General features: G+C 45.8%; 1 protein-coding gene across 2 annotated transcripts; it reads right to left on the reverse strand.

Moving 5' to 3' along the window:
• Nucleotides 1–12,828: 12,828 nt before the first annotated feature.
• Nucleotides 12,829–38,049, reverse strand: SLC49A3 (solute carrier family 49 member 3). 2 transcript variants are annotated; one of them, XM_051777495.1, is made up of 10 exons: nucleotides 37,882–38,049; nucleotides 29,180–29,338; nucleotides 28,082–28,301; nucleotides 22,192–22,268; nucleotides 21,935–22,072; nucleotides 21,275–21,391; nucleotides 19,571–19,723; nucleotides 17,584–17,741; nucleotides 16,398–16,510; nucleotides 12,830–15,054 (listed from the first exon to the last, which is right to left on the reverse strand). In XM_051777495.1, exons 1-10 carry the CDS (start codon nucleotides 38,008–38,010, stop codon nucleotides 14,900–14,902), a joined length of 1,419 nt encoding a protein of 472 aa, XP_051633455.1. In that variant the 5' UTR covers nucleotides 38,011–38,049; the 3' UTR covers nucleotides 12,830–14,899. The 2 variants fall into 2 exon arrangements, with proteins under 2 accessions (XP_051633456.1, XP_051633455.1); XM_051777496.1 differs by lacking the exon at nucleotides 19,571–19,723 and having other exon boundaries at nucleotides 12,829–15,054.
• Nucleotides 38,050–66,934: the final 28,885 nt, after the last annotated feature.

Raw genomic sequence — 66,934 nt, forward strand, 5'->3', positions numbered from 1 at the left:
TATCACACAAACCATAATGTTATGTTACCATAATTAGTGATATTTTGTTATGTTATGTAAGAAGAAAAAGAACTGAAAAAGAGAACAGAACTCTCTTCCAGTGGCAAGACAGCACATGCGCAGAAAAAGCTGACTACATCAAAAGGTTGAAGTGAACAGAGCCGAGCTTGTCTCCTAGCAACAAGATACGCATGCGTAAAGCTTCTTGGCAACAGGAACAGAGCCTGCGCAGATAAACCTGATGAACAAAGGAGGGGATTTTAAAGGAGATAAGCAGCTCAAAACCTATAAAAGGCAGACTGGAAATTATTGAAGTGTGCCTTAGATGAGCCAGGAAAGCTCACTAAGTCACCCAGCGCTGTAAATTTGCTTATTTGATTTTTATATAAATCTATAATAAAACTTTTTACTACGATATTTGAGCCTAGTGCCGATTTTACTTATAACAGTTAGGATTGGAAGGCACCTCTGGAGATCATCTAATCCAAACCCTCTGCTGAGGGGAGGGTCACCTAGAGCAGGAACATGTCCAGGTGGATTTTGAATGTCTCCAGAGAGTCAGACTATGAAACAGCTGGTGAATCCCAGGACAGAGCCCTGAAGCATGTGCTCCAGAGGGACATGAGGACTGGGGATCTCCATCTCTGTGCCTGTTCTCCATCTCTACATTTCTTTCTCCATCTCAGTGTCCATTTCCCTCTGTCCCTTTGTCTTTCCTGCTCTCCATCCCTTTGCTTCTGTTTCTGTCCCACTTCCCGGTTTTCTCACTCGGCCACTCCGTTCTGGTCACGTCCCGATTCCTCTCTCTCCCTCTGTCAGGCCCTCAGACTTTCTTTTCCATCCTTTTTTTTTTTTTTTTTGCCACCTTCTTAACGCCTTTCTTTTCCTGCCCCCACACGTTTTTCTCTACCCTCGCCTCCCTTGTGCTCTCCCCACCTCCTCCTCCCTTCCTTTTCCCTGTTTCGTTCCCTCTGCACCAAGTTTTGCCTCACCCTTTTCCTCTCCCGGTCCCTCCCTTCCCCTCCCGGCCGCAGCGTCCCCGCTGCCGCGTCCCCCCCGCCCCTCTCCCCGTCCCTCACAGCCGCCGGGGCTGTTTCTCCCGCCCTGCGCCGCCCCCCTGGAGCCCGCAGCACTGCGGGCACCGCCGGCCGCCTGTTCGCCCGCCGAGCCGCGGCCGCAGCCCTGCGCTCCGTGCCCGCCGCCCCGGCCCAGCGGGGCCGCCCTCGCCTCTGCCCGCCGCCTCCCCGCGCCTCGGCAGCACCGGCACTGCCCGGCCCGGCCGCCTCTGCGCGCCCCTCCCGAGGCCGGCGCCGCCCGGAGCCGCTCCGCGGCGCCCTCGCTCCACCGCTGCCCGTCCGCCGGCGCCCGGGGCCGGGCGGGGCCGAGCAGGGCCGGGCGGAGACGACGCCTCCCGCCGCGGGAGGTGCGCCCGCCTGAGGTGGCGCCGGGGGGGCCGCCCGTGCCGCGGCGGGAGCGGGAGCGGGCTGAGGGGCTGAGGGAAGGTGGCGGGATGCGCTCTGCCGGCGGGAGCTGGGGGAGCGGCACAGCCACCCCCGGGGCATGTCCCGGCAGCAGGGAGCCAGCCCAGCCCTGCGCCTGAGCGCTCGGTTTAAAAAAGGTTCCCCCCACACTAGCTCGGGGTGCTTGGTGATCCCCGGGCGCACCCAAACTGAGGTCCTGCTGCCTCCAGAGAAGTCCGAACCAGTCTCAGTGCCTGTTTGAGACCCCCGAAGACTCAGCTTCACGGAATCACAGAATGTTCTGAGTTGGAAAGGGACACACAAGGATCGTGGAGTCCCACTCTTAGCCCTGCACAGGACACCCCAAGAATCACACCATGTGCCTGAGAGCATTGTCCAAACATTTTTTGAGGCTTGGTGCTGTGACCACTGCCCTGGAGAGCCTGTTCCAGTGCCCAACCACCCTCCGGGGGAAGAACCTTTTCTCAGTATCTAACCTAAACCTCCTCTAACACAGCTTCGTGCTGTTCCCTCGGGTCCTCACTGGTTGCCAGAGAGAGCAGGGCCTCCCCATTTGTTACCAAACAAGTTATATTTCTTTAGAAAAGGAGCCTGTGCAGCAGTGGGGGAAAATATTGGGACCTAATCAACAAGAAGGGATATTTAATCCATTAAATAGATAGCAGATAACAAGCAATCTCTAAGTGATGTCCATGTGTTAGAAAAACAAATGAAAGTTTAGGGGTCTCAGTCCTGGGGGAGGAAGTTAGCTTGCCTTGGGAAGAAGCATAATGAACAGGAAAGAATGCAGCACTTACGGACAACCAGGACATCTGACAGGTCTATCAAGATAAGGAAGAAACTAATAAAACCAACTCAGTAATTGTGCTGAAATCAGCCCCAAGTGGGTGAAAGGTAATTCTGGTAGGGGGAGCTGTCACCACTGACCCACAGACCACCAACCCAAGAAACCCCCCAACCCAAAAGAAGAAAAGAACTGAACATACAGAATAATTAGCGTGAGAAGTGAAAGAATCCTTAACCCATAGAAGACAGAGTACTAATTAATGAGAACTAAAATAATTTGTAACCAACGAACACTAATTCCTTTGTTTCGCTGCTGTCGCAGGTGCAGATCTGGCAGGTTCTGTTTTCCACAAATGCTGTATATTGTGTCTACATCCTGTATGCAGCTCCCAGTATAAATGTCTTCTTCTCCTTGCCCACAGGTGAGTAGTACAGTTGCTGCTATCAACAGCAGTAACTGAGAATCCACGAAGCTGAACATGTCTAAATGTTAGATCGATGTACATTTTAGCAAACAAAGAACTACCAGAACTACCTTTTATCCACTTGGAGCTGATTTCAGTGCTATTTCTGAGTTGGTTTTATTAGTTTCTTCCTTATTTTGATAGACTTGTCAGATGTCCTGGTTGCTTGTAAATTCTGCATTCTTTCCTGTTCATTCTCAAAGGTACATCCTTCTTCCCAAGGCAAGCTAACTTCCTCCCCCAGGACTGAGACCCCTAAACTTTCATTTGTTTTTCTAACACATGGGCATCACTTAGAGATTGCTTGTTATCTGCTATCTACTTAACAGTTTAAACATCCTTTCTTGTTGACTAAAAGTCCTAACATTTTTTCCTACTGCTGCATAGACTCCTTTTCTAAAGAAGTATAACTCGTTCAGTAACATCGCCACCTCCCCTCATGTGGAGGTTGTAACTGCAATGAGGTCTTTCCTCAGTCTCCTCCAGGCTGAACATCCCTCCTGCTGCTCCTCACATGGCTTCCCCTCAAGGCCCTTCACCATCTTCGTAGGCCTCCCTTGAATGCAAAAGCTTCAGGGCCACAACTCCCTACCTGACTAAACCTAAAGCCCCCCAGGTTTCCCCATGGACCCAAAACACCCCCAACGCTGCTTTGGCCCCACCCCAAACCTTCCTCAACGGCTTCCCCTCACCTCCCCACTTAAGAAGGGCTTAAGTGCCCCCCAAACAGCCCCATTCCTGTGCCAGCAGCCAAAACCCTCCAAGTCCTGCTCCAGGGTGCACCCATTTATCTCCACATCCTGCCTATTATCCCCAGTATGCTCCAATCCTGCCACAGTACATTCCCAAAACCTGCTTCGAGGCCTCCAAATACCTCCAAATTGTCCTCTGAGAGTGTAACTAAGATGCCACAAATACCTACAAACCCTTCCCCCAAAAGCCCTCAACCTGTCCCACAGCCCACAAAAATTCCAACCTCTGTTTCTGAATCCCTGAAAGCTGTCATCCAAAGAGCCACAAACTCTAATTTTCCATGAACACCCCACAAACCTTTCTGTAGGCCACAAAACATCCACAAATCCCTTCTACAAGCCACCAAACAACCCCAAACTTGTCCATGGTCCCCAAAAGTTGCCAAACTCTGCCTCCAGGTCCCCAAAGGCTTCCACCAAACACCTTGCTCTTGGGCCAGGCATACATATCAAATCAAATCCAAGTGCTCCCAAAGACTCATATAAATGGCCCCAACAACCTAAACCCTGCTCCCAGGCTTTCTCAGACCTCTCCCAAGCCATGCCAAAGGGTCCAAATCCCAAGTAGGTCCAACCCCCAAGTCCCAAATATGCTAAACTTCATGCTGGCTCGAAGAGATTTCAAATCCTGCTCGATTTTATTCAAAGAACCCAAAATTTGTCCATGAGCTTCAAGCAAACCTTGACATACTTCAAGACAGTCAGAAACCTCCTCAAAATCCTAACCTAAGACCCCGAATCCTGCCACAAAATCTCCTAAAAATGATGGAAGTACCACACCATCCCCAGTGACACTAAAGATGCCAAACCTACTTCATGCTCCAAAACCCCTGTAGTGTGTCCCAGGAACCTGAAAATGCTTTCAGTTGACACTCCTCCTCCTGAAACCCATGAGCAGGTTTACTGAAGCCCCTCCAAACCTGCCCTATGGCTCCCAAATGCCTGAAAGCCTGTTTCAGGTCCTTCAGAGATGTTTTCCAACCCCCAAATCCTGTTCTAGGGTCCTGCAAAGCCTGCCAAAATGCCCGAAGGACCTAAAACCTGCCCGGTGCTGGGAAAAAAAATCCAATGTACAATAACGCCCCCCCCGAAAAACAGAAAAACCCCAGTTTCACAAGCTACTGAGATTTCCCCCAAACACCCCTGAACTCTGTCCCAGCATCCCCAGTCCCCCAAGACTTTGTGGAAGATCTCACAGACACCCCTGCACCCTGCTTAAGGTCACTGTAAGACTTCTCCAAAATCTGACCAAACTGTGCTTCAAGTACCCCATTTGCTCCACACAGTGCCCAAATATTCCCAGTGTCCCACAGTCCTGCCCAAGAACTCCAAATCACCACCAAAACCTGCTTCAGGATAATCAAATACCTGAAACCCTGTCTCAGAGCTGACACTGGACCACAGACACTGCCAACGGCATGCCCCCACAACTCTCAAAAACCTACTCCCAAGGCAACAACACAAGCCCTACTTCTAAGCTTGCCTACCCCCAAGACTCCCAGACTTTGCACCAGAGTTCCAAAGCCCCCACAATACTGCTCCAAGTGCCCCAAATAGTTCCAGACCCTGCTTTGGGTCCTTTAAAGCCCTCCTTCAAGCTGACACATAGTGCCCCAGTGTTCCCAAAGAGGCCCACACAAATTGCCCAAGTACCTACATCCCAATCTGGCATCAAGGTCCTGAAACACCTCAATAACTTGCTTCAGGACACTCCATGTTATCAGTCCCTAGACTCTGCCCAACTGTCATCAGTGGGGTCCAAACCCTTCTCCAGGCCCCGTAAACACTGGAAAACCTTTTCCAAGAAACACCAAATACTCCCAAATCTGTTCCTAAACCCCAGAACACCCAACCCTGCTTAATGCCCCCTGGAGACTTCCCTCAAACCCATCCAAATCATATCCCAGGCCCTGCAAAGATCCCAAACAGTGCCCAAATGTCTCCAGAGACGTCCAACCCTGCCACTGGTCACCAAAACCTGTCCCAGCACCTCTCCCCATATCACCCAAAACACTAGACTCCAGGGCAGTGGCCCCAAGGCTGATGGCAGGGCTATTGCAGGGCTGTGGAGACTGGGGACAGCAGGAATTCCTACTCTCAAGTGGAACACATCTGATAGTGTTGCAGGGCAATGGAGATGGGGGCAGCTGAGTGCTTACTAGATCACATATCAAATTTTCCATAAATATGATACATTTTCACATCTCCCTGCAGGGGAGACTACTTGGGCAGAGCCCACCAGGCCATAGCAGCAATGCATGTTCCTGCAGTCAGTTGTGCTGACTGGGGAGCAGCTGTATCAAAACATCTTCTCCTCCTTTTCTACTCCCGTCACGTCCCCACAGTAGAACTACACTGAGATTAGCTCAGTGAGTTAAAGCATATTGCTAATAACACCTGTGTTGTGGGTCTCATACCCATATGGGCCATTCATGTAGGAGTTGGACTTGATGATCCTTCTGGGTCCTTTCCAACTCAGATTGTTCTGTAATTCTGACTCAACATGGACGGTAGTTTTGGCCACTATTTTTGTTTTAGATTTGGGGTTTTTTTCAAAATTCCTTTAAAAATGAAGGCATTCACCAGTGAGTACAGCTTCAGAGAGATGAGTTCAGGTAGCTGTACTCACCTTCAGCCACTGGAGGTGGCTGTCCTACCACTGATGGCCAGGCTGCTGCAAGGCTGTGGAGACTGGGGGTAGCTGGGTGTCCTGGAGCTCCTGCTTTCAGGTGGAACGAACACATCCAGTGGTGCCCCACAGGATGGAATGACATGCTCCAAAAAGTTGTCATCCCCCTGCACTGAGTGCAGTATGGAGGGCACCCTCCTCTTCCAGAAGGGACACTCATGTTTGCTCTCAGTCCACTGCAGGGTGCACACTGAGCAGAAGCAGTGGAGGCCTGGCAGTGTGGAGCTGGCCTCCTCCCTGCTGTCCAGGGAGTGGGACAGCAGTTTTCCAGCTCTGTGGCCTTGCTCTCCACGTGCTGCAGTGGGCTGGGGGCAGCTGGGGATGTTGAGCTGCTCTGTCACTGGTGCTGCAGCAGTGAATGTCACGCTAGGAAAGGGAAAGGGAGAGAAGCCACAATTGTTGTCTGGCCCTGAGAGGGGTGGAAGAAATGCCCAGGTCCCTCATGAAGGAAACCATCCCAGCTTCCCAGGGTGAATTGTCCCTGTGCAGATCACCTCTCCTGCTGCAAGAGTGACTCCTGGGTGCCCTGGCTGGGGAAAACCTCCAGTGGCTCTGGGGCTGGGCATGGAGACCTGCACCAAGCGAGCTCTCTGAGCACGACACCAGAAACTAACAACAGCCTTGCACAACACTCCTTTCTGGCTGTGGCAGCAATGCTTTTTACTTAATAAAAGCCTTTGGGAAGCTCTGTCTGGCCCACAGGAAGTGCAACTACCAAAGGATCTGTGGAGTAATAAAATGATAGGCTTAGGCAAGGGATGCTTATGCTACAACTGTTTGATTGTCCAATGTGTAAGTTGCTCAGTTTTATTTAAGTCTTTTCTTTCTCCTCCAAGCAAGGTGATATAGCACTCATTGTGGGGGAGGCCAAGGGATAAGCTCCCTGAGCTGCATTAGCATGCCCCATCCCTGCCACATCTGGAGGATCAGTGGGATTGTGCCAGAGGTGCATAATCTCTGTTCTTGGTGCAAACAGTAGGCACCAAGTCAGAACATGCTGAAAATGCTACCTTCCTTCGCTGTGGGCAAGGAGGGGCCATGGTGATGAAGAGTGCTGGGCAAGGCAGGAAGGGGAGAGGCAAAGTAATGTGCATGCAAGGGCTACCCATCCAAATGGAAAGGCTGCTGCTTGGGCCACAGGAGCCTTGACCACTGTGGAGGAGTGGTCTGGGGAGCTCCAGAAGATCTGGGGACCATCAGCAGACGAACAGCTTTAGGTTGCCTCCTCAGCTCCCTTGCAGGCTTGCTGGTGGGACTGGTCAGGAAGCCAAAGTCCCTGGAAACACCTTCAAGACACCTGCAAGCTCCTGCAATACTGCAAAGCCACCATCTCAGGAATGAAGATCTCCTTGGGGAGCAGAGCCCCTTTGCCCTCTGCCCTGCTGTGGGGTGGGCAGCCCACCCATCCATGGATGGCACTGGGAGATCAAGGCCTGCCTCTCTCAAGGTCCAGCCAACTTAAGCAGCCCCAGCCTGAATGCTTTTGGCTTGTCAGTGCTGACACTAGGTAGTGCCCGACAGCAACCTTTCCTCAGCCCCTCCATGTCTCTCCTTGGTATAGCACATGCTTCCAGAAACAGCAGCCTCTTAGTGGGACCTCCCCTTTTCCCCTCACAACTTGTTTGACAAGGAAAAAGCAGGCTAAGATGAGCTTGCACAATGGGTACAGCAGTACCTCTCACGGTTTCTTTTTCTCTCAGTGCCAGACAAGGCTCAGTGAAGGCTGTCAGCTTTCTCAGAGTTTTCTGAGAGCATGACCTGCAGCAACCTCCACAGGGAAGTGGCACAGAGACCTGTGAAGGCAGGCTTGGAGTCAGCGGAGCAACCCAAAACAGGACTGATGTCTGAATACATGTTTATTTATCTATCAGTTGGGGAACTGAAGATTAACAACACAGTTCTTGCTAATGATTCATCCTTGCATGATACTCATCATATCTCCATTTCCCACCCTGGGGGTATGCAGCTCAATAAATTTCCAGTACCAGGAAACAGATGTCACTTATTTAGCTGGCTATGGTCCTTAGTGGCTTACAGTCATAGAGGTGATGGTGATGAGATCCAAAAGCTCTTTGAAAAGAGAAGTTAAAATAAGCTTGTCTTAAGTCTTCTGATTTTCCTCTATTGTGCCTGACTTTTTTTATGCTGCCTCTCTCCCCAGATTGGGTGGAGGGCTCCTCTGTTCCTCACACTGTTTATCTTGATTTTGCTTTTGCTACTGTGTCGTGTATTCAGGATGTCTCTTGCTTGCTCGTCTTGTGGCAAGATTTAGCTACTTGAAAGCCTTTATTCTGAACCTGCACCTAACTTTGCCCCTTTGTAGATTACACGGTTCACATACTTAACCACAAAGAGTGTCTGGCTGTGCCATCACAGTATTACAAAGTTACTGGATAGAGTATGCTTATACATGTGTTTAAGAAACGATGATATTAGTTACATCCTGCTCAGTGCATTTATAATTCATGGGTAACTCAAACTTTTGCTTTGGTTATACAATTCCCTAACTGTGTTACAATGTGAACCTCGAGATGCCATGGACGGTGTGACGCATGAGGACTCTTGCAGGATGCAACTATAGACCCAAAACTCAACTCCAACCAATCTAAAGATGTTCTAGAAAGTTTCATACCTCATGGTGGGGAAGGTGCAACCAGATAGCCTCCACAGACCACGTGGTATGTCAGCCACTGGAACCTCATGGCATCATTTGGAAGCTGTAAAGAGAGATCCTAGAAGTCTGAGTCCCACGGTGCTTGAGTTACGAGAGGGGATTTGAGGTACAGACTCACAGTGAGTTAACCACACGTTTATCTTCTTCAACTGAGTGTGGACTCACAGATGTGTTTCTGACAGGGCATTTTCAGTCCAGTCTCCTTCTCACAGCAGGGCCATCCCCAGCAGTAGGTCTGTCACCATGCCTTTGCCAATGCCATTGTTCCTTGACAGTGATTCATACTGCCTGGATTCAGTAAGAAATGGAAGAAGAAAGAAGAAAAGAAAAAGAAAGAGAAAATATCTTGAAAAGTGGGGAGCATTAGTGGTGGTACTAGGTGGTAGTAGTAGTAAAGTGGAACTTTGCTGATTGAAAGTGGGTCTACCTAGATTTCTCCGTACAAGGAAGCACACCAAAAGTTCCAAAGGGAATTTTTAGCTCAAAAGAGTAGCTTTCAAGCAGGGAGCAGGGAGAGGTGATTTTTGTGGGGAGCAGAAAGTAGAGAGAGTCACTTTTTAAACAAAGTGATAAGGCAGAATGGAGAGGAGGAAGCAGAGCCAAGACTCTGCAGTTTCTTCCTCCAGGCATGCTTTGTTATTGCCTCTCTTTCCAGGGTGATACACTTGATTAAATTACTCTCTTCTATTAAAAGAGCATAATGTAGCAAACTAAATAATGCCTAAATCCATCATATGTTAATAAAGCCTAAAGTTCCTGATGTAGCATCACAGAAGGTGTACATGAGGGAAACATATCTAGACAGAAAGTACTATAATAGATATTTCAGCTAGTTAATATTTCTCCTCTTATCCTTCTGGACTCCTTTTCCATGAAGCCTCACAAGAAAGCTAGTTTTGATCTGGTTCTGCATCACATGTGGTTCCAGGATGTATTTTCTTCCATCCCAATCCACCACCTGACTCAAGCCAAAATTATTGAGGGAACTACCTGCAAAGCAGGCACAAATGTAAAAATACTGCAGCTGTGAGAAGGACCACTTGTTTTAAACGTGTGATAAGAATTCCTTAGGGAGTTTTAAAGCACTAGTTGCTTCTACTTACTTAAAAAGAGAGCACCAATGTTACTTTTGTTGGTTTTGGGGTAGTTTACACTGTAGGCAGCCTCCATCCTAACTCCAGCCAGGGTGATCCAATCCTGTAGAAGCAGACCTTTCTGTGTTGGTATGTAAATAGCTGTGGAGGTAATGTGGAATTTGCTGGCATGTCCGCTGTCCCTCTATGAGAGGTGCAGCATGGGAAGAGTACTGGATATTGACAACTCATCCTATTGCAGAACAAAGGACCTCACCTGAGTCTCTTTGCAGGTCTCTAATGAGCTGGATGTACCCATAGGAGCATCCTTGGGGCTGCTTTTCTCCAGTACAACAGCAGGCCTTGTCCTGCCTCTTTTGCTGTCCTAGCACCAACAGCCAAGTCTACCCAGATAGGGTGCACAGGAACTGCTTGGTCTTCAGAAGGCAGCATACCTCACCCCCAGGCTCATGTGAACTTGAGCCAGCCCCATGCAGTCCCTGGGGGAGGCTACAGAAGGAGAGCAGAGAGAGCTGGCTGTTCTAAGGGGATGCAGGAAGCCAACACCCCTGTGTTATCAAGCAGAGTTGCTCTAGGGTCAAGTGGTGTAAGTGTCCTGCAGAAAGCTCTTGGATTGTGCTGCTCCAGGGGCCTCAAAACTAGCTGCTGTGCAAGAGGAACAACCTTTCTTCCAATGGAAGTATTGTCTGGGCATCCACTGCGTGCCGGATGGCAAGAATCATTGAATCGTTTGGTTTAGAAAAGACCTTAAAGATCATCTAATTCCAATGCTCCTGCCCATATCCCCTACCATGGTATGGGACACCTTCAAAGGGACCAGGTTACTCAGAGCCCCATCAAACTTGGCTTTGAATACTTCCAGGGCACCCACAGATTCTCTATGCAACCTATTCCAGTGCCTCACCACCCTCACAATAAGGAATTTCTACCCAATATCTATTCTAAACCTGCACTCTTACAGTTTAAAGTCATTCTCTCTCGTAAGAAGTCCTTCTCCAGCTCTCTTGTAGGCTCCATTCAGGTACTGGATGGTGGTCTAAGGTCTCCCTGGAATGTTCTCTTCTCCAGGCTGAACAGCCCCAACTCTCTCAGCCTTTCCTCATAGCAGAGGTGCTCCATCCTTCTGATGGCCTTCCTCTGGACTCCCTCCAACAGGTACACGTCATTCTTAAGCTGGGGAACCCAAAGCTGGAAGCAGTGCTTCAGGGGTAGTCTCACAAGAGCTGAGTAGAGGGGGAGAATTCCGTCCCTCGACCTGCTGGCCACTCTGCTTTCGGTGCAGCCCAGGATTCCATTGGCTTTCTGGACTGCCAGGGCACATTCCTGGCTCGTGTTGTGTTTTTCATCAACCATCACCCCAAGTTCTTCTCCGCAGGGCTGCTTCTCTACCCAACCTGTGGGTGTGCTGGGATTGCTGGGGACCAGGTGTAGGATGTTGCACTTGACCTTGTTGAACTTCATGAGGTTTGCATTGGCACACCTCTCAGGCCTATCAAGGTCCCTCTGGATGGAATCCCTTCCCCCCAGCATGTCCACTGCCCCACACAGCTTGGTGTGCCAGCAAACTTGCTGAGGGTGCCCTCAACGCCACTGTCTGTGTCACTGACAGAGATGTTGAACAGCACCAGTCCCAGCACCAACCCCTGAGGGTCACCACTGATCACTGGCTTCTAAGTGAACATCAAGCAATCGACTGCAGCTCTTTGAGTGTGATTGTCCAGCCAATTCTTTATACATCAAGTGGTCCGTCCATCAGATCCATGTCTCTCTGGTTTGGATACAAGGTTGGCATCTGGGACAGTGTCAAATGCTTTGCACAAACAGGTAGATGATGTCAGTCACTCTTCCCTCATCGAACAATACTGTAACCCCATTTTTGGATGTTTGACTTCAGCTGTGGGGCCACTGCAGGCTGCAGTTGCAACCAGCTATCTAACTCCTTCTCTGTCTCCCTGATGTTATGCAGTCTTCTCACCACCCCATGCAGCTCAGCCACCTGCTGCAGGAGGTGCATCATGCGGACACACATTTTTCAAGCAGGTTTGCTGCCTCTCCCTACAGCAGTTCTGTCTAGGTGGAGGCAGCAGGGAAGATGGTGCAGACCCTTCAGGCACAACAAGATTGTTCATCCCTACCTGTTTCAGAGGGCTCCTCTTTGATCCACTGCTGTGATGGGACTAGTTGACCTTTATGTCCCTCTCCTTCAACTTTACAGAAACAGAAGGGCTCTGGTGAGACCAGACCACAGCCAGGACAATTCACCTTTGCAGCAGGCTTTCTGCACTTTTCCAGTGACCCCTACAGGTTCTAGAGGCCTCTGCTGGGGTTACTGGGGTCACAGAAGGCTTAAGGCAGATAGACCACTTCTTTGGCAGGGAGAGGACACAGGTCCAACCCCCCAGCACATCTGGCCCATGCCTTAAAAATCAAAATCCCTCTGTTCTCCTAAGATTTTGGGTTCACATTTTCTGTAGGCTTTCTAGGGAAAGACACACCAAAAACTGAGGCGTGAGAGACAGATAAGTTGTGCAGCCTTGAAGAGAGGACTGTACAGAACAAAGTTGATTTCTGCTATGGTGGTAATTACAGACTAGCCCAGACATTTGAGCCTCTTTTGTTCTAAACATAAAATGTGAAGTTAGCTGGCCCAGCAGGAACAGCTGATGGTGCAAGGCAGGAATCTGCATGAGCTACCTGGTCTCACTGTTAGCAGTGCCATAATGCCTTTATGGGATGCTGTCAGGGTATGACAGACCATATAGCAAAGGAGCAAGCTGCTCCAGTGCACATTAGGAATTCTGAAATAGCCTCACACACCTGAATGTCTGATGTCTGATTAGTAGAGAGAAAAATCTCTCCTTTCAAATCTCTTTTATATGCTTCCATAAAGGTAAGTGTCTTAGCTGGTGCAAAGACTCTCTGCCCAGGGCAATAGATTTTGGAGACATTTGCTAGCAGTATTTCTTTACTCCCTTAACCTATCATTCAAAATGGAGCTAATTTCACACTGTCATTTTGAAGATCCTCACACATCCTCAGTTTGAGCGCAAGTTATTGCACATCAGGCAGATACAGAGGCTTTTAGCTTGTGCTGCATAGCAGATCTGATGCACCCTTGCATCTATAACATACTTTTTAGGGATTGATATAGTGAGAAAAGTTTAATCTTTTCTTAAACCACCCTTTATTAAAAAACATAAACATTTGTAAATATATAAAATTATAAAGTACCAAGTGCTTCTTGCTTCCCAGTACAGTAGAACTCAGAAGTGGCAGGTAAAATTGGTGTTGATGTGTTTGGCGTGTTAGTTGCAGGAGTGCAGCTAGTTTTGCAAAAGACAGCTAATCTCATTCCTCTGAGAGGTTTAAACAATTTTGTTTCACTTCGGTTTCAGAATTCCTTCCTTCTCCTTTTGGAAAACATCAGTGCTTACTGGTGAGATCAAGGCTGGAGCTGTAGGAATGAGCAGGCTCCCTAGGAGGATGCAGATTGCAGATGGGTGTTTCACAAAGGGAGAGCTTTCCAGTTTCTAATGGGGAAGAGAATTCAGGCACTGAGACATCTCCTTTGTACAGTGCTTCTCAGGGAAAGTGCATCCTTGGCATTGGGATCATCCTTTAGCTGGACTGAACAAAGCTAGTCACAGATCCAATTTGCATCAAGATCCCTTAATCAGCAAGCACTGATATTCCTTTGCAATGCGCATGGTATGAAGCACTATGAAATCCCAACTATCTAAATTTTTTTTACCACCTAAATGTTATAAGGAAAAAATTTCTCAGGTTGTACACGTAGACCTGAACACCAAAACAGGACACCAGACTGCAGTGGAAGTACTGTAAGAGGAAAAATCCAGTTTTACCCATAGTAATTGCTAGTGTAACTGAACTCCAAATGGGATCTTTTGTGTTACTCCCCATCTCTTATAACACTGATGAACACTTGTCAGTTGCAGAGAAAACTGGAAGGTGTTTGTTGATGTTGTTTCTCACTTGGTCTTCCCTCCAGAGCCCCTAATACCTGTAGAAACTTATGACAAGTCCCTGCACTCTCTAAGAGGTCACCTTTGCCAGTTCTTCTGCCAGTTTTCACCACAGCAGGCCCTGCTGTGTCATTGCCCTAACAGTGAGCTGCCCTCTCAGTTTTCCTCCATAGGACAGTGTCACACTACCCTAATATTACACCAGCAGGTAGGTTTGTCTTCTTGTGGAAAACTTGAACCACTGAAATTGCAGGAGAGGAGGAGAAACAGAAGCCCAAGTGAAACAAGCTTAACCTGAATGTCTCAGCACCTGGCAGGGAACCAGATGGGTGAGGAATGTTGCCATATTTAACTCCTGCTGCTTGCTGGTATTTTCTTTTACAGGCACCACTGCAGGCAAGGCTTTTCTTCTCCTGTCTGTAGGATAAGACAAAGTGGCTCATTGTAACAGACTTGTATTACAGATCACATACTTTCACTTCCCTGCTGAAACGAAAGGATGCTCTGGCTCCTCCTGCCTTTTAGCTGAGACACGATCAGATCCAACCTCAGAGTAGAAGAGTTGTTATGCTGCACAAGAACCACAGTCCTTAAACAGAAGTTTTCCACTGGGTTTGTGGTAGGCACAGCTCCCATCCCTCTGAAACCTTCACCCTTGATCCAAGTATATGAAAACAAAAAAGTGGCTGAAATATGATGCTCCCCTCCTCTGCAACATTTCTTTAGCTTGAATCAAGTCAGATAAAAATTTCAGTTACATGCATAGTTGTCCAGTCCCACTTTGACCTTTCTGTCAGGACAGCATTTCTTTCAGCCCAGATCCCCAAATAAATGCAAGATTGAGGGGTGCACAGCAAAGGTGCCCTTTGCTCTAGTCTTGCTTGTTGTGCAACAGATATCCCAGTGTGCCAGATGAGCATTGGTCCATGCCCACAGGTCCGAGCCCTTGGTCCTCAGCATCCCCTTTTTGGCCTGCTTAGGATTCAGGAACATCTGCTGTTGCTGTATCTTCTGCCTTGACCAAATCACCACCGATCGTTTCAGCATGGAGTCGCTTGTAGTCCGTGTGGAAGAAGATGACGTAGCAACAAGCCATAGCACTGCAGAGGCCAGCCAGCACCAGCACCGGAGCTGCAGGAAAGGTACACTTTTAGGCAGTGAATCCACAACTCCCCGTGGGTGCAGAAGCCTAGAGGTCAGCTCCCAGAAACTGCACAGTCTGTCTGACTGCCTCCCAAGGGCTACCCCTGAGCACAGGGTGCAGACCACAGGGGGCAATACCACTCTGGTAACAGGCAAACCTTGCTTCGCCTAACACTGGCATAGGAGGAGTATTTAGGAGGAATGTGGAAGGTTTCTAGGACTCCAAATCCTGCGTGACCCCACAGGTTAGAGTCCTTACACCAGTGCACACAGTGTGTTTGTGGGAGTGCGTGTTTCTGTGTAAATGTACACATTTGTGTGTGTGGTGAAAAACATTACAAAAAAGACTGAATCGAAACACTTGAGTTTCATAAGAGAACAGGTCCTCAAAGGTAGTGCTTCTTTTTATATCATCTGAAAGCAGGTGTAGAAAAAGTTCACTAACTCTTATCTAAGAAAAATTTGTGTCAAAAGAAACTTTTCTGAAGAAAAAAAACAGACTATGGAACAAGGCCTGAAAGTAGTTCTCATTCCAGCAGTGTTTCAAACACACACCTCCATGCCTTTCTCCACAGATGTTTCTGCATGTATCAGATCACAAAATGAGTAGGAATGGGTGCCTGTTATGAAGCTTTGATCTCTGATACCTAGTGGAGCTTGTTCTGGGGAGTTTCTGCTCAGCCAAGCAGGATATATTTAAAAGATGATGATCAGCCTTTGTTTACAGTGTCCCCAGGACTTGGGGTCAATATTACATAAATATGAGCCAGCTGAGAGATCAAGGCCAGGGTTTAGCCTGCAATGAAAACACATTTGTGCTCTCAGCTCAGTTGCTGTCTCTTTTTCTGACCAGCTAGGAAAGGAAGGGAAATCTGGAGTAAGTCAGAACAAAGCTGTACCAGTATGTTAAAAACACAGGCAGGTGTTTGTGCAAAAGCAAGAGGTCACTTTCAGTCAATGCAGTTGTATTCTTGGCCTCCCACACTGCAAAGCAGTTGTGCTACATGGACTGTGTCTTCCTCTTAGAATAGCTGCTTTCTAGCTTGGTAAGCTCCAGTCTCTGCAGGGTGACCATAAGAGTAATTTTAACCCAGAGCCAGCAGTGGCATTCATGGCACCTTAGAGTTTTCCTGTTTTCAATCTTGTAGGATTGGTTTAGCAGGAACTCCTTGGTAGCAAGGAGTGCACCATCAGATTTGGAAAGGTGGGTAGGAAATACACTATAGCAGGAATCAGCATTGCAGGGTCCCTCACAGTGAGACCTGGAGGAGGGTGGGGGCTACACAGGATGCAACCGAATGTCCGGCATCATTTCCCAAGGACATACTTACTTGTCCAGTCCAAGGCTCCATCCTGGTCAAGGGCACAGGTGGAGAAGGGATCCTCAGAAACACGGACAGTGAGGGCTTGTAGCAGAATCATCAAAATCACACCTTCAACCTGGCTGTGGGGAGAAGCCAACATGCAGTTATGGCACCTGCCTGACTTATCGGTGCTGCAGACAATCCCAGCTTCCCCAGTCAGAAGGGAGTGAGGCTTCTTTCTGGAGCAGGTTCCTTCTAGCAGAGAAAGCTACTGCTGGATTCCACTGGCCCAGGCACTTGTTTAACTGGCCCTGGCTCACAGGGTGTCCAGGTCAGCCTTTCTGCACATCTCCAGACGCAGGGGCAGTGTGGCAGAATCACTATACACTCCCTCTGAAGGCAAGCAGGTGTTGAACTACATCTCTCAAAGAGCTGAGGCTTATTCACTGGGCAGAGACTTGGAAACACCTCTCACTCCAGGACTGAGGATGGAAAAAAATCATGCTATGACTTCAGCCTCCTCCTTACTCACAGCCGGCTGGCAGCAGCAACAAAGTCCACAACCAGTGAGAGGCAATAGCCTTCAAAGGCAGTGTCTAATGCCCCTCACTCACTGATGTTTCTTGCTGCTGGAGCTCCACCTGACACAAAAGGTGGCACCAGGTTATTTGTATCACTGATTAGAGCTCCAACAAGTCATTCCTGCTGAATTCCAGAGCAAGCTCTAGGCAGGTAAACTGATAACTGGAAGGACAGTCAGTCCCATCTGTTGTGACCAGGTGCCCTGGGGCTGATGAGCCCCATCTCTCTCAGCAGAGCACTGAGACCTGACAAGTGCCTGTACTGTGATGGGAATGGGTGTGTCTCTCAGGCACACAGCCCCCATGTGCTCCAAAGGTGGGTGATGCTGGACATGGTTAAATCACGCTTCATGCCAAGCAAGGGAGAACTTCATCTTCCTTCTTGCTTTTCTTGTACCACTTCCACATAATCCTCCTTGCTTTAAAACATTTAGCTCTTCAGCTCTATTGATCAGCCAACCAGCTCCCCTCTTGCCATGGTCACGTTCACAAACACCAGAGAGAAGTTCAGCAGGGTGGCAAGCACTGATGTCCATGCTCTCTTCTCTACCTGCACCCACACCCCTGTGTGTGTGTATGTGTGTATTTGAACACAAGCTCAGCTGTTAATTGGATTTAAGCTGCCTGCTTACCTTGCAACAAAAATCAGGCCTGTAGACGTGCCCTCTCCCACAGGGTAGGAGCACTCCACAGCCAGCTCCATGGCAATGGGGTAGATGGCAAAACCGAAGAAACCGAAGAGTGAGCTGGTGATGGCCAACATGATGGCCTGATGTCTGAACCGAGAAGCCTGCAGGAAAAAGACACAATAGTCTCAGTGTCAGCACTGTTGCACAGAAAGTCTCTGAACCCATAACCTGCAGGAAGCTCCAAGGCCTCACTGTCTCACCACTACCTTCCCTATCTGTTCCTGAAATCAATTTTTTACCTCCAGGTCTCTAGAGTCAACTAATGGCTACACAGCGGAGAGTTATTTGTTGAATTGAAGCAAGGGGAGGGAGGATTCAGCAGAATTACCTGAAAAGCATTAGTGTGGTTGGACTACTTTAACTTGACATCCTATATAGTAACTTACCAGGCATGTGTTCAGTATACCTCTAGTCACAAGTGAAACACACACCTTCCTCCCAGTGCAAAGTAACATTTTGGAGGTGCTGTTTGCATTGGGTTACATGTGAGAATTCACTGGATTGCTGCAGCTCAGTGATAAGGAAAATTAGTCAGACTCATGTTTGTAAAACTGGGCTTTTAACATAAACAAAAATACCCCAAAAATCCACAAACCAAAAAGCAAACAAAAAAACCACAAAACATTTACAAAACGTGGAGATTAGTTTAGTGTCTAGAACAGCCTTGTCCCTAACTCTGGAGGAAAGAGCATGGCCTTGTCCAGCCAATGCTGATAAAGATGAAGTACTTTGCAGCCACACTGCTGGTACCTCCTTCCTTACTGATGTAATAAATTCCCACAGAGGAACATGAGGTGTCTGTCCTGGCATAGCTGCAGGCGTGGCCCAGCTAAACTGGTAAAGTCAAGAAAAACTCTGTTTGAAATCTGAGTTTGAAGCGGATTTGAATGGGTTATTTTTGTTCTAATACTTTGAACTAACAGTTCATCTGTATGGAATGAAGGTGAAGAAAGGAAGGGGAGGAGGGAAAGGTTTGCTTGTTACTCCTAACACTGCCTCCTTCCTACTCAGTGCTTTATCTGAGTCCAGGCAATCTGACTTGTATACAGATCATCCTCAAAAAAAATGCTAGAGTACTAAAGGGATTGAAAATGCAAGGCTTGCTTGAGGCACCTTGGCCTACAGTGACAAAGGCACTGCATTTGTCTGTCTCTTCCAAATGGAGCTACCACCACTGGGATCTTGGGGCAGGGGAAGGTGGGATCACAGTATACTGAAAGTCTTGATTTTTTCAACACACAAGAGAAATGCACAGCATAAGCCTGCAGGTAAAGCAGAAAGCTGCACCATTTTGGGTCCTCTGCAGTGCTAGGAGTCCCCTGTGTCATGATCAGATTCTTACTGTATGAAGGCTCCCACTGGCAGTGGTTATGCTTGAGTGCAGTACTTGCACTCTAGCCCCATGGGCATAAAGTCTCCAGGTTTTGCATTCCTCTCCTGGCTGAATCCAAGTGTTCTACTTTTTTGCCTCTCTTGTCTTGTCCTCCTCAAGGAACTACTGAAGAACAAGGCACGTAACTAGGTCCTTTCTGCTAATGTTACACTCCCGACACCCACCCCTGTTAAAGGCAGGCGTTGGGAAAACAGGGCATTCTTGTTCATTTTTGTAAGATGGATATTTAGCAGTTCCGTTTCCTTTCTGAAAAAATGGCCTTGGGAGTCAGGAAGCAAACATGGTGATCCAGTGTAGGGAAGCAAAACTATGCCAATTTATTTATATCCTGAATCAGTCTCTTTCGGGCTCCACAGTGACTGTGAAATTCTCAGTAAAGGGTTTTCCTTTAAAACATTCCTAGCCCAGAGAGATAATTCCAAAGCGTAACACATGGCTTAATATGTGACATCAAATGACCTTGGTTTAAGCTGATGATTTATCAGATGGCAACAGAAATAAGCCCACGGATACGGTGTAATGCAAGGGAGAACTCACCACTGCAAACACAATGCTGGCAAGTGCACTCAGACAGAAACAGATCTTGGTGGACTCTATGAACTTCCTTGTCCGGTCAACATACATGCCTAGTAGGAAAGCACCCAACAAACCACACACTGTGAACAGGGCACCATTCAGGCCAGCAAAATTCTGGAGGGCAGAAGAACAAGTAATGAGAAACTAGAGCAGTTAGAAAAGAGATTTTAATGTCGCTGACCCATTTGCCAAATGCCAGGGGATCACTTACTAAGGTAGGAAAAGCGTCCTTGCCCGCTGCAAGTAGTTGAGGCATTCACAGGGTGCTGAGTAGCAAGTAACAGGGGCCAGGTGCTTCTATCAGTGTGTGGGGACAGCAAGGTGGCAGCACTGCCAAGGGATGACCAATCTCTGCACACTTGTCAAGGGAGGCTGGGTGCAGAGCAGCAGCAGTTCCTGGTATTAAAAATTCCAGCCTGGAGCCACTGGGCTCTTTCAGGGGCAATCGGGTGCTTTGTCAACACTGGAGCTAACAGCTCCAGCTGCCTTGGGACCTGCTGCTGTTTATAATCATCCTCCTGGCCCTTTTCTTACCAGGGACCTGCACTGGCACACCCAACACGTGTTAGATGGGACACTCACCTGGCTGTGTCAAAGCCTAATTAGAGAGGCAGTGAGCAGTAGCTAGATAGGGTACATGCTCTGTTGCCTGCAGTGATTACCCTTTGTTTGCACTACTTCTTCAGCTCCATAAGAATTCAAATGCAGACAGCAATGCTGAAAGCAGAGCAGCTTTTAACAAATTTGGGTAAACATTTTTGAGAGCCTCAGGGGCAGACTGGAAGGAAAGGGTACATGGAATGGTTTCTGTGGGCTAAAGGGGTGGGACAAGCCAGTCACACAGACAAAACCATCATGAGGGACAGAAAGCAAGGCTGAAAAGTTTAAAAGGTTTCCAGTGAAAAGCCAATGGTGTTTGCAAACATGACCTGGCTATGGAGCCCTGAGCCAATTATTAGACCTGGGAGCTGAAGAGGGGGTGGACAGAGACCAGACATGTAAATGTGCATACATAACATCTGGAGAGGTGTTTTAAGAGGACCTCCATGGCAATACTAGCAGCAGGACTGAAGTGCAGCCTGCTGAGGGGAAATACATGAACTGGGACATCCTCCTGCTATTACAGGGAGAGAGCAGGAGGAGCCAGCTGTGCACACACTGTGCTGAACCATAAAAGCAGCACCTGGGCAGTGTCATAGCAAGGATGGGGAAACAGCTGTCACACTACCTGGGACTTCCTCTGCTGCCCTGGCTTTGTGTAAGTCTGTGCAAAGAGGAAAAGCTGCTTGCCTTCAGCTTCACTTTAGGGCCTGCCTGGGCTCCATTCTACTCTGGGATAGGTGACAGAAGGCTGCACAGACATCAGTGCTCTGGAGGGGCTTAGGAAAATTGCAATATTCTTTTTTCCTAAAAAAATTTTCACTTGCAAATGGGAGCCTGGTCATGGGCAGTAATGAAAATGCAGGTTATCCATTATGCTAAGAGGTTGGCTGTGCTCTGGATTAATGTACTGCTTAATCTATATTAGATAATATGAACAAATAAGATATGAGACTGCAGGATATTCAATTGTCTTCATTTTGCTCTGAATTCCTTATCAGGGAAAATCAATTTGATTGTATCATAGATGATTTGGACAATGGGGAGAAAAGGAAGAAGACTCACATTTGAATACCCCTTTTCACAAAGGATCTGTTCTAGCAGGGCTGAAAAGCAGGTGAACATCCCAATTCCTCCTCCAAAGCACACTGCCAGGATGATGTATGGCTTGTTTCTCAGGAGCTAAAAAAGGAAGTTAATGTAAATAAGTGGAGGGGGGAAAAGGGCCTGGCTGTGACAGTAGACTTGAGGGTGAGCAGGTGAAAATGCTGACAGGGCAACCCTGTGATTACTGACAAAGCAGGGCTCTGTCCTGTCAGTTCAGCGAGAGGACAGGTTAAAAAGGGGACCATGTAGGGAGGAAAGATCTCTTCAGTGCCCAAATTCTTCCTTCGTGTTGCCATGTGCTGTCCTACCCCTTACCACATCTGTTCAGAGGGCTCAAGTTGTGTGGTCCTCTTGGGTGAGCCCTGGTGTGCCTGTTTGAGGTATCTGAATGACAGCCAGCCCACAGCTGAATGCTCAGATAGCATCTCTTGCAGCTTTGCTGCACTCCTCCACTCCCAGAGGAAGGAAGGGATCCTGATCTCCTTCAGGGGGCTTTCCATGCAGGTTTGGAAAAGTGGCATTCTGAGTCTGCTTTGTAAGCGAATTCCCCAGCATATTCCTGTCTGGCAGGGCTGAATCCCTCACTCCACATGGCACTCTCTGTGCTATAGCACTTACCATTTTGAGCCCCGTGAAGAACGGCTGTGAGTTGGAGTTAGTGGCACTGGCTGAAGGAGGCGTGGGAGGAACCTTCTCGTGAATCCCCAGTGTTGCCAGGGCACAGGCAGTTACTGCTGGGACAGCATAAACACCCAGCTACACGACAAAAGGATAAGACAAGTTACCAGTCTTTCCAGGTCCACTGCCCCCAAACAAATAAATCAGCTGGACTCAAATTAGCCCAGCTAAAACTAATAAAAGCAGATTTCATTTACCATCAGTGGAATGTGCTTTCCTTCAGGAACTAGTGCAGGTGACAACAAGTTTGCTATAAGAATGCCTAAGGGATTGGCTGGAAGGAAATAAAAGAGAGACATTTTTTTTTCATGCAGGTAGTCAGAATTATGTGTCTGCCCCTATTGCCTGCCAGCACCAGAGCTGCCATGTGCAGCAGAGTAATAAGGACAGAACATGGCATATACAGGGAGAAACTAGTAGGGGAACATTTGGAGAAGCTGACTGTTTGGTCTTACTGTTGCCACATCTGTTCTCTCAACCCCATGAAGTCCATCCTATAAAACCATTTCCCTACAACTCCTAACCCCTCTAGACTGTTTTTCATCTGTGAATTATGATGTACTCACCCTCAGAAGCCTGCCTCAGTAAATGCCAAGCTAAAGAGACAAAATTAAGGTGGATGAATTCGTGTCATCTGTCCTGGTGTTATATGGCAGGAGTTACAAACAGAGATGTTTTCCATTCTTTGTTCCCCCGTGTCATTAGGGGGAATACACTATTGTGTGTAAGAACCCCCTGAGGCTTCTGGAGGGTGAACAGTGGCAGCTTGCTCAGCCTCAGCTGGCATCACAGATGCTCCATTCCCTTAACTGTCTTAGTGGCTCTTAACTGCACTTACACTAATATGTCCATGCCCTTCTAACATTGAAGGAATCAGATGTGGACAGGGGACCTCCTCAACCTGCTGGCAATGCTCTTTTTTAAAGTCACTAGGATGCCATTAGTTTCCTTTGTCAAAAGGGCATGAACAGCAGATAAGCCAAATGACAGCTCTCTAAAGTGACACTAGGTCATTCCTGACACTTTTCAAGCCTTTATACTTCCTCCGTAAAGCCCAAACAGGCTTAACAAGTTGATCTTTGCTATCAACTACAAAAATCACATGGCAGCAGAGAATCTCAGACACTGTACTGCGAGAGGGTGTTGCATTGTTATGGGGCTGGAGTTGAGCAGCATGTGAAGCAGGACTCCTGGGACTTAGCTTGGAAACACCTAAAATTGCAGGAGACGGTTTTTGAACTTTAAGGCAACATTCTGCAAGTAGTCAAAGTAGAGTTGATTTTCTACTAGTGTGGAGGGATGGGGTTAGGAAAGCTAAAGCCAGCTTGGAACTGAGTCTGGTGAAGGGCAACGAGGGCATCTGCAAGTACTTTAGCAGCAAAAATAAAGTTAGGGAAAATGTGGTGCTGTTGCTGGATGGGGTGGGAGACTTGGTGAGAAAGCACACAGAAAATGCCAAGGTATTCAATGCCTTCTTCACTTCATTTGTTGTTGGTAAGACTGGTCTTCAGCCCCGAGACCAGAGGTAAAGTCAGGAGTAATGAAGATTTACCCTCAGTGGAGGAGGACTAGGTTAGAGAACATTGTATAGCCCAGACATACACAAATCCATGAGACTGATGGGATGCATCAGTACTGAAGGAGCAGATTGTTTGCATTGTAAGGCCATTCTTGGTTACTTTTAAAAGGCCATGGTAATTCCAAGAGGCTCCTGAAGACTGGAAGAAAGCATATGTCACACCTATCTTCAAGAAGGACAAGAAGGAGAATCCAGGGAACTTTCCAGGCCTTTCAGTTTCACTTTGATCCCTGGGAAGGTCATGAAACAACTAATGTTCTCCACCATTTCCAGGCACAGGAAGGACAATAAAGTGAAAAGGAAAAATGCCTAACTAATCTAGTAGCTTTTATACAGTAAAATGACTGGCTGGATGGATGAGTAAAGGGCAGCTGACACTGTCCCCATAACAATCTTGCAAAAAAACTGACAGAGTACTGGCTAGACTACTGGACAGTGAGATGAACTGAAAGCCAACTGAATGGCCAGGCCCAGAGGATTGTATTCACTGACAGGAAGACCAGCTGGATGCCAGTCACTAGTGATGCACCCCAGGGGCTGATACTGGGGCCAAAACAGTTTAACCTGGATGATAGGACAGACTGCACCCACAGCCAGTCTGCAGATGATGTGAACCTGGGAGGAGTGGCTGATAGAAGAGGTGGCCATGCTGCCATTCAGAGGCACTGCAACAGACTGAGGAAATGGGTGAAGGGGAATCTTGTGAAGCTCTGCTAGAGGAAATGTAATGTGCTGCACCTGGGGAAGAATGATGACACCCCCCCCCCATCCACCAGTGCCCCTTGAGGCTCACCAACAGGAAAGCAGCTCTGCAGAGAAGGACCAGAGGGACGGGTGGACATCAACTTGACCATGAGGCAGCAACACAACCTCCTGATAAAGAGGCCACCAGCAGCCCGGGGTCTGCACTAGGCAGGGTGTTGTCAGTGGGAGGTGCTCCCTCCCCTCTACTCAGCACCTGTGAGTCCACATCTGGATTATTGTGTCCAGTTCTGGGGCCCCCAGTGTGAGGGAGACAGGAACTTACTGGTCCAGAAAACAGAAAACATGATTAAGGGACTGGAGCTTCTGTCATGGGAGGAGACATTAAGAGGGCTAGGACTGACCAGCCTGGAGAAGCTACTGGAAAGCAGTTTTGCAGAGAAGGACACGGGGTCCAGATGGATTGCAAGTTGACCACAAGCCAGCAATGCACCCTTGAAGAAAGGTGTCCAAGAGCATGCTGGGCTGCATTAGGAAGAGTATTTCCAGTAGCTGAAAGATCTTTACCCTCTACTAAGACCTGGTGAGAAATATAGAGAGGGCTGAGTCCAGTGATGGGTTCCTCGATACGAGATACCAATTAATGGAGCAAGTCCAGACAAGGGCCAAAGACATGATTAAAGGAGTGGAACATCTCTCATACCTAAGGAGGCTGAGACAGCTGGGACTGTTTAGTCTGGAGAAAAGAACCTTGATCAGCAATTACAAAGATGGAACCAGGCTTTTCTCACACAAAGCATAACACAGGAATTTCTACCCAAACATAAATTTCTTTACTGTGATAGTGGTTTAGCACTGAAACAAGATGCTCAGATAAGCTGCAATACCTTCATCCTTGCAGACAGTCAAAACCCTGAACAGAGATAAACCTGGGCAACCTGGTCTAGCCAGGCCTGACTGAGCAGGGCATTGGACGAGATGATCCCAAGAGGTGCCTTCCAACCTTATCTGTTCCACGGTTCTGCTGAGGTGTCATTAATAGTGCTATAGCTGTAGTCTTTCTGCTCTGTACTTGAGAAAGTACTAGCTTATGATGCTGGTGAAATGTTACCTGCTTCTAAGTACATGGACTCAATTAAACAACAGTTTCCAAGGAGAGGGATTAAATCTTCTCTGTTGGGGTAAAATGCAACTGGGCATTGTTGAGAACATTTGCAGGTTGCAGCCTGCAAAGTAGTCAGCTGTTTTCATGAACTATAGACATGTTGAAGCAGTTCCAGAAGGTATGGCTGAGGGTTGGAAATGTGAGCAGTGGGCTAAATTTTAATTTAAATTTTAAATTTTAATTTCAATTTAAAACACTGAGACTACTTGAGTAATTACAAGGTTTCAGCTGCCTTCTTTTCCTGGGAAGAGAAATTTTATGAGCCTAAACCTTCTGTGAATGGAAAGGAGATCACTGCAGTTAATCAACTGTACATTATGGTCCAAGAGTCCTGATGGATTAGGTTGCAGTACTCTGCAATGGACCTATGTGTTTTGTGGTCAGTGATGCTGATGCACTGAAACTCCTCAGGGTGCAGACCACAGTAAATGAAGAATCCCATGGATGAAGTAGGGGTCACTTCAGTGGAATCAGACAAGACTGTCTACTTCTGACACAGGAGAATTTCTCATGGTGTTCACAGGAGATCTGGCACTGCTTCTCTATGAGTAAGTCTCTAGAAGTGATGGGTAGGACCAGAATAAAATAAACACTCCAGAGCTGAGTCATTAATCACTCTGACAGCTGAGTCATAGTGATTTCAGCTGCTCAGCAGGATCCTGGGTGCAAGGTCCATATTTGTCACAAAAGCCTGGGGAAGACTACCCACTAATAGCAAGAGGCTGTAGGGTCAGTTTCTGTGTGCAGCACTGATACCAAACATACTGGAGTGCTGAGTGCTGCTCTGGCAATTACACAGGAAATGGGTATTGATAATTTGGAGCACAATGAGAGATAAAGCTCAAGTGAGCAACAGGAAGACATGGAGACAAGTGGGAAGAAGCAAAGGGAAATGAGGCTGTAAAGTTACTTTTTCCTAGACAAAAGAGAGAAGAGGTGATTCTGTCCATAACTACCTGACAAACAGGTGCAACAAGACTGAATAGCTGGGGGATAAGGAGCATTGAGATGAGAAGTAACAGGCTGACATTTGCCAGTGATGTAATTAACCACAGGAATAAATGACTGGGGCTGTGGTAGATCCTCGTTCTAGGCAATATTTAAATTTTCTTGAAATGAAATCCTGATTTCGTACAGCAGACATTATGGGTGTAATCAGGCATTATAAACGGAAGCCCTCTGTGCAGCAATCTGCAGGTGTTGCTGCAGAAAATAATCACAGCCCATTCCATCCACACTCTGATGTCCCAACGTGGCAGAGACTGAACAGCTTCAAGTTTTAGGAATCTATGGTTTCTTGCTCTTCAGTTTTATTCTTACCATAGTTAGAGCCGTTTGGTCCTGAAAAGACTAAGGAGCTATGTGAAAGAAATGCTCTTTGGCTGCTCTGTCCGCTCTCTTACTTAAAAAGGGCAAGTTGTCTGCAGGCTGGGGTCCTTCAGGGCTATGAACTTTATTTCAGTGCCCAGTGGTCCTTGGCGGTATTGTATGGTGCCACACTGACAAAAGAGCTCCTTCTCCAGCAGAAAAGATGAAGGTCTGTCTCAGCACTGGGAAACAAGGTGAGTCATCAAGTCCACCCTATTCTAGGAAAGGCAGCGCAAAAAGATTTTATTTGTTCCGACACCATAAATCCATTCTTGGTAAACAAGAGAGCCCATGCTCTAGGCTTGCAGAAAGCTGTATAGAGGTGCTTCTGTACTGGCCTTTTGCCCATGCCTATCCCTTCTTCACAACTCCAACACAACGGGGAGGGAAAGCAGCTGTTGGCTGTTTTGACAGAAGGACATACGGGGCTCCAACACACAAGTAGGTACTGTGAGATTTCCCAGCTGGAGCCAGCAAGCCAGCCCAGTTTCTGAAGCATTCCTCAGGTCCTTGGAGAAAAGAGGAAGGGATTTCTTTGGCTGCTGGGTAAAAAGCCACATGAAGGGAGGAAACAGGTCTGTCAAGTGCAGTATCCTGTCTCTATCTGGGCCCAAAGGAGCCAAGAGAGGAACAAGATTAGAGCAAGCTTTTCTGGTGCCTCTCCTCCAGTTTCCCACCTTCCGGGCACTTAGCAAGGCAGGTGTGGTTTCTGTGTGGGTAGTCCCACCATTTAGCATCCCCAACATGTTTGTGTGGCCAGCTGAGGGTATTTTATTTGTGTATAAATACACACCAATTAGGAATACATGCTCAGTCTTGCTACTGGATGAACTCGTGGACATCACTGCCACAGCAGTCCCACCTCTATCCAGTTACAGAATTTGGCAACTGTGACCATTGGCACTACATGCAATTTGGACACCTTCCTAAGAAGCTGCAAAATTAAGGCCACTGAAGACTTCGTACTTAGTAACATTAAGGGCTGTCCCTAACTTCTATGATATTTAGGCAAAGATGATAATCTCTTCATGGCAGAGGAAGAAGGTTAGAAGCCTGGGTGGCTTGCTCTGAACATAGCACCTAGATGTGGCTTAGACCCACTTCTTGCTCCTGTGTTTTGTTGCACGTGGCTACAAGACTCTTGGGTGGAGCTGCATTTGCAAGGGCAAATGGCTGCAGTACAGAACATTTCCTCTGCCTGCTGCCTCTGAAAAGCAAAAAAATGCTAGCAAGTTCTGGGAGACAGCAATACTGCTTCAGAGCTGTCACTTACCCATTGATGCAATCATATTTGCTGTCGCTCTCTGGTGGTCTGGGAACCACAGTGCTGCCAGCTTTGTTGGTGAAAAGATGATAAGAGGCTGTGCCAGTGCACAGAGGCATTGCCCAATAAACAGGTACCAGTAACTCCGGGAACCCAAGCTCAGGAACTTCAGGACGCTGAACATCCGGGTGATGCTACCCATCATGTTCAGCCATGCACTCAGGATCACCTGCAGCAAGCAGAAACAGGACTTGTGTGCTGAAGTGTGAAGGGTAGAACTTAACAAAATAGATTAACATGAGCAGAGTCTCATATGCACCACAGAAGACACTGGGTGCTATTAATACATGCCTGCAGATCATCCCCACCCCATTGGGCCACTGCAAGATGCTCCTCATCCAACTTGTCTCCTTAGGGAGCAATGTGGTTGTCTTGGCCCTGCATGAGAACCACGCCACAGTGTAGCTTATGCAAGGGAGCAGACACTGGCATGGAATGGATGAGAAATAAAGTTCACTAATTACACCCTATTGGCAAGTTTGTGCCATCACCCATATTTTGCTGTGACAATCCAAAGATCATGGCAATGAATCATCCAGCATATGGATCCTGCAAATGCTCTTCTATACCACTAGCATGCTAGTGTTTCAGTGCCACATTCCACAACACAGTTTTGGGAAGACTGTGTAGAGATCCCAAGCTGGCTTAGCAGAGACCAAGCTCCGAGCTGACAGGGGTCTCTTGCTTGCATCCTGTCCTGCTGCTCCTTAAACTCATCCTGCAAATGAAATAGCTATGCTAATACTTTTCCACAGCAAATCCTACCCAATTACAGCTCTGTCTTCACAGTCAGCTCACAGCATCTATCCCTGTCATTTGGCTAAGATAACAAAAACTAAAGGAAAGTAGGGGTGCAACCTTATTCTGACTTTTCCCACTGTTCTTCCCCTCAGAGGTGATGTGACATCTGTTACTGAAACAGCTTTCAACATGCTCATCCTCTGCAGCATTTGGCAAGGCTCCCATCTAAAGCATGCACGTTAGTGCTTTCTGCATCTGCTGCCTCTAGGTGAAACCTCCTCAGGGAAACAGAACACTTCAACTCACAGCACACCGGAGCCCCACGCTGTCGAGAACCCACGTTGCCACCAGACCAAACGGGATGGAGATGAGGAGGTACACTATTGAGAGCCAGTTGACTGTCTCCAGGGAAATGTGGAAGTAGGCAGCTGTCTTATCAGCCACAGGAGCGAACGTCAGCCACAGCTGCAGAGTAGAGACCGAACACGCGTAAGCACAGAAACCTCCAGAACAGAAATTCAGCATCTCCTCAAACTGAGTTGCGAGGAGGCTCACTATCTTATCCTTGAAATTAGGATTTTAAGGCTGGTAATAAAAATTCAAACCTCCAGTGTCTGCAGTTACTTACTCGGCCCAGAGCACCCCATCCATTTCACTGCCTCATCCCCAATCCCCTGGACCTGATGCTGGAGGCTGCCAAAAGTAGAGGCCAGTACCTTTTTCTGTCACTATGTTGAACATGTTGGCCCCAATGCATGCACTTACCTGATGTAAAACACAAGCAATGCTTCTATACTAGCATAAACAAAATAGAGGCTGCTGCCTCCTCTCTGCAACTAAGAGCCTCTTAAACTCAGACTGCTATTTACAGTTCCACTGGTAACTCCTGGACATCTTGCAAGAACAACTTTGTTATGTGTCAGCCAAGAGAGACACATTATTCCATGCTTTCCTCTATAAACTCAACTGATAAAAAAGGGCCTAGAAATTTCCATTATTCAATGTATCAGGACATGTAGGATGGAAGGTACACACAAAAGTAGTACTTTAATAACTATCCGTATTTTTCTTCCAATGCCATATCTGAAAATATCTCCCTAAACCTTGTTTTAGGCACTGGTTTCACAGTTCCTGTCTGCTTCTGGTTTCTTATAAGAATGACAAGACTTGATTCTAAAATCAGGTCCTGAGATCACGCACACAAGAAAGAAATTTAAACCCAAATTTAAGGATGTTTCTGTAGATTTTTTGCAAAGACGCCTCCTGGTGCTTTTCAAAAAGATTGGCCTAACCTGAGAACAAGTTTCAATAATGTGGATGTTAAGCTACTACAGTGTTAGAAGATGATCTTGCTGCTGCTGAATACTGAAGATAATAAAGTTTGCAGAAAGGTGAATAAAAACTTCAGCTATAGCTTTCTACAGAAGAACTCCAGCCACTGTTGCTTTCCAGGTACTCCTCCCCACCATCACAAGCTTCCTCTTCCCAGTCTGCATCCTGCAGACAGGATCATCTGCAGCATTAATGTGTAACTGAAAAAGGGCTCAGGTAACCTCAGAGGAAGGTGTGTCCCTACACTCTACTTGTTGTTTCCAGCGTTCTAGTACTTTTCTTATGCACTAGGGACCATAAAAGCTACCACATTAGACAGGAGCAGAAGGGGAGATGGACTTCTTTTCTTCCTAGTGTCACTGCGTGAGAACAGCCATATGCAAATCATTGTTTAGCTAGGCTTTTCTCCTAGTAGGGATGCAATGAGTAAATGGTAGTAAAAGAGAAGTTTTGAATGCATTATCAGTGTCCTTGGAAGGATGCCTAGCATCAGTCTTCTCGGGAAGGAGCTGACATACTGCTGTCTGCTGCATTCAACTCAAAGTTCACATCACCACACTGGGCTCAGACACACATGTGACATCAGTCAGAGGTCTGGCAGAGGATGGATTTGGTATTTGCTCAGCTTCTTCAGTCAGGTGGATGAAGATGCTGGGTGCTGAAGGAAATTGTACTCTTAGACAACACAGAGGGTATTCCAGATCACTTCCCAGACTTTCAGCAGACTGGGATAGGAATTTAAATGTTTAATGCTAATGTAGCTGTTTAGATGCTACTAGCATCACTAAGGCATGAGCATTAGTTTGATTATGGGATGCTAAACTGCTGCTAAACAAATCCCAGCTGTGTATTTCCAGCAATAGCAGTTCTCAGTTCCTCACTGCCTCCCAGATGGGGGTGGTGGTGATGAAACACTGTACCAGGAAACAGTGTAATTAAAGAGATGATACATTTTGTAAGCCAGCTTCAGGTAAATTTGCATCCCTCCTGTTCCTCTACACAAGACGCTCACCCATGCATGACATCATTAGGAGAGTCATGGCACAAGCCAGAGCACAGCATTTTGTGTACAGTGTATGTGTCTACGCAAGCCAGGATTAAGTATTCTGACGCATTTCCATTAGACCGAGTAAAACCATTCCTTGCTGAAAACCAAGCACGTGGGCTGCACTGTACTCCTATCCTGAACAAGAACTCCACTTCTAGCACAAGTGTGTGAGAGCACAGAAGCTGGAAAGTTGCCACCTGTCCAAGCCTGAGGCCTGAGCTTGTTCCTCAAAATAGGAAGTGGGTTTCTTCAAGGGTCTGGAGAGAAAAAGTATGTTTTGTTGTTTACCATGTGTTGCTCTGTAACAGAGAAATTCAGAACTAGGCAATGGAGCTCAAGGTGTTTCTATAGTCAAAGAGGCCACCAAATGCCCCTGCAACAAAGAGATGGCACTGTGGAGTTTTGTCCAGCACAGGGAAATAGTGAGTGAGTATGCCACCTCCTGCTTTTGGTTTTTCCAGCTGTGATAATTTCATCCACAGTAGTTAGTAAGCTCTTCTGCTAGGAGCTGGAGCCCTTATCCTGCATGTTTTTCTGAAACTCTGCACTGCCAAGGCTGGTACTTACACAGAGATTGCTCTGATTCAAGTCCACTCATGCAGAACAGGTAAAGAAGATGCAGTTCTTTCTTGGCGAGGTCAAAGTCCTGTAACATCTAAAGATGCATAATACAGGCAGAGGGAGGTTCCACGCTCCTTCACTCTCCAAGGGCCATTGTCTTAACTCAGCTTTGGCCCACCAAAGCCACAGAATCACAGAATGACAGATATTCTGAGCTGGAAGGGACCCACAAGAATCACTGAGTCCAACTCCTGAATGAATAGCCTGTACCAAAGCACAGGTGAGCTTTGATATCCACTGCAGGTCACAGGGACAGATGCAGGAGGAGAGAGAACATGAGAGGTCATACGATGTCAGCTCCCAAAATCTGGTTGCTTCTGGGACAGGTAGGTGAAAAACAAACAGAGAGACAGATACCTCTGTGGAAATACACCCCTGTGGTCTGGTCAAGGTACGCTCAGCAACATTGTCTGAGAGGCCACACAGAACTACAGCCTCAGTGTGAGGTGCAGAAGGCATCAAGAGGAGCCTCTGTTATGCACTGTGCTGCTTCGTCCCTGTCCTCATGTGCTTCTCTGGAGGCAGCTCAACAGATGTCACAATGTCAGTTCCTGTTTGCAATGGTGACAAGCAATTTTCACTCACCTACTATAGCTCATGTGCCTTCAGAGCCGTGCCAGGGCTACAATTAACCAGAACCTTTCATCGCACTTCAACAAAATTCCCAACTTGGCAAAAGTTGGAGCGGATGATGATGGAGGTCAGCAGCAGTTCACATTTTGGGCCATGGCATGTTAGGTCAAGAGATTTACACAGAAGCCCACGCAGAGCTACTAAAGCACAGGAACTCTTTCCTTTGAAGACCAAACAGCTACAATGAGTCTGCGAGCCCAATCCCTTAATACTTGGCAAACCTCATTTCCCAGCATTACCTCACAGATTTTGCATTAGTTGTTCTCAAATGAAGCTTCTCCTGTACTATAGTCCAATGTCATTCGTAATGTTCACTCATGTTGTAGACCACAGTATTTGCTCCTTCAGCATTTCGTATGGACCTTTCCCTCCTTTCAGATATGCATCTAGCAGGATGTTGGAATAGCTGCTGCAATAGCACATGCCATCTCTTCTCCAAATACACAAATTGAAGTTCCCACATTCCTCTCCTGAGTTCAAGCCTTAGAATCAGATTCATCTCACTGTGATTTCTGGGTTTAGGGACAGCAAAAGCTTCAGTGCATGCTAGTGTGGGCTGGAGTCCTACCTCAGCACACATTCTTTGCTATAAAAACTTGTGCTCTGCACAGCAGGCACAGCAGCTGAGGAAGTGGACAGAAGGTCCCCTGAAGACCTGCAAGCCTGTTCTGGTTGCAAGGGAGTACAGATGCAGCCATCATTGGCACACAGCTGGCTGACTGGGGAGCCAGGCCCCATCACCAGAAGAAAAGGACAGAAACGTTTTCCACCTAGAGTCTACTTACATCCCTAATTACAGGGGGGCCCTCCACACTTTCTTTAACAATGTAGGACAACCAGGGAAAGCAAGGGCACTGACAGTCAAACTAGTTGATTGGTATGGATATTGGAGGGGTCCTGGCTCCACTTTCAGCTCTCCCTCCCTTTGCTTTAAGCTTCTTCTTCTAGCTTTTGCATTTAATCCTCCAGCACCTCCCAGGGACTGCCTGGTCCCTTCTTCATTAACTGAGGCTTAATGTCCTTTAAAGGGGGCTGACAAGAAAGATGGAGAGGAACTTTCACAAGGCACGTAGTGGTAGAACAAAGGGGAATGGCCCTAAAATGATTAAGGGTAGATTTAGATCAGAGATTAGGAAATTTACAGTAAGGTTGGTGAGGCACTGGCACAGGTTGCCTGGTGAGGTTGTGGACTCTGGAGTTGTTCAAGACCAGGCCTGGATGGGGTTCTGAGCAATCTGGTCTAGTAGAAAGTCCCTGCCCATGGCAGGGAGGTTGGAACCTAAAGATGATCTTTAAGGCCCCTTACAGCCAAAACAATTTTATGGTTCTATCACAATTGCAAGCCTTCATGGTCATTCCTGTAACCAAGAACAAGTTACAGCTGTTCTCATCCTGATTCCATTCCTGGTTTTCTGTTACATTTTCTGATACCCTCTTAAACCCTTAACTGATTCTCAAATATGGTTTCAGCCCTCTTCCTCCCAGAATCATCCAAACCCTCTCATTTTCCTCCTGCTTTCATTCCCCTTCCACCTCCATCTTCTCCGGGTTCAGTTCTTCCACCATATTGCTCTCACTGTTTCCACACCCATACAGACTCTCCAGGAACTATTTCACCCACAGGACCTAGTTTCCCTCCACGAATTCCAAGGCAGCCCACAGTCCCCAGCTTTTCCTACAGCAGTTCTCCCAGTCCCAGCATGCTTTCTCTCATGCACGGGGACACCGATTACAGGGCGATGGAGGATGTCTTTCTGCGGCACGGAGGCTGCCCCCTCACCCTCTGAGATCAGGCTGTGAAGCCCTTACATCACAGTCCTCATCTTCAAGGTTAAAAGGGCCACGTAGCCTGGAAGCAAACAGCCCCTGGCCTCAAACAAAGGCACCTGTGCTGACACAGGAGCCTGGGAAGTCAGGACAGAGGCTGCCAGGCGGCAGCAGCTGTGTGTGCATGCGTATCTACAGGGGCACTGCTGGAGCAGACTGGTGCGGGTGAGGAGCGTGTGCACGCTGCCCTGGAGCATGCCAGTCTCCACTTATGCAGCTCTCCTTCCTCTCCCAAGTACACTTAGAGGTGGTGTAAGTCCTCCAGCTGGTGAGTCAGGAACCACTTGGCCGAGCATGAGCCAGCTACAAACCGCTGCTCCTCCCCAGCTTGCTCCAGCTGACAAGCACAGAAAAGGACAGTAAACACACCTGGTTTCATTCTTCTGTATTTTTCTGTGTTCCCAGTGTGAGAAAATAAGAAAAAGTTCCTCCCCTGAAACATAAATTTCCAACCTGCTTGGCTTCACAGGAAGGAGGCAAGAAGGAATGAATCATTTGCTTCAGCAGTTTACCACTATGGCAGCTGTGAGCACACCATGAATACTCTTAAACATTAAGTCTTTGGATGAAAAAACCCACGCTTAAAACACTGCACCAGTTTGGCAAAACAAACCCGGGGAGAAACCTCAGGCAGAGTTATGTCACACCTCACCAGCTGCAAGAGACAGCTGGGGATAAATCATCTAAGCTTAGCTGTGGCTAGAACATTTTCTCTGTCCAGGACTTCAGGTAGCAATGAATTATGCTGATGTCTATGGTGTTTATGGCCTTCTTAAGATAAGGTGGGGGTTTGTTTCTTACACTACATTGTCAGCAAGGAATTCACAGAACAGCCATACTTAGGAAATGAGAACCAAACCCTGCTAAGGCAGTACCCGCCTTGTACAGCAAGGAGAGACAAAGGCTTTCAACCTCAGGTAACAGAGGTACAAGTAAGGGGCTATTTATCATTTATCATAAGGGCCTCTGTTATAATATTAATCCCACTGTGCTCTGGTTAGTGAAGGAATTACACACAGTGATGTAGAGTAGGAGGATATAGGAAAGAGTGCCCCTTTCATCACCAGACGGTCTGTCCCGGTTTTGTTCAATCTTACCCTAAACCAGACTGAACTAAGAAATACTCCTTTCTCAGCCTGCCCTTCCTGCATGACCAAGTGTCCCTTCCTGCAGTTAAGTTGCTTCTACCTTGTCTTCCTGACACTGACAGAGACCCCCTCTCAGGACTGTCTCCTGACTGTCACTTTTAGTGACACTCAAGGCCACTAACAGAAAACTGCCTGTATATGTGCAAGAGTGGGGAATACAAGGCATCATCCTGGAAGCTTGGTCCAGAAAACGAGGTCCAAGTCAGACAATTCAAAACTCATATGTTCTTATCATATGCATTCATAGATAGCCTGACACAGGACTACAGAGAACAAAGTGCTGCATGCAACATTTGCACGGGAATCAAGGACACATCTTAACTTGCATGGCAAATTTTCACACCACAGAACTGGTAAATTAATCTTTTCATCTGGAACTTTTAAACAGCAAACAAACACTTTGATTTCATGGACTTTCAACCACTCCCTCCATTTTAATATGATTTTTATCAGGAACATTTCAGAGGAACTTTAGCATGGGTAAATGTTTGGTTACAACTTTATACATCAGCATACTTGCCATTCCAGACCTTTGCAATGGCTTAGAAACAGTATTTCCACTTCAGGATTAGGCACCCAGTTTTGAAGGGATAAAGTTCCGGTCTAATTTCATACTGTGGAAAAATAATACTGCATATAGTCAGGAAGTTGTCTAGAGAACAAGGAAACAGACAACAGGTCAATCTCTCAGGGCTACAAAGTTTTCAGCAACATGACTCAAGACACAGTTACACTTGCACATGCACTGAAAGGACCATTTTAAGTAACCCTCCAGTTTGTTTCACTGTTAAGGTTTCAGTAAAGTCAGAATCTGACAAGACATCCTGAAAAGGCTTTGTACAGCTTCCTCCACCCCATGCTGTCACTGTCCACTTTTAGCAGGGTGGGGGATTTTTTTGCCACATAATGTTCTTCCACTGTTCCAATGTAACCACAAGCAAGCAGTCGAGCTTTTCTGTAGGGCATTTTTTTGTACATTCTTAAAGGATGCACTGATTTTCTATTGAGAAGGTGCATTTTGTTTTTTTCTCATATAGAGCCAAATTCTCACTATGATTTTCCATTTCTCTCCTCCAGCGCTCTTGCATCATGGAATACCTAATCGTCCTTCCAGCATTTAAATGTTTGCAGGTTACAGTGCCTGATCTTGTCTGCCAGACAGTCTGCATTCACAGCGTGGTAATCCTCAAGCACATGAATAATTCTATATCAATCTGATAATTATCAACAATGTCCTCAGTGACTTGATGAGCAAAGATCTGGGCTTCTATCTTGTGTAGTAAGCCTTGCTAAGTTTACGAGTTTATCTCAGTAATTACTGAACTTAATTTTAATCTGTTCAACAGGTGGCATGGGATCAAGCATCCCATTTTTTCCTGGTCTTTCAGAATAAGACAGTAAGAGTAGGCAGTAAGTTCACATAATCCTCTGTTTAGTGAAGAATCACTCCTATAGTGTTCTGTTTGTGCAACAGACCCTGAAAGGAAACCTAGTTGCTCCTTTTTGTGACCAGATAAATCTGCTGTCCTAGGCCAGCAATGAGGCCGAGCTAACTCGTGCTCCTCTCCCACGGCATTTCAACACTGCTCTGCTATTCTTAGGCTTGAAACATGTGACGCTCATAGACGCTGAATACTTTCTCTGCCTCTCCACGGCCTACGAAGTGGACTCGGCAACAACTTTTGCTGTGCTCCAGGACACATCTTGCTTCATCCCAGTCTGACTTGACGCTGCGGGACTTCCTGCTATGCTCTTGGAGATCACACACATCCTCCCGCCCCATCCTGCCCTTCCCCTGTCACCACCCCTCCATGCCCCCGTTCCCACCGCTCAGAAAGGGAAGCGTGCAGGCCGAGGTCGCAACCAGGGAAACAAAGATCAAAGGGAAAAGTCACTTATTCGGTCCCTACGGTACAGCCAGGCTGAGGCTTCTCTGAGCTGTGCACGTACAACCGAGTCCCGGTGCTCCGAGGATGAGGGGGTGGATCAGAGACAGGGCACTGGGGCAGAGCCCTGAGGATTGCCTGGCTGCTTCTAGGAAGAAACAGGAGGTGGTTTCGGCTCCAGAAAGCCATATCAGCCCGTCCTCCCTCCGCAGCATCAGCAGAAGCCAGAGCTGCCCCGCAGAGCCCCCGCACACGCGGGCGGGCGGGAGGGAGGGCCGTGCGCGCTGCCTGCGCTGCCTGCGCTGCCTGCGCTGCCTGCGCTGCCTGCGCTGCCTGCGCTGCCTGCGCTGCCTGCGCTGCCTGCGCTGCGCCTCCGCCGGCGGCCGCCCCCACCCCACCACCCGCTCCCCGTCCGGAGGAGCGCTCCGCCGCCCTCCCGCCCACGGGGGCTCCAGCGGCTCCCGGCGCGGGGGAAGCGGGTCCCGGCGCGGGCGGTGCCGCCGCCGCACTCACCATGGCGTTGGAGCAGTTCAGCAGGCACACGGCGGCCAGCAGGAACCACCGCCGCCGGTACGTCTTGAACTCGGCCACCCTCCCCAGGCTGCGCTCCCCCAGCAGGCTCTCCGCCTCGCCTCCCTCCATCGCGGCTCGGCTCGGCTCGGCTCGGCACTGCCGCGTCCAGCCCCGCCCCGCCGCCCTCGCCGGCCTCCCTGGGACGGCCCCGGCCGCGCCACCGCCCAGCCCAGCGCGGCCCGGCACGGCACAGCGCAGCCCAGCCTGGCACAGCACAGCCCAGCCTGGCACAGCACAGCACAGCACAGCCCAGCCTGGCACAGCACAGCACGGCCCGGCACGGCACAGCACAGCCCAGCCTGGCACAGCACAGCACAGCGCAGCCCAGCTCAGCATAGCACAGCACAGCACAGCGCAGCCCAGCTCAGCATAGCATAGCACAGCACAGCCCAGCCTGGCACAGCACAGCACAGCGCAGCCCAGCTCAGCGCAGCCCAGCACGGCACAGCACAGCGCAGCCCAGCACGGCACAGCATAGCACAGTCCGGCCCGGGGCTGCTTCGAGCTGGGCGCCAGCCCCTCCCCGGGGTCCGGCCGCCCTGCCCGCGGAGCTGGGTATGCCCCCCACGCTCGGCAGCCGGGGAGAGCCCGGAGCTCCCAAACGGGGCTGCTGAGGTGCGCGGGAAGTGGGGAGCCTTGGCCAGGAGACGCCTCTCCCTGCCCCGTGTGTCTTTAAAACAACACCATCGCCAACATCCTCAAGCCCGTTGACGGCTCCGCGTTACCGTAGGAGTCACCGCTAGTCTTGCCTCCGGGCAGCACCGGAGCGGCAGCTTCAGCGGCTGAGGGTGCAGGTGGTGGCAGGAGGGAGAAGCCTTGTGAGAGCAGCGCTGTCCGAGGGTTGATCGCTCATTGGAGTAGAAAAAGGACTAGAGGAGAATAAAGGGAGAATGTTAAGACCCACAGGGGTCTATCAGCCACGGGATATATAGTTTGGCTATGAATTTATATGACTGGTTTTGTTGCTGGCAGCAGTATCTTCTTTCCCCAATGCAGAGACACCCATAGTAGATGTTATCTCCTCAGAAACTCACCAAGGGCAAAAGCCAAAAGTGCAAAGGAAACCCTCACTCCTTCCTGTGACTTCAAGTTGGTCAAAGATTGATAGTGCCTGGATGTCTTTCCCCCAACTCTGAGATCTAATCACCTTCCCACATCCACCATACCCCCACCGCTCAGCCTCAGAAGTACTGAGCCAACAGGCTGATGGATTCCAGAAATGGGTCCAAAATGTTGAAATGTTTGAAATCCTTGAAATCCTTGTGCCATTCCTCGTCACAACCTGCTAAGAGCACAGTACCTTCTCAGTCAGAGGCTGGGGTCACTTATTGTAAGAAAGACATTATTCCAGCTGCTTTGAACATACTTGGAAGAGTGGATAGGGAAGGTTATCCTGCATGCAAGTATTCTCTCATGGACAATTTTAGCTGAAAATTTCTGACGGTGTGGAGGGAGCAGCAGGGAGTGGAGAGAGGGGAAGGAGTGAGAAAGAAACCATTTCTACCTCATGTCAAGCCTGCTGTCTCAGGGTAGAGAGAAGCATGGGATGTTTGTGCTAGTGAGCAAGAATTTACTGACTGATGGATTGTGCCTTCTAGTCTCCCTCACCTTGAATTGGGGGCTGACATTTCGCAATAGCAGTTGGCATTTTGTAATAGAAATTGGGAATATTAAGGTAATATTACTGATTGACGTGTTCCGCTGTCTACAAGTGCCTGACCCAGTTTGCCTGGGCTGCTGATAAACGAGCACTGCTGTTTGTGTGCTGTAGGCCGATGCACAGAAACTTCTGCCCTGCTCTGAAAAGACATGCTGTGGCCTGGGTTGTGTGCACGAGCTAACTGCCCTCCTGACCCAGAAGTGCTGACACACGAGGAGAAACTTGTACAGCAACATGCTTAGAAAGAGGCTGAGGTGTATGGGACAGCAGAAAGACACAGCATCCAGTGCTCACCAGGAGAAACATCGTTCCCTTCTCTCTCTGGTCACTCCTGATGGCAGGCAAGGCCTGTATGAAAATGAACTTCACTGAGGCTCTGTCTGCATATGATCTCCACTGTGCTCACTCCTTTTTCGGGTTAAAATCTCCGTTATCAATAAAGATGTCTGAATAATTCTGTCAGAAATCAAGATCCCACGTGAAAGACCCTTACTGCTTCATTTTTTTAGTGAAGTACATTAGAAGTTCAAATTGCACATATTTGTAGGACAGATCAGAATCAAGGCTGCCCTGTTCATCCTCTTTCTGCATTATTTCTTATGTCAGGATAACATGGTGTGCTGTTTTCTACTTGAAATAGGGTCCCAGAGTGAGTTGTATCTGGACAATGAAGAAGTTGCTCTCTGTGAGAGCTCTGTCACTTTGAGTGCAGATATCAGAAGGCAAGTGTGAAACAGGGCCACAGAAAGGCAAAAAGACAGCTGCAGCAGGAGAGAACTGCTTTGCTGTTTGGAGCAGAACAATCAGCAGAACAGTTTACTCCTACAGCTGGGACTAAATTAAATCTTTTTCTTCCCTCATATATTCCCTAGATGTTGTTGTATTGCTGTATGTACCCTACAACGACTAGTCTGGGGTTGCAGGAAGGTAAGAGCACTGAGCAGCTCTGTGTACCTTCGTTCCTCTGCTCTATACCATATCTCCCAGGAACAGGGGCACCACCTGTTACTGGCAGCACACCAAGGACAGCAGTAGGATTTGTATTGAAGGAGAATGGCCCTATCTGCCCTGCACCTTCTCATTCTTTCCTGATGCTCTGCTTCTTCCTGATGTATCTCTGTCAATCCCTTTCTCCCCAGCATCACCTACTCTTTCTCACATCTCAGCACATCCTATAACCTATTTTCATCCTGGATCTTGTTTACAGAAACTGGAAGCATAAGCCAGGTGTCATAAGGGGTTCTCAGCTAAGAAGTTCCTTGTTTTGTAGGTACTTGTACTGAGGTATTGGTGGTCTCTGATGTGTTAGCGTATGTAAAATACACTGAACAGACCCAGCCATGCAACCTATACACTAAAAAGTCCCTGCTAAAAAAAAATAAATAAAAAACTCATGCTCTTCCCCCCCTCCCCTCCAAAAAAGTTTATTTTCTCTCAAGGAGATAAAAACTTATAGGTGTGGGAAAGACAGTTTTCAGCGATAGAGTAGTTGGAAAAATGGATGTGAAACAACTTTGTTTTGGGAGAGGATTCTGTGTCCATAGCACTTTTCCAGTATTGAGCCCCTGTGACAGCAATTACAGGATCATCCAGGTTGTAAGAAACCTCTAGTCCAACCTCCTGTTCAAACCAGAGTCAGCAATTGTGGTGTCCCACCCTTAAGGGGAAGGAAGCACCCACAATTCATAGATGCTCATGGCTGAAATAAATCACAAAAGTCAGAGAGTCCACAAAAGCTTACAAAGTTTTATTTATAAATTACACACTTGGCTTAGAAATTGGTTGGTCCTGGACCTACTATATAAGTACATGACCATGGGTTTTGGATAAGGGGGTAGGGTGAAAGGGAACAGAGGGATGAATCAAAGAGGAGGAGGGAGAAAGAAAGGAAGAAAGTGAGAAAGAGAGATCAGCAGTCCTGGCTCCAGTGTTGATCCAGCGGATGGGATGTCCAGGATTCTGGTTGTGCCTGTGCATCCAGGTTTTGTGGAGGTGCCTTTTATAGATAAATTTCCCCAGCTTGGAGACAAATTTCTCACTTTCTGGGCAAATTAGTTATCCTGTACAGTCCATTCTCCTAGACCTTCCTGGAAATGTGTTGGAGGGCTTCAGGGATCTTTGGTGGTCTTGATCCCCTCCTACAGCCCCTGCCCATTCTCAACCTCATTCCTGCACTCACGCTGTGCTGTGTTGTGTTTATCTCCAGGAGCCAGAACAGGGAAGTTTGTCCCAGAAATGTGCTGCCCTCCCTCCATACGGCCCCTTCTCCAGCCACGTCCTGTTCTTTTTCACAGTGTGTTATCACCAACAATCCCTGGCTGTTATTACCAACAATCCATGGCTGGATCAATGGCTATTTGGCTACTGGTGTTTGAAACACACACATTAGCCCCCTTGTCTCCTAGGCTTCTAAAACACTGAAGTCAGACCAGTTTGCTTGTGACTCAGTCTGGTCTTGAAAACCCTCAACAGTGGAAACTGCACAATGTTTCTGGGCAGTGGATTCTAACACTGGATTGGTCCTGGGATAGAGCCACAATACAGCCTTCAGATAGAGTACAGCTCATTAAGCACAACCCTCTGACCAAATTCAAAGTTGGGTCAGTTGGCTACCCATTGAGACCATAATGTCCTAACTTAAATACAAGAACAGTGGGAGACAGAGTTGAAAATGTTGCTAAACTTGTGGTAAATGCAGTCAGGCAGGTTCACAGGTATGATTTATCCTTTGTAGACCCATGCTGAATATTCTCAATTGCCTACTTCTTCTTCTTCATGTGTTCAGAAATATCATCCAAGAGAACTTGTTTCATGTTTTCTTCCCAGAGATTGATGTGAGACTGAACAGCCTGCAGTTGCCTGGGCTGTCCTTTAAATTCTTTTTAAATATAGGTGCAACATTTCCACAGTTGGCAGGGGTATCCATGGCTCCTCAAAGATGATTGAAAGTGATCTTGTGCTGGCATTAGCCATCTCTGTCAGCATCCTTGGACACAGACCTTCTGTTTGCAGGATTTCTCCAGTAATTCTTAACTCACTCACTAATGGTCATCTTTCCTCTCCTTGAATCCCAGGCCCTCAGGCTTGGGAGCCCTTGCTGTGTAAAGAAGGCCTTGAGTTCCTCAGGTTTGACTCTGTCCACTTTCAATAAATCACCCACCCTACTCAGTGACTGACTGCCATTTTCCTTGTTTAGTCCTTTACCACTATTCAGCAGTTGAAGCTCTTCTTGTTACTATTGACATGCAAGTCAAAACTGAGCTTTGGCTTTCCTGACACTATCCCTACATGTCTGGGCAATGGTTTTTAAAGTCCTCTTGTGTAGCCCATTCCTGTTTCCATCTCCTGTAAATTCTTCTTTTGCACTGGAGTTCTGCCACAATTCCCTGCTTATCCAAGCTGGTTTGCTTATGTGTTTCCCTTTTTTTTGAAAACTGAGATGGCCTGTTCTTGCACTTGGTTGAAGCTTCAGAGATGTCATCACTGCTGGAAACAGTGACAGAGTGAAAAGCAGCTCCTTCACCTGCTGGGCACTGAAAGAGGCAGGGAACAAGATGTCCTGAGCTGTAGAACCAAGAAGCCAGATACTGGGGGTTGATTAGCACTAAGTTGCAACCCTCCATCATGATTGGGGCATTAGTAATATCCTCCTGCTGCATGGATCATCTGCTTGCTGCTGACACTGCAGGTTTTCTGTGCTGTAGTACTAATAGGTTCTTCTCTCTCTTTAGCCACAGGTTTTCATTAAACTGTAGGGACTTTGCTGCTGTTGAGAATGCTGTCCCTCTATCAATTTCCATTAAAACTTGGTAACATTAAAAAAAAAAAAAAAAAAAAAAAGGGAAGGGGAAGGAAATAGGCAAATGTACTAGTTTATTGCATTCCTTACCTTCTAAGGAGCACACATTAAAATGGTGCCTGAAAGTGTAATTAAAGACCACGCAGGCTCATTAAGGGCAGAGTGTGTGTATGGGGGTGGAGGTGGAATGAGGATTGCTCAAGCAATTTTTATTCTGGCATTTCCTAATGTTTTAATGTTTGAATTAGCAAGTCTTAATTCATTTACATTACACAAAAATATGGTGAAAAGTGTGTTGTTGCATAAATGGATCCACTGTCCACTGCTGTTTTCTTACTAGATCTAGTCTTAGAAATGTGAGGAGATTTCCAGGAGAATCCTGGATTTTTGTTTATTCTGGACCTCTTAATTCTAATTAAAATGTGTATTTGAGTGGTTTGTGGCAGAGAGGGCCCTGAAGACTCATCCTGCAAACCTGGAGGTCAGCAAGCATACTGTTTGTTTCCATAGTGCACACTGGAAGGTGAACTGGAAGAAACCAGTAAAACCTTCATTTCCAAGACTCTCATGATGCAGGTCTAAGACCCTTCATAGAGCAGACGACCACACAGTAAAAACAACAACAACAACAACAATAAAAGATTTAAAAAAGGAGAGCAATCACTGAGTGCAGGGAGCAAACCAGCACAAAGTATCTCCCAGACTGCAAGAGACTATTGCATATGCAAGTTCTGCATTACGGGCAGGTACGGAGAGGAAACAGGAGTGCAGAAGTCACTGCACTGGCATGTTTGCAGACTGCAGAACCAGACATTTTCCTCCAGAGGTAGATTAGTTGCTTGCTTCAACAAACAGAGCAAAACAGACCAGTCAAATCAGAAAAAATATCATAGAGGACAGCAAAATGCAGGTTGAACAGTCTGGGTAGCAAAGCAGTTGTTGGCTGGCTGAATCTATTCAGAGTGAAGCAGATCCTCTTGTTCCCATCTCCGGCAGCTGTAACGCTGGAAAACTGTAAGAGAACTGCAAGCAGCTGCCAAAGGTGCATAAAGCTAAGTCACCTCTGCTCCTCTAAACACCAGTGAAAGACCCTTATGCAGTCTCATCTCTGAATAATTTTCTCCAGGATACAGTTTTAAAGACTTGTCTACACTTTGGCTCACTCCTCCTTGTTCCCTATCTCAAGGCCAAGCACAGATTTGTCTTTGTAGCTGTAACCATTCCTGCAGGCGGGGGAACCCCACCTCACAACAGGTCTTTTCTGGCCAAAATAAGTTACATGTTCCTTAGAAAGTTCTGTTTGTGGACTCTGTGAATGTGAAGTAAAACACACATTGGAACTGCTTTGCCGATCTTTTCTGACGCCTAAGATCACTCAATGCAAGACTTAAAACGTTACCTAATATTTTAAAGTATTTTCTTATTTTGTTATTTAGTCATCCTTGAGCCTGGTTTTTGCCATTTGTGTTTGTATCAAAGTTTCCCACTCATGTAGGACAAGTGAGTAGCATTATCTGTTTGTCTACATAAAAAATCAGTCCTTTATGAAATGACTGCTTCATTAGTGCCTCGTAGAATGAATTTTTCAAGGACAGAAATGGAAATAATATTTTATTTTAGTTTACTATTTTATTTGTTTTATTTTCTGCATGGAAAGACAAAATAATTTTAATGGCTTTGCAAACATGAATAGCTGAAACTGTTTTAGAATCATTATACGTGACCATATTTCATGCTCCATTTAAAATAAGTGAATGCAAAATCCAAGCAAAGTAGATGCCCAATTTACATTTTGAAGCAAACAAAATTTTAACAATTAGCTTTCCTGAGGCAGCATTGTCTCTTTTTTTGTTGTTTTTTAATATTCCTTTAGCAGGACAAACATGGCTCACTGGGCCAGCAGTGGCTGGCCCTTGTCCCCCAACAGCAGACAAGTAAAGACAGGCTTTTCCCCAAAAACATTTCCAGATTTATCCTTTTTTCTCTGCACAAAAAAATATGTTAAATGGGAGCTAATGAATAGAGTGGGGATCCACATATTGCGAACAAGATTAGATGGTCCCAGAAAGGAACTGCTTCAATTCCAGGTGCACTGCAGCCAAGAGGGAGATGGGAAGAGGTGGTCAGTGCTGGAAGTGAGCTACCCAGGTAGAGCACACAAGGGGCACAGTTAAATCAGCTTTGCAAGGATATTGTGCAAGGGCCATCTGGTTATCATTATTACACACCTCAACACATCTTTCCAGAAAGCAGTGATGCCTGTGGACATTGGCTCCCTGTTCTCCCTTTCTCTTTTTCTCTCTCCCATTCCTCTTTCATTTTGCCTCTCTCTGCAAGACAACAAAAAAAGGTTGGGTGACTTATCTGTGCCTTTCCTGCATGTTTGGTCATCTTAGTTCAATTTCTAATGATTAGAAGACCTTTTTGTGGTAGTTTCAATTTCTCTTCAGTGCAATTTACTGTGTGATTGGATGCATATTCCATTGCATGTTCTTTCAGCTGGACATTTACCTGGAATGGAATTCCCTTCCCAAACATAATTTAGAACACCAAAGATGATGTCATCATTTGTGATTGTTAATAACTACAGAGAAGTTCTCAAAAGCCTGTAGAGAGCAGCTACAATATACAGGCTGGGTGAGGAGTATATGGGTTGACAGAGGATTTTAGAAAACTCAGTGCAAAGGTCTACAAGGACATTTCCCTCTCTTCTGTTTTGCCTCTCTCCCTGCATTGGAGAAATCCCCAGCAGGGGACTTCTCAATCCCTCTGCAGGAGAACACACAGAACACACAGTATGTTCGGTATCAGTAACTATTTGTGTCTCTTGACCCGCTTCAGTCATGCTGGGTGGAAGGGTGGAAATCCCAATGACTTTGATGCCTTATAAATTTTGTAAAACTTGGTATCTAGGAGGACCAGAAGGAAGACACAGTACTGTGTTTGAGGGAAGGCAGAGGCAGGTCAGGTGTCCTCTCTTCTGGCGAGCTCCTCAAAAGCTCAGAAGCAGGTTTAAGCTGGGTCTTTGGCACCCTGTCTCCTGTTACAAGCCAGCCAAGGCACACAGTGCCTCTTGGCCCCCTGTCAGCTTAACCAAAAACAGCTCAGGGTCATTGGATGCACTCTAGGTCTCAGAGAGAGACCAAAAGAAGAGATTTATGTGGCAGAGTGGATACTGGACAAAAATGAATGAAAAATGCATGGGTTTTGTAGAGAACTCTGAACTGTTAGTGCTGAACTGAGTTGCATTTTTAGATGGCTCCTTTGTAGACTGAAAGGTTTCCAGTAAGATCTTATAATTTTAATGTAAATGGAGAAGTGTCCACACTCTTTTGTGTGAGTTTGCTTACTTTTCACCTATGGACTCAGAAAATGAATAACACTGTTGAAAAAAAGAAATGTGCCCTAAACTTTCTCAGGAGTACTGTAATTGCAGCAGAAGATCCTATTGCCTACTCAGACACCAGATTCCTACACTGGAAGAGGTGACTTCCTGCTGACAGTAACTCAAGCTGCTCTCCTCTGCTTTGCCTCCAAGTACAGCCAGCATGAGTTCAACAGTAAAACTGTTAAGTCTGCCCAGTTACTGAACACTCAACAAGGCACAAGGAATTTTTACTCACTTTTGATTTGGTGCTGAAATCTAGAAAGAGAACCAACAACAACAACAACAAAAAGGTCGAGTGGAGAAGGGTGCATCCTAAAATTCAATTTCTCCTCCATGACTTCCTTTATTTCTTGGGCAGGGATGGTGTTTGCAATGGGCTATAAACTACAAGAGGCTCAGAGTGCTGCCTGGCACTCGTGCTTCACCACAGCATGCTCATAAGCCTTCCTTGCAGTCAGCAGCTATATGCTCATCACTTCTGACACTGGTGTGATTTACCCGGATTTCTGGGATGGGGTTAAGACCCTTGCTTCTGAGATCTATTTCTAAAACATGTAGGCCAGGTTTGCTCCTCTGACCCCTGCTATATCTATAGCAGTCTGCATTTTATTTAAAAGATAAGGCTTCCCTCTCTATTGTTATAAATATTTCAAATACCTTTGAGAAAGCAAAAATCCATCTCTCTGCAACTTAGTTATACAACCTTTCTTTCATATTTTCATTTTCCTAAGGGGAGATATTTTGTATAAGTCTTACTGATATCATTCTCAAAACCATATGCATTCATACATTCAAACAACTAATTTTCTTCTCTGGCCTCTGACTGTTTTATAGAAGAGTGGGTAGCTTAAAAGGTAAACCTATTATGCTAACTCTATAGTATAAGGTCCAAATAAGTTTTCTACCTTTATTTAGGTTCAACATCTAGGTTCACTTATATAAAAGATTTCATAGTAAAATAATCACCGAAGATCTCAGTGAGCTTTTCAAGTATGTATTTAGGTCCTATATTAATAGTTCATGTTCTGTTCTTTAATCTGGTTTTAAGTTGTTGGAGTGGCACCATTTCAAGTGACAGCATATTAACTAATTAGGGAAATAAAAGGCTAGGTAGAATAGTATCACTGAACAGTAGATGTTCTAATAAATGTTTTAACTGGAGTAACTATTTTGAAGTTAACAGTGAAGAAACTGTGACTGGAGATACCTGTTATAATGAAGACTGTTGATGGGGGAAGGTAGGTAAACCATAACAGCACTGACTTCCTCTTGCTGAGAATGTGCATGTGGCACTACCAACAAACACCAAAAAACCAAAAAGCTTCTCATGCTCTGTGATGTTGGTGATGCTTTGTATTTCTTTTTGAAGGCTTCCTTCTGCTGTGGATTGTTCTGGATCACAGCATCAAATACACAAATGGCCTGTCTTAGAAATATGGTTCAACTACTGTGGAAAATCAACTACTGTCAAATCCCTTTCGACCTGTAGGTCAGGGGCACATCAGAAATACCACAATTTAACTAATCTTATTACTAACACAACGAAACACATACCACACACACAGTGGAGGGCAACTGTTAGGATAAAACTAGTTTGCATGAAATTGTAGTTTTCTATAGTCCCAGAGTGAAAAGAAGTACTATTTTAGCATGTTTGTCATATGTTGCTGATGTTAAATGTCTGAAAAAAAAAATTTGATGTAATGTGCCCAATTATCAAGATGGAAACATTTGATACAGGCATACTGGTTTTAATTAAGCCATAGAGGGTTCTGATTGAAAGTTGCCTGCCTCTTTGCAGAACTGGTTTCTATCTATCTGTGTAGATGGATGGATGGAAACTAACTTGGTAACCAAGGTCTCTAGCCTGCTTCAGGGTTGCTGCTTGAGAAATAGGTAGAAAAGCTTCAAAAATCTGTTGTTCCATCCCCTCTGCAGAGCATGTGGCAAGGTCTGGCTTGCAATTTAAAACCAGGATCAAAAGCATACATATCATAGTAATGAATCTTTTCATACAGCCAAATACCTGTCTCCAACAAATCCTCATAAAAAAAGACTTCTAACAAGATAATTTACAAGCCTGGCCTAAGTGGAAAAATGCCTATTATAAAACTCTGCTATGTCCTGAGTAAACTGGGAAACGAACAACTTTCAGACAATAGCACATCTGGTATGGCAATGTGGTTTACAATTTCCTTTATCAGACAAAGTAACAAGAACAAAACATGAACATTTTTTGGCCTAGTGGTCAGCCCTGTATCTGCCTAACATAAACATTCCCTTATCAAGAAAAGATAATCCCTACTCTGCTCCATTTTCCTCAATGCTACCCAGATGTTAAATCACTCATTAAGAGAAATAAAAGGGGAACTTCATAATTGTCTCCTGATCATCAAGCTTTTAGGATCCCCTGTTTGATTTCCACATTATTTCCAGAAGACTAGAATTCTTCTTCTATATTTTCAAGAGGTCTTTTTAGTGAAAATTTTTCATTCACATACAGTCACATGTACCTTGAGAACCAGATCTAATTACAGTGAGATCTGGACTAAAATAGGGTATGGTACCCCCAACCCTTATTTGCAAGTCTCTGCATTGTCCAGTATGTTTTCCATTGTGGGTCTTTTTGCCCAGACTCATTCTTAGCATAAAATTTGACAATGTATTCTTGCCATACCCACATATCTAAATCACTCCATTTTCGGGAATTTTGTTTCTTCCTTCTAGTTAATCCGAGTCAGCAGTTGAATTATGTTTGTTCAATTTATGTCCAGCAAGAATGGCTTGTTAGGCTATTTTTTTTTATCATCCTTTTGAACAGGGTTTGAATAGAGAGGAGAATGACAAGATTGTTTTTGTTGGAAGAACATTAAAGAGCATAATAAATTAGATCAGCCATGCTCAGGTCGTTTCTGCATATAATCTGTAAAATTGCTTTTTAAAGTAACTTCAGAGGAGGAATGTATTTGTTCACATTAACAGTGTCCTAAAGGGTATGGTAAATGAACTCACGTCAGCTCCTCCTATTCCAATGAATGTTCTACCTCTCATGTGCAGCCTGTTTTTCCTGCTGGTGGTTTGCTGTGCGTGGGTATGGGAGGCTGTTTGGAGCATGGAAATGTTATTACAGAGGCGAGTCAGGACTCCAAAAGCAAGGGCTCTCAAAGTCTGTGGTAGGGTTTTTTGCGTTCATCACATTGGCTGCACTTGTGTCTTCTGTCAATGACCCTCCCATCACAGTACAGCTCTGGCCCTTGAATCATGCTGCCTGGGAGCCTGTGGGTTTTTATTTTCTCTGTCTCACCAATATGTCCCATGTACTGATCATAGCTATTACACTGAGGCCACATAAAGACTCAGTCTCTACAAAGGGCTCCCTCCCATATGCAGTGGCAGCAAACAGTGAGTTCCTCAAGAACTGTGCCTTCAGCACCAAGCATTTTTCTCTTCTTCCACAACAATGTGAAGCCACCCTCACCACCAGCACTGGCCTCCAGAGAAGCAGCCTGTGTCACCCGAAAGCAATTTCTATCACATCTCTTGTGGGAGCCTGTGCTTTCTGGGCTTCTAAGCTTTGGGGTCTCTTTGATCCCCCAGGTCAGGGCACAGGGCACAGCCCTTCACGCACAGGGCTTCAGCTCCAGTGGTGCAGCTCTGCTCTACAGCTCTGCACTCCATGATGAGGTGAGTGCCTCACCATTTTCAACCCTTCTTCAGCTTTCTTCTCAGTGTGAGCTCCTACAAAGTGACTTCAGCCCAGCAGGAATTCTTGCCCTCACCCTGCCATTGCAGCTGGTAGGGGTCTTGCTGGGCTCTGGTATAGAGCAGGAGTAAAGAGCTGAGACCTCCCAACCTGGGGTTTGTCTGGGTTGCAGGTCTGTGCAGGGCTGTCTTAGGGTGGCAGCTGAGAGCTGCTCCTTATTGCCATGGTGGGGAACACTGCATCACAGGGCTGCAAAAGTGGAGAGTGGAAGGGGCCTCTGGAGGTCCTGGTCTGGTCCAACACCCCTGCTCCAGCACGGTCACTGAGAGCCGGTTGCCCCGGTGAGATGTGAGAGTGAGCTGGATTTAATTGCTGAGGGAGTTTATACTAGACAGAGTCTGCAAACTCTCTGCAATTAAAGGCAGCTAGTGGCTCTCAGACTGCAGACAGTAATTATATGTGGTTTTCTTACTTCCCCTTCATCTGAAAACTGACGCTGTAGGTTTGTGACAATAAGTTCTTGCCACTCAAAAGAAAGAGATGCTCTTGTTTTCTGCTCCTCTAGGATTGTTTGTAAGTACTTTTCGTCTAAAGTGGTTACAGTAGGACTGAGTTTGAACCAAAATATTTACTCTGCTAAAGTGCTTGATTTTAGTTTTTCAGATTTAGATCTTACTCAAGCTACTTACAAAGCAATTATAACTGATCATCTTTGGAGTCAAGCTCCAAAGCCAATAGTTTATTAAAAGAACTTAAAATGATTTCCATAGATTTTTGTGTCTAAAATTAATTCTGTCTTTTTGATAAAAAATTTTTAAAGACAGTTTTAGATTAATTCTTTCCTCCTGAAAATAATTAGTTTCAGTGGAAATGAAAAGCCTTTAGCTTATTGTACAAAGACAATGGTGTAGTTTTGGAAAGCTAGCTACAAAAATTTGAAATAAAACACTTTCATCAATGTTTAGGTATTAGTATGGTGTGTAGATACCTCAAGGTAAAAGTTAGGGAGCCTTTCCGTTGTTTCCTGCTGGGTAAGAAAACCTTCTACCCTGGGCAGACAGGCAGTGAGACGTTATTCATTTTATTATGCAAGACACTGGATCACTGTTTCACACATCAGCATCTGTCAGAAAAGAAAACCAAAATTAGTAAGTTCAATTATTTCACAGAATATTCTGAGTTGGAAGGGACCGAAGTGCAACTCTTAAGTGAATGGCCCATACAGGGATTGAACCCACAACCTGGGTGGTATTAGCACCATGCTCTAACCAGCTGAGATAATCTCATGGCACAAAATAGATTACAACCTTAAACCTGTCATTTTTTTTTCCCCTCTTATGAGGCCAAAGAAAATCAGGTACAAGAACTTAAGGTAAGGACAGTGGAAAGGAACACATCTACTCTGGTATCCCTTAAGGACAGTTTTAAACATTGTTCCCCTGCAGGGCTGGCACAGTATTAAGGAAATACTCTATACACCTTATTCTGTGCCACTCACACTTTGATGTCTCCTCCTGGAAAAATCATTATCTTGTACACACTAATTTCTGATCCAAGAATTCTCTTGTCAAGTTCAGGAGAGAAACAAGGCCACTGTTTCAGATAGCCCTGATAGACTCAGCTGCCTAAACTTGCTTTTGTACCACTTCATCCCAGTCTTAGGTGTCTTTATCCTTGCATCAGCATCACTGAGCCTGACTGCATCTGGGGACCTATGTCCAGTCTGGCCTCCCCAGAGCAGGGCAGCCACTGACTCCATGGAAATAGTTCAGCAGGTGCCAACAGAGATAGGAAGGGTGCTGGAGCACAGCGCCTCTGGAAAGAGAGGGAGAGAAAGACTTATTTAATCCAGAGACAAGAAGGGAAAGGAGGATTCTTTTGGATGTCTTCAACGTCTTTGTGGTGGGGAAACAAAAAGGAAAGAGATTGACTCTTCTCTGAGGTGCAGAGGGATAGCACTAAAGACATTTGGCAGAGACAAAGGGGCCCCTTATTCCTCAGCAGGATGCTTGACCCAGAAGAGAGACCCAGAGAAGCCATGGGAACTCCACTCCTGTGGATCTTCCCAGCTCTGCTAGACAATGTCTGTGGCAACCTGATTCAGCTGGCACCGCTTTAAGCAGGGATCTTAAAGGTGTGATGGGGCAAGTGGTGGATCACAGACTTCCAGAAGTCCCTTGTGAAATAAAAAGAATTATTCTACAATACTATCTCACAGCTTTCCAAACATTGCTTCAGCTCATTTTCCTGAAATATCCTCTGCAACCTCTTAGCATTTCAGAGCTAATGGGAGCAGTAGTCAGTGTGTTGGATGAATCCTTATCTTGGAGGACAAATACAGGCAATAGAAGGTAATTTGCTGTGTGGTGGCTTTGCCCTGAAGCTGTAGTATTGGTGACAACTGACCGAGTTGCAGGCTACCAAGTGTATTTCTATTTTCCATTCTGCATTAAACTATGATGCCTGGATTCATCACGATTTCAGAAGTTAGCAGTGTTTTAAAATAAGAGACTTTTAATTCATCCTGTTACAGTCAGGCAAGTAAACTGGGATTTCCCCAGGTATAAAGCCTTACAGGAAGAAAGAGTCTGAGGCCTCTATAAGTAAATCTAGACAGTGCTACTAGAGAGAAGAAAAGTTGATGGTAGAACCTGCAGTAGCAGCACCATGTACAAACAGGTAGAAAACACTAATGGCCTAATCCAGGGAGGAAAGTAACACAAGAAGATTCTTATGAACATGTTACTTTAGGAAAAAGAATAGCTTAGCAAGGAAAGGGACAGAGTCGAAGTCTAACATGGATACATGCTTTCAGTTTGTCACAATGGGAGAACACTATCAGTTTGCCTTGCTCAGAACATGAAGTTTTTTCAGAGGAAATTGAAACAGAGCTAAGGGAGAATGTGTTTCCCTTTATAGTTAGCTCTTTTGAGAAATACTGTGTGGTTTATATCTAGATATGGACTTTGGGATTATTTTCTATTTCCTAGGTCTGAGCCTTGTGTCCCATGATTTGCTTTGGCTTCCTTAGCAACAAAACTTCAATGTGCATGCTGAAAAAAATGAGCTGCAATGTTTTCCTAGTGAGCAGCTGAAAACAGTCTTTTTATTCCTTTGGTATCCAGCTTCACAAATGTGCCCATTGTTTCTGCTTGTTTTCTGCCTTTTGCACTAAAAATACTGAAAACGTAGTGCTGTTGTCACGGAGCTGTACTTGGGAATCCAAGAGCTCATATCTCAGCTCCGAATTTCTGCATGGCTAGGACAGTCTTTCTGTCTGTATTTTTGTTTTGTGATCTGTTTGAAACACCTTCATCCTCCTTTTAAACTGTACTCAGGTTACTTAAAGATCTGGCTGCTTTTTTTCCTGGAGCCAGGAATCCACCACTGACACCTGTTATCACTATATCACATCTAAATATGATGCTGCACTGGTCACCATAGAAATACTCTGTCACTGTGAGTCTTTCATGCATTTCTCATCATGGAAATACATTTCTCAATTTTCTTTTTAAAATCTGAACTGCAGTAAGCTAACCCACAAATGACTTGGCATGATCACGCTATTAATCACTGACATTGCTTTGTGGGAGCCTGGCATCCGGTGTTTGCAGTTTGCTCCTTGATATTAAGGCTAACTTGGGAGGAGGGAAGAAAAGTGGGATGACACCTTCACTGCCCTCAAACTCTTGCCTACTCAGGGCTGAAAAAGCTTATGGAAGTTCTATGCCACTGAAATAATTCTGCAGCCTCCAGATCCTCCCCCATGTGCTTGGAAATGTGGCACAGATGGAGCTGTGCTGTCTGTGGGGATTACATACTGGGGGAGAGTGGCTACGCACAAAAACCCTGTTAGTGTTCAAACCCACTCACTGGAGGCTCATGGGGTGAGTGGGAGGAAAAGAACACGAAGAGCTGTGACATCCCAGCACTAAGCTGGGTCCAGTCCCAGGCAGGGAAGCACAGTTTTTAGAGGCTTTCTTCTGACCACAGAGAGACAGGTACCTCTGGAAGCCCACAGTGGACACTGACTTCCTAGCACCTCTAGGAAGGCCGTAAGTGGGCTGAAAAGTAGATTTTTAATGAGCAAAAGACAGCCAGGAAAAGAAGTCAAACTATGTATGCTTTGCAAGTTTACAACCCAGGGACCCAAAAGGATCAGACCAGGTCAAATGGAAGTAAATTCTGTCTTTCACTACTGTTCCCTGAAGACCTATTTCTTCACAGCTCCTATTTTGAGGACACAGTAAGTCCTGCATGCTGCACCACTTGAAGGCTACACATACTACCAAACCAGGATGTGCCAAAAATCCTTGCGAGATAATTTTTCCTCCTCAAAGAAGAATCATGCAACGTTTTGTATTCAGGACAGTTCCAGATTGTCAGTGTCCATCTGGTGTTAGGCATGGGGCTAATGAAGAGGAATTACTTCTGAGGCCACTTACTCAAGTGTAGGTCTCTGAGCTCTTCCAGATTTTTTTTTTTTTATTGCTATGTTTTTTTTAATGATACTTGAGCATTATATGTATTTCAGATAATATGGTAATCGAGTTGGTGCTGTTGACCAAAGAGGTTATTGTAATGAAGTGGTGGATGGCTGCTCAGTATGCAGATGTCATAAAGACACTGGACTCTGGAAAGTGAAAAGCACCTGTGGGGGAACTGTATTCTGTAGCATGCAACAGATCTTTCAGTTACTCAGTGTTATATGAGTCAAGATGAATCTTTAAGTAAATGGGTGTACATTAACCATTAGAGAATTATTTTCAGTAATTGATTAAATTCTAACCTGCAGCACTCAACAGAATTCTTTTTGCCAGAGATTTGGGCTCCACAGTGGGACCTGTTCCCACCCACGGCCACACACTGCGAAGTGGAAGGTCCTCCTGTAGTAATCTGATGAGGAATCTGCTCATCTGTAGATGAGGAAGCCAGGATAGCTGCAGTCCATTGCCCAGATGCTCCCAGCATTGTCCTCAGTCCGTGCCACAGCCCATTGAGGAAGCAGATCACTTCATTCGACTGGAGATAAATGTGAACATTTGACTCTCTCTTCACATATAATAGAAATTTCACTTAACTATCTTAAGCATAGATTTAAACACAAAACTTTGTGTTCAAACTGGTGAGGTTGACATTGATACCTGGATCTGACTTCAGAGATCTCTGGCTGATGGAGCCATGTATTTGGTGTTGGCCCTGTTAACTCCTCACCTTCTCCAAAGTCCTTTATTGTCAGCTGTGTTTTCTCCCAGGTTAACAGTGAGGATTAACTTTCCAAGCCCACCTAAACAGTGCTAATAAGCTAACATTTGAGATAAAAAGAAGGAAGAAAAATGTTAAGGAAAAATCCATAGTTTCAAAGCAGGCTAGTAACATGGTTGGCACTTCAGAACTGCTTGCAGTTTTACTCAAGTGGATTAGGCAACCTACTTTGTTCTCAGAGAAACACGGCACACTTTCATTCAAGCCAAAAACTTCAGGGAATCTAAAATAGGATTTAAGAATGGAAGCAGGTTGCTGACATAATTTTGCTTCTCATAAAAAAAAGAAAAATTAAAGACCAAAATATTTCAAAAGGGACTAAAGGTATTGATTTAAAAAACCAAAACCAGATGCCTGACTTTCAGAATGAGCACGCAATATTTCTTGTACTGCGCCTCTTTGAAACACCCCAAATCATTAGTCACTGGTGAATAACATCATCTTCAGAGTTCACAGAAGGGATAAATATGTTCCTGCCCATGACCAGGAACCTCAGCAGACTAAGATTCATTATTCAGCACTGCCTTTTCCTCAAGGAAAATGACAGCTCTTCTAAATTTTATCTGTAGTTTTCATATGTGCTGGTGATTTGGCTGACTCATTAACCCTGGGCAGAGATTGTTAATCAGTGGATGACTGCTATGCATGCCACAAACCCATGATTCAGATTTGCTCCTTTATGGGAACACCTGATGGAAATAACAGCATGTCTTACACTAAGATGTAGTCTGCTTAGTCTTCTCATTTCGATCTTTGTTTTCCTAAGAAACATGGCTTATGCAAACAGTCCCTGTCTTTCTCTGCCTTCCCCCAATCTTTGCTTTCCTTTGCTCACCTCCAATACATTCAGCAATAGTGACCCCAGTCTCTGTTTGTCACAAGGTTTATGACAGGTGGCTTGTTCAAGAGACATCATATCAGTGCAGCTCTCTTGACAAGAGTTGCAGTCCTTACTAAACCCTGGTGGAAGAAGGAGCAGAGGGACCAGGCCCTCACTTCCCCTGTTAGTCTCTGTGAGTGCCTCACAGCTTGAGGCAGGTCCTCCTGCACAGCTTCTGCATACAGAATGGCTTTTAGATATGCAATTACAGACCTCCAGATGAATTACTTGCATTTTTTTCACTCAGCCAGTTCATTTATTTCTTTGTTTTTGAGGTAAATAGTTATTCTGCATCCCAGCATGCATTTACAGAATGGGACAGATACTATAGGTGTGGAAAGGAGAGTTAGCAGACTTTATTCAAATCTTAGGATGCTCCAGTATAAACTACTGTTAAAAAGCCATCTCAGTCATAAGTCTGAAAGTGTTGCAGGGCTTGGCACACAGGGATGGATGAAGTTGCCCCAGACTGGCCATTCCCTAACTAAAGCCGTTTGAGAGAAATCTGAAAAAACTTAACCCAGAATTGCTGGACTTTATGGGGGTTGTATTTTAGAAGAAGGCCCACATGCCGAACATCCTTTCAAAAATTGACATAAATTCACAGCTTCAACTATACCTTAGTTCAGCATACTTTGTTTTGAAAATGAAAGAGCAGTGCACTTGTGTCAGTTTGAAAATACAATAAATCCAACATGCCAGGTGGCTTTAGGTTATGGCACATAACCTTGAGACACTGTCAAGTAATCTTCTGGGCTCAGTCACAGGTCACACACAGAACAGAAGGGAGAACACTCATTTTATTTTGCCTACCATTGCTTTCAAGCTGCATGCAAAAGAGGATTATATTTGTGGAATGGATATCTGAAAGTGACAAAAGGGGAATCAGCTTTTACATATAGCTATGACACTTTCTGTAAAACTTAAGAAAAATACAACTCCAAACTTCATATGCTGTCTCCATTTTCTCTCTTCCTCCCTTTCCTCCCCCACTACAGACTTTCACAACAGTTTGTATTAACTTTCTCCCCATTATCTGCAGTATTCTTCTCTCCCTCACTATTAATTTGTGCTTAATGTTTCCCTGCTTCGTTTGCCTAGTAGATACCACAGTGCACATCTCCCAGCCTTCCTTTGCTCCTCTCACACAGCATTGCTTTGCTCCTGGCCATTCTTCCTCATTCCCTGCAGCCATGGGCCCATTAATTTGACACTCCTCCATTTCTCTGCCTCCTTTCAGTCCTTATTGTTTCCTCCTTCCTCCTTTCTCCTTAGTCTTCTGTGGTTTTGCCCACTTCTTTCCTTCTGTCTTGTTTCCCATCAGTGGCTGAGGCTCCCATGTACCCCTGACCTCTCTCCAGCTTTCCTTCCTTCTTCCTACTTAACAAGTGCTCCTTATCTACCCAGACCCAAGCTGTAGAGTTTTTCACTTCTATGGGATTTTTGTGACAAGGTTTCAGTAGCAGAGGGGTGCAGGGGGATCTTTGTGAGGAAGGGCCTGGGCTGCTCTGTGCCAGAGCCATCACGGGGCACAGCTGAGCCATTTAAACAAGATGGTGGCACCTTAACAAAGGGGAAAAATGCCACAAAGGCAAAGTTGGTAAGGAAAAAAACGTATGAGCAACAGCCCTGAAGACCCCAAGATCAATAAAGAAGGAGGAAGAGGAGGTGCTCCAGGTGCTGTGGCAGAGATTCCCATGCAGCCCATGGAGAAGACCACGGTGGAGCTACTGTACCTCATAGGAGGCACCCACTGGAGCAGTTTGTACCCGAAAAACTGTACCCTGTGAGAAGGGCCCATGTTGGAGCAGTCTGTTAAAGACTTTTTCCCATGGAAAGAACTGCACAATGGACCAGGGCAACGGTGCAGGGAGAAGGGAGCAGCAGGAAGGAATCATTATGGACGAAACACCACTCCTGTTCCCCATACCCCTGAATGTCGGGGGTGAGAAGAGGAGCTGTGCATGAAGGAGTGACATTGAGCCTGAGAAGAAGGGGTAGGGTGAGGGGAAAGTGCTTGTCTTTGTTTCTTAACACCCTACTGTATTTCTAATTGGCAAGAAATCTATGTAATTTTCACCATGTTGAGTCCATGTTTGACTGTGCTAGTGACTGGCAAGCAAATTCCCTGCCTTTATCCATGAACTTTTCCATCTTATTTTCTTGCCCTGTCCTGTTGGTGATTGGCCACTCTCCACTGGGCATCCTCCTTCGCCCACTTACTTCCTTTTTTTTTCCTTCTTTTTAAATTCACCACAGCTGTCCCCAACGCTCTTCCCTCCTTTGTCCCCAGCACTTTTTGGTATTCACTGCTTGACTGCTCTGTTGCCTGTTGGCTGCAGGATGCTGTTGCTCTCCCATCCTCATGTGGCACTGTAACTCTAACCACATGGGTAAGTCTGTGTTCAGCCCTTCCCTCACTGTTGGTTCTCTGTCCCAGGACATCAAGGAACAAGCTGCCTTCTGAAATCCAGTTCAAACTTCATCTTGGCATCCACCTTCCCTTCTCTGATGGAGCAAACTTCCCCTGCACCATTCCCACTCACTATAATCCCATGCCCACAACTATTGCTTAACTTCCTCCTGCTCCACAGAGGACTGGCTGCCCTTGGACACTAACAGTCAGGCACAGAGGAAAAGGCATCACAGCAGCTTCTCCTGGCCACTACAGCAGGTGACATCTAGGGGCAATCCTGTTTGAGGCTCACTGCTCTATCTGGAGAAAGCAATTATGGGAAAGCTGACACCACTCTGTGTAGACGATCCTATTCTGGTCATGACTGGGCTGGATTACCCTAGGGGAGTGGACAAAAGTGTTAACCACCTTCTTCCTTTCCCACACCACATACATATTCAAGCATTCTTTAGCATCAGTGAGGAAAAAGACTTCACTTTACTCAGCCACCTGGGCAAGGAGTGATCACAGCACATCCACATTAGAAACACGGGCAGTAATTCTCCTAGGCAAGGAGGAACTTTGTTTGCTCGTCCCTGAAAATGAGCTTGCTGATTCAAACTCCTGCTACTGAATATTACAAGCATGTTAGCTTAGCTAGTTCTTTCAGGCCAGTGCAGAACACATAGACTGATCAATGCTGGAATGAAGCAGTGCATAAACTAACTTGCCTTGCAGGGAGGAGGGAGGACGCACAGCTTCTTTCTAGGCAAAGTGATGTTGACACTAGAAAATATGGTGAGACCGGAGTTTGGAGTAGGGAAGGAAGGCTGATACAGTGGAGGAGAATTGGAAAATTCTGTCTTCTTTGGAAGAGTCATTGCCTGAGATCTCTCCAAGCCCACAGTCAATTAAAAGTTTCTGATAAAATCCTCTAATCCTCTTTATTTTATTTGGCCGTTGCCAAGCCCTTGATATGCAATAACCTGTGAGCCTTTTCTATATTTCTTATTAGGGAGATTGAATATCTGTTATTAGGCTGCAGTTTTCATATAAGGTTCCAGAACTCCAGTTTTCAGATCTGTCATTGGAGACATCACCTTGGAGCCTGCCAGTGGCTCAGAACTCGTTTTAGGACATGGTTTCTATTCCCCCCTGGCCTTCTAAGAGGGTATCTCATTAATGCATATAAATATCTCAAAGGCAGGTGTTGGGAGGACGGTGCCAGACTCTTTTCAGTGGTGCCTGGCAACAGGACAAGGAGCAATGGCCGTAAACTTAAACAGAAGAATTTTCACCTCAACATGAGGAAGAACTCCTTTACATTGAGAGTGGCAGAGCACTAGAACAGGTTGACCCAGGGAGTCATGGAGTCTCCTTCTCTGGAGTCATTCAAACCCATCTAGATGAGTTCCTGTGTAAGCTGCTTTAGGTGACCCTGCCTTGGACTGGATGATCTCCAGACATCCTTCCAACCCTAACAATTCTGTGATTCTGTCTGGTCTAACAGCTGGTTCTGTTGGAATTCAAGCTTCCCCCATGGCTTCTAGCTACATCTGTCCCTTTATGGTCTTATGATTTATTTTCAAACAGAAGTCCTCACAGCTGTCAAAGGAAACACTGATGCCTGTATCCATAAATAAGTAATACATTTTCAGGAAGTCTTGTGGTTGTAGCAGCTTGTCCAGATTGCCTATGTTGTGCAGTTCTGGCTAAATTTCTTCAGTAGCTTGAAGGTTAGCACGTATACCTCTTGCTGATCAGCCCTAGGTTTCTGCTCTACTTAGAAAAGCATTTTTTGTTCTTCTGCATTATCCAGGATCTCACTCAGAGCTGAGGCCTTACAAATTATTTTAATTTGCCTCTTTGTCCTAAGGGTAATAAATGCTAGGAAACTGAGGGAAGTCCACCTACAACCTCCAAAAATAATCCTTTTCTTATCAAACCCTTTTCTTTTTTGTAGAATTACAAAACTGGATCTGGGGTCTTGGAGAACACGAACTTAACAAAGCAGACCTATTCTTTCAACCTGAGATGCACTCGTCGAATCAGAGCTGCTCTTAATGGAAGCTGAAAATTTTCAGCTTTTATTTTGAACAAGAATATTTCAAAAGGATTTTCTGATGAAGCAGATAATTTATTTAGCACCTGACCTGTGAACAAACATGTCTACTGACAATGGTGGTCCCCTTCAGAAAGACCAGCAAGAATCGACTCTGCACAACTGCTCTTGAGGCTGAAGCTGAAGCATCCTTGAGGAACTGTTGGAAACTCTACATGTTGGTGCAGTGGCAAGCAGAACTTACTGAAGCTCTCACTGCAGTGTATTAAATCTCTCTGCAGTATATTAAATAAAAGAGAATTTTCCTTTGTTTCAAGCCATTGCACGTGTCCAGATGAAAACAGAGTGGTGCGCAAACTCCTCCAAAGCAGAAATGAAACCTGAAGAAAACAGGAAAGAGAGGGGGAAAAAAGGAGAAATATTTGAAATAAGCTTCTGGAAGAAGAGTAAGTGTGGTATTGGTTCTGAGGTGTGCATTACTTAACTAGGTGATTGGCCTGATTTATGATAATGCCTGCTTGAATTCAGAGAGTAGATTGCAGGAAACCTCTCCGTGACTTGGGTGTTGGACCTTATTTTTCCACTGGTGCAGACAGAAACTATACAACTACTTAATAATTTAAATACAAAACCCTTCTGCCTAGGGCAAAAGTCTGCAAGGGGTGGCAAATATCAGGACTGTGGGTATATGCAGATGAAACGGTGGCCTCCCCTGCCTTCCAGTTTTCAGTCCTGCTTCTTCAGCAGACGTGATTTCCCCCCTAACAGGGATGGCCAATGGACATGACCATTTGCTTCTCGTCAGCAGTTACCATCTGTACTGACCTAAACAAGGAAGCTGTTCAGAAAGTGGACAATTTGTATTGTTCCCAAGGCTTGTGAGTAGGTATCAAGATTGTAGTACAAGTAAAGCCCTTTGTCAGGAGAACAACAATTTTTTAAAAGTTTCGTATGTTTATACATAACCTTGAGCAAGCTCCAAGAAGAAAATTAACTGTATCCCAGCCAAAACTAGGACAGAACTGTTATTCTTTTGTTACGAATGTAAATATAAGTAACATTGCTGACTAAAGAGTTGGGCAGATACAAAAGGGAGATAAAATGGTACCAAACTGTAAATCAGACCACTGTAACTAAACTGTATTTAATACTTTCAAAAGGATCTTTTATTTTGTTTTCGTCTTTCACTTTTGTTTAGTTTTCTTGATGGATTAGGTGATAGATGGGATGGTCAATATACAGTATTCCTTTGGTATAGCCAGCTGTTTTACCCTCATTCTTCATAGCATGAAGCATTTTCTGGCTTGCTAGAAAATTAGGAGCCACTTTCATGTCTGTGAAAGGTTAAGCTCGTGTACTTTCTAACTCTTGACTGACTTCAGGAAAAAAAAAAATAATTTCTGATGCTGTGGTGAACTATTCTTCCTCTTAGAAGGGGCAGTTATTCATTGCAATGATTTGAAGGCATTGCTGAAATCCCAACTTCTGTTTATCTGCCTACCAACCCTGCAAAATTCCAAGGATGATCTGAATCTCTGCCCCATAATTTTTAAATCTTGCTGAGTCCTTGAAATTGAAATGCTTTCAAAATGTCACCTAGGACAAAAATTGTGTGCCAGGGAGTGAGTGATGCCAGTTTGACTGGTAGGGTTCAAATATTTGTCCATTAAATTGTTAGACCTAAGAATCCAGAATCTCTCTAGCTCCCTCTTTCTGTAGTTCAGGACTTCCTAAATTATATGTCCTTTTGGTGGTATGCAAACCATTTCAGAGTGGTATTCTGCCATAACAGACTGCAGTCTTTTCCCTCATGTTGACCTAGTAGTACCTCAGAAAAGTTTGGAAACCTTTGATCAGACAAGACGAGTAGAAGATCAGTCATTCTTCTTCCTCCTCATCTAGCTGAGAGCTGGAGGCACAGAATTAGTAGAGCCAGGATCATAGAGATCCACAGAAACACTGAGATTTCAATTTGTCTGTGCCCCAATTGCAGATTTACTGTTTCTTTCCTCAAGAGAGATCATACTTTCTTTGCTGGGTACATGGCAGCAGGGCTCTACTGGACCTGGCAATCAGAGAACCTTAAATGTGAGTTCTCAAGCACGACAGCAGTGTCATCTCTGCAAAAAAAACCAGCGCAGATTTCTCCCTGCTGAGGCAAATTTTTCCTCTTGCTCTCTGCCTTTCCTGCCAAATCCCCAGTGGCCACAGAGTTCAGGGAAGGCTCAAACTCTTCAGGACGTTATGTTGCAAATAGTTCATGAGATGACTGGACCTTGTCCTTAATCACCTCTCATTTGTACCTGTGTTTTCAGATATTGTTTCTCTTAAAGAAAAAGGCAAAAAGTACTACACAGTAACCCCTGATGGGGAAGTGGAGGAACCAGATAAAGATTTATGAGTAGGTACTCTGATTAAAAAGAATAGTACAGTTCAAACACTTCCAGTGTTAATATCTACAAGAGATTTGCCTTGACTCGACATGTCTAAGACTGTCTTTGGACAATTATCTCACAAAAGTATATCAGCATCACATCTGAAAGAAATAGCTACTTTGGGGACTTACACTCACCATTAAGAATCTCTCTGTAATAGGCTGTGTCTCTTCTTTTCCTTCCTGGTATAAACTCTTCCAAGAAAACATCATAGAAGCAGGACACTGGTTCCCCTGTGAGACAGGATGACAAAGATCAACCAGAAAGAAATTGACTTACAGTAAAGCGAAGTGCCTTGCCTTCATTGGGGGAAGGTTGTTATTTTTCACTGGGTCACATTAGCTAACTAAATGTTAAATTATAAAAAGTATTTCCTAGGTGTGGGTACAGCTCTCTGTAAGTCCAGGTCACTAAGAAACTGGCTTATCAAACAGGTTTAGACATCCTGCTTGCCCTTCGCATATAAACATTTGAGTCCTTTCCGGTTTTGAGAGCCTCTGCCTAAAGCTGAGTGTCCCACATGCTTCCAGGGAGCCTCATGGTAATGAGGTGATGGTGTAAGTAGTTCTCGCTTTGAGAAAGGCTATGAAAACCACCGAAGACCTAATTATTGCATGGGATGTCTCTGTGTCGCTTAGAACAGAAAGCCTCATGCAGAATCCCTGTAACCCTTTGAACACAGTCACAATGGAAAGTCCAGTTCGATGCCATCTAAAGCTGCTCAGAACATATTTTCCCTCTGTGCCTGCAGGTACAGCCTATTCTTGCCACACTCAAGTCCAGACATCTGATGTAGCTTATCATAACATAGTTTTTTTCATAATGGACAGTGAGTATTTCCTCAGAGTGAGATGGCTATTTGTGGCTGCAGCTGGTGCAGTAGGAATATGCTAGTCTCCCAAATGGATATGATCAGAAGTTGAACATATGAATTCTTGAGGTCTTGATGGTAGTGAATGGGTCTTCTTGAGCTTTTTTCCCTCCCTATCTCTCTCTCCTGATTCCTAGATACACAGCATACTTCACCTCAAAAGCTGGAGCATCATCTTGAAACATTTGCCTTCTTGTACATCTGCTATTGCCACTGATCTGACAAACTTTAGCATATCATCGGGATGTCCCTATATTTTTCCTGCCACAAGAAAGCTGATCGTAACTTTGTAAAACCTGTGGTGGTCTTCCCTGACTACATGTCCAGCTCCATGCTTACCAACTGACCACACTTACCAGGAAGAATACTTTCTGACAGCATACTTGACATGTCCAGCTACTTCCAAGACAATTCATAAATCTTGTGTAACACCATTGTAAAAAATGCTATGGGGGAAAGTCCAAGGAGGCTCAAGAAGGGTCTAAAAACAAGACTATTTAAAGGCCTAAGGAATCCCCATGCCATGCTGGAGATCACAGCACAGACTATATGTGTCTTCCCATAGAAGGAAGTATGTGCACTTCAGCCCACAAGACAATAGCTAATAATCATAGCCAGGATGTCACTGGCCTTCTTGGCCACCTGGGCACACTGCTGGCTCATGTTCAGCTGCTACTTACCAGCACCCCCAGGTCCTTTTCTGCTGGGCAGCTTTCCAGCCACTCTGCCCCCAGCCTGTAGAACTGCATGGGGTTGTTGTGACCCAAGGACAGTACCTGGTACTTCACCTTGTTGAACCTCACACCACTGGCCTTGGCCCATTAATCCAGCCTGTCCAGATCCCTCTGCAGAGACTTCCTACCCTGCAGCAGACCACCACTACTGCCCATCTTCGTGTCATCTGCAAAATGACTGAGGGTGCAATCGATCCCCTTGCCCAGACTGTTGATAAAGATGTTAAACAGGGTTGACCCCAATAATGAGCTCTGGGGGACAGCACTAGTGACAAGCTGCCAGCTGGATTTAACTCCATTCACCGTCACTCTTTGGGCCCAGCTGTTCAGCCAGATACTTACCCAGCGAAGAGTATGCCCAGCCCAGCCAGTTTCTGCAGGAGAATGCTGTGGGAGATGGTGTCAAAGGCTTTACTGAAGTCTAGACAGACCACACCCACAGCCTTTCCCTCATCCACCAAGTGGGTCATCCTGTCATAGAGGGAGATCAGGTTGGTCAAGCAGGACCTGACTTTCCTAAATCCATGCTAGCTGAGCCTGATCCCCTGGTTGTCCTGTACGTGCTGCATAATGGCACTCAAGATGATCTGTTCTGTGTCCTTCCCTAGCACCAATGACAGACTGACAGGCCTGTAGTTCCCTGGATCGTCTTTCCAGCCCTTCTTGTAGATAGGTGTCACGCTGGCCAACCTCCAGTCAACTGGGGCCTCCTCCATTAGCCAGGACTGCTATATCAGCACATGCTAGATATGCAGGAAGACATTTTTTTTATCCCTTTTTCTAAATGTCACTTTCTCTGTAGCCCTCTCCTCTTTCCGTAATTTACTTCTGGTTTTCCACCTCTGATTTTGATTTCATACTGGTTATCTGGAAATGTATCTGAAATTGAATTGCTGGAATTTAAGTGTTGATGTTTATGGTTTCTACAGGCAATAAAAAAAAAAATCTCACCAGTGTTCTGTGCATCTGTAAATCTCACCAGTGTTCTCATCAGTGCTCAGTCTGGTATGTTAGAGACAAACAATGGTCATAAAGAACTGCACCAGTTGGGAAGGTAATGTTCTCCTCAGCTTTATCACAGAAACTACAGCTGACAGTCACAGGGACAACATATTGACTTGCACAATGCAGTAGGTTGCTGACAGCTTTCCTCTTGCTGGACCAAGCTCCAAGTTCCGAGAATGGAACATCCCAGATGCAAAACTCCTGGAAACTGAGTGAGGGTTTCTGGTTTTCTTCTCCCTGCTACCCCCTGCCCTCAGCATAAATTTCATCACTTAAAAGTAAGGATACAGCTGAGGCTTTTGTGCTTAAAAATCATATCATTGAAGGAATCTAAGTTCTGTTTATGTAAGTAGTTAGTGATAATAGATTCTTATTTTCTGAGTTACTAAGTCCCTCACTATTTCCACTTTTCTATCTAAGGTTCATCTTTGAATAAATAAGAGCTCTTCTGGTGAGGAAAAATTCATAACCAGAAATTTCTAATTGCTAGCTAATAGTTATATGCTCCAGCAAAAGCATTAATCTTTTACTTAGCAGTGGGAATATTTGTAAGCCTAGAGACACTTAAATGTCTGGTATTTGCTATTTCATCTTTTCCAAATGATTGCTGAATTGGTATGTCTTATACAGTTGAGTGGATTTGGCTAGAGAATGAACCTGATTTATTTGACTTTGAGACGAGAGAGAAAACAAAGAATTTTTTTTTCCATAGGAAATGGAGGAACTTGAAAGCCAAGTAACTGTGAGGATATTGAAGAGCTCAAGTGGGTTGGAATGACTGAAGTTATAGTCAAAT

Source organism: Manacus candei, unplaced genomic scaffold, assembly GCF_025592945.1.
Source record: "Manacus candei isolate 608988 ecotype Guabito, Panama unplaced genomic scaffold, ASM2559294v1 h1tg000010l, whole genome shotgun sequence".
Lineage (NCBI taxonomy): Eukaryota > Metazoa > Chordata > Aves > Passeriformes > Pipridae > Manacus > Manacus candei.

What these genes read in the sequence shown, in the direction of transcription:
- SLC49A3 (XM_051777495.1), bottom strand. Translation starts at nt 38,010, where the DNA reads ATGGAGGGAGGCGAGGCGGAGAGCCTGCTGGGGGAGCGCAGCCTGGGG. An exon ending in AAATATGATTGCATCAATGG is followed by an intron (nt 22,269 to 28,081) that starts GTAAGTGACAGC and finishes ATTTCCTTCCAG; the next exon opens with CCAATCCCTTAGGCATTCTT. An exon ending in GTGAAAAGGGGTATTCAAAT is followed by an intron (nt 19,724 to 21,274) that starts GTGAGTCTTCTT and finishes TCTGCCCTCCAG; the next exon opens with AATTTTGCTGGCCTGAATGG.